The sequence below is a fragment of the Bombyx mori genome, chromosome 23 (assembly GCF_030269925.1).
Source record: "Bombyx mori chromosome 23, ASM3026992v2".
In the NCBI taxonomy this organism is placed as follows: Eukaryota; Metazoa; Arthropoda; class Insecta; order Lepidoptera; family Bombycidae; genus Bombyx; species Bombyx mori.
The window spans coordinates 3,180,808-3,252,896 of record NC_085129.1 but is presented as its reverse complement, the minus strand read 5'-3'; the positions used below and the strand labels follow the sequence as shown (position 1 = coordinate 3,252,896).

Here is a 72,089-nt window from a genome sequence, read left to right as displayed (position 1 = left end):
TCAGGGTCTCTGTGTAGCTTCTTTTCAACGCCTCTGAGCCTCGTCAGCGCGGACCTGTAGTTGTTAGGAAGCGTGGCTTCTTCGTCCCTCCATAATAATCCCACTTCGAAGCGGCCGTCGTCGCGTCTCCGACTCGTCTTCTCCAAGGTGTCAAGCGCCTTCGCCTCCATATCCGTGCTCGGACGCCTGGGTGCGACTCCCAGCGACTCTATCGCGAAGTGCTCCTTCACCAGTCTGTCCAAGGCCTCTTCGCGCATCGATACATGGGCGCAGGTGAGGAAGTTGACCTCTTTTGCATTGCTGTTGTCGAGGCCGTGTAGCACCCATCCCAATTGGGTGAATGAGGCTACCGGCTGGTTCCTCCTGCCCCTGCGCGTCCTTCTGGCGGCGATGAGTCCCCAGTTGTCCTGCCCGATCAATAGCTTGGGGGATCGTACATCGTAACATAAATGGTCCGCCAGGCTCCTCAGGTGCGCGTAGCCTTCGATGTGCAAGAGGGGACTAACCGCGTGCTTGAGCAGTACCCATCTGCGGAGGTGGTGGTTCTTGGAGACTTTAACGCTCACCACCAAGAGTGGTTGGGGTCCAGAACCACTGACCTCCCGGGTCGGACTGCCTACGATTTCGCCTTGGCCTACGGCTTCTCCCAGCTGGTGACACAGCCCACCCGTGTCCCAGATATCGAGGGGCACGAGCCTTCTTTGTTGGACCTTCTGCTGACCACAGATCCGGCCGGATACAGTGTGGTGGTCGACGCTCCGCTAGGATCGTCTGATCACTGCCTTATTCGTGCTGCCGTACCACTCTCTCGTCCCGGTCGTCGAAGGACGACCGGGTATCGTAGAGTTTGGCGGTATATGTCAGCAGATTGGGATGGATTGCGTGAATTTTACGCATCCTACCCATGGGGGCGGTTCTGCCTTTCCTCTGCTGATCCTGACGTCTGTGCGGACCGTCTTAAAGACGTGGTGCTCCGGGGGATGGAATTGTTTATTCCCTCCTCTGAAGTGCCCGTTGGGGGTCGCAGCAGACCCTGGTATAACAATGCCAGTAGGGATGCTGCACACCTCAAGCGGTCCGCATACGTGGCATGGGATAATGCCAGGAGACGTCGGGATCCTAACATCTCAGGGGAAAGGCGGAAATATAACGCCGCTTCCAGGTCCTACAAGAAGGTAATTGCCAAGGCGAAGGCGGAGCACGTTGCTAGAGTTGGCGAGCGATTAAAGAGCTATCCCTCCGGGAGCCGTGCTTTTTGGTCGCTCGCCAAAGCTGCAGAAGGAAACTTTTGTAGGTCTAGTCTCCCACCACTGCGCAAGTCCGATGACACTCTGGCCCACAGCGCGAAAGAGAAGGCTGACCTTCTGGTCAAACTCTTCGCCTCGAACTCGACTGTGGACGACGGGGGTGCCACACCACCGAACATCCCCCGGTGTGATAGCTCCCTGCCGGATATCTGCTTCACACAGTGTGCAGTTAGGCGGGAGCTTCGACTCCTGGACGTCCATAAGTCGAGTGGGCCAGACGGCATCCCCGCAGTGGTTCTGAAAACGTGCGCCCCTGAGCTGACACCTGCGCTAACGCGTTTGTATCGCCTCTCTTATTGCGCTAACAGGGTTCCGTCTTCATGGAAGACCGCCCACGTCCACCCTATCCCCAAGAAGGGTGACCGGTCGGACCCGTCGAGCTATAGGCCTATCGCGATAACTTCCTTGCTTTCCAAGGTGATGGAGCGAATAATAAATACACAACTCCTGAAGTATCTTGAGGATCGCCAGCTGATCAGTGACCGACAGTACGGTTTCCGTCACGGTCGCTCAGCTGGCGATCTTCTTGTATACCTTACTCACAGGTGGGCTGAAGCCTTGGAGAGCAAGGGCGAGGCTCTTGCTGTGAGCCTTGATATCGCGAAGGCCTTCGACAGGGTCTGGCATAGGGCACTTCTATCGAAGCTACCATCTTACGGAATCCCCGAGGGACTCTGCAAGTGGATCGCTAGCTTTTTGGATGGGCGGAGCATCACGGTCGTTGTAGACGGTGACTGCTCTGATACCATGACCATTAACGCTGGCGTTCCACAAGGTTCGGTGCTCTCCCCCACGCTTTTCATCCTGTATATCAATGACATGCTGTCTATTGATGGTATGCATTGCTATGCGGATGACAGCACGGGGGATGCGCGATATATCGGCCATCAGAGTCTCTCTCGGAGCGCGGTGCAAGAGAGACGATCAAAACTTGTGTCTGAAGTGGAGAACTCTCTGGGGCGAGTCTCCGAATGGGGTGAATTGAACTTGGTTCAATTCAACCCGATAAAGACACAAGTTTGCGCGTTCACTGCGAAGAAGGACCCCTTTGTCATGGCGCCGCAATTCCAAGGAGTATCCCTGCAACCTTCCGAGAGTATTGGGATACTTGGGGTCGACATTTCGAGCGATGTCCAGTTTCGGAGTCATTTGGAAGGCAAAGCCAAGTTGGCGTCCAAAATGCTGGGAGTCCTCAACAGAGCGAAGCGGTACTTCACGCCTGGACAAAGGCTTTTGCTTTATAAAGCACAAGTCCGGCCTCGCGTGGAGTACTGCTCCCATCTCTGGGCCGGGGCTCCCAAATACCAGCTTCTTCCATTTGACTCCATACAGAGGCGGGCCGTTCGGATTGTCGATAATCCCATTCTCACGGATCGTTTGGAGCCTCTGGGTCTGCGGAGGGACTTCGGTTCCCTCTGTATTTTGTACCGTATGTTCCATGGGGAGTGCTCTGAGGAATTGTTCGAGATGATACCGGCATCTCGTTTTTACCATCGCACCGCCCGCCACCGGAGTAGAGTTCATCCATACTACCTGGAGCCACTGCGGTCATCCACAGTGCGTTTCCAGAGATCTTTTTTGCCACGTACCATCCGGCTATGGAATGAGCTCCCCTCCACGGTGTTTCCTGAGCGCTATGACATGTCCTTCTTCAAACGAGGCTTGTGGAGAGTATTAAGCGGTAGGCAGCGGCTTGGCTCTGCCCCTGGCATTGCTGAAGTCCATGGGCGACGGTAACCACTCACCATCAGGTGGGCCGTATGCTCGTCTGCCTACAAGGGCAATAAAAAAAAAAAAAAAAAAAAAAAAATGGTTTCCCTCTTCAGTCGCTGAGGTGCAAGGCTCATGTCGTCTATTGTGCGCGCTCCGAAGATCGTCCACTTCTGCCGCTGGTGAAGCCCTCGAACTCGGATGTTAAGCTTCATCGAGTCCTTCTTCGTTAGGGTCTTCCCGCCCACGGTCTCGAGGCGGAGCGTCTCCTTGGGTCCCTTCAGGCCGATCTGCTTCGCCACGCTCGAGTCCAGGAGAGTCACCGTGGAGCCTTCGTCCAGCAGGGCCAGCACCGTCGTCGATCCCGATGGCCCGTACACTTCAACGGGCACCATCTTCAAGTACGCCCTGCTGATCCGTGTGCAGTTGATGGGAAGTCGCACGTTGTTCGCGATTTCCCTGTTCTCTGCTGGCTCTGTCTCCGGCTTCTCGTTGTGTAGCGAGTAGTGGTGCCAGCGCTTGCACGTGCGGCATGGCGGTCGTTGACACGATTGCTTCCGGTGCTTACCGTCGAGGCACTTGTAACATAGGCGCGACTCCTTTGCCATTCTCCATCGTTCCTGCACCGTGGCTCTCTCGTACCTCGGACAATCATACAGCGGGTGTCCTTCCTTACACTGCGGGCACGCCGGCTTGTCTATTATTACTCTGTCCGAAGTTGCGCGCTCGCTGCAGTCGGTTGTGGCGTGCGTCGCCTGTCGCCTCGACGGTTGTCTTTTCGTTGCTACCTCAGCCACGGCGTGTGGCCCGCACCGGTCCGCCATCTTGTTCAGGAAGCCGCACATCGTGTTGAGGTCCGGGTCTCCTTCGGTTTTATCGATAATGTGGTCGTACCACCGGAACCTCAGGATGGTCGGCATCTTGTCGACGATGCTCTTCAGCAGTTCAGGCGACATCAAATATTGGGGTTTCCGCAGCCCCCTGATCGCTGCGACGGTATTGTTAACATTGCTCGCCAGTGAGCAAATGTCGTAGGCGGAGTCACTTATCGTCGGAAGTCTTCGTATGCGGTCTAGCTCCGCTAAGACTAAAGCGTCCGCCCTTCCATAGCACCGCCGCAGTGATTCCATTACTTCTTCCGGTGTGCTCTCGGAGTACAGCTGGCTGCGGACTCCTTCCCTGGCTTGTCCTTTCAGCGCTCTTCTCAGCCGCGCCATATTTTGAGCGCTTGAGAAGAGTGGAGCGGTATCCTCGTAGACAGCCTTGAAGGCCACCCACTCCCTGCAGTCGCCTTCGAACGTCGGCAACTGGTGCATGTAGTCGGGTTGTGGTGGCAGCTCCTTGGTCGTCGCGCTCCTCACCGCTTCCACTATCGCCTTAGCCAGGTCCCTGTTGCTGCAATATTCTATGTTGGCCTTGCTGACGGGGTGGTTCTCAATGTGCTCGCCTGCGGGCTCCTTGTCCGTACTGCCCGCTGACGTCTGGACCCAGGCCCTGACCTGGTCCTCCCGGTCCTTTGGCTCTTCTATAATGGAATCATCGTCGTCTTCGCTTTCGGCCTGAATCAATTGCAGGCGGAGTCTGGCGGCTATGGTGGCTGCTTGTGCTTCTATCAATTCTTTTTCCGCCAGCTCCGCTCTCGCTGCCAGTTCTTTACGTCGTAGCGATTTCTTCGACGCGGGTCTATTTTCACCACGTGTCCGCGTCGTTGCCTCTTCAAGTTTTGTGTTCTGGGTCGTGCCGGTCGCGGAGCTCTCGTATGTTTCGTACGACGTCGCTTCTGTTGCCTCCGGACTGGATTCTTGAACCGCAGGTTCGAGTGGCTGTTCCCTCGATGATCCCTTGTTGCTCCTGGTGATCGGCATCGTTGAATAATCGCTGTATCCGGCTCGAAGGACCAGCTGTTGGGTACGCAGCACGTCACCCGTGTCGATAAGGCGAGTGACGCCAACCCAGGTTGGACGGGTTTATGAATCTTATAAGATTTCTTGAAATCCTATAAGACGCCGGATGCCCGTCTCGTGGCGATTATTCGTGTCGATCTGAAGCAGTCGATGTAGGGTCCTGAGGTGTACGATATCGTACAAGCTCACTCGAAATTAAAACTCAAAACTTTACTAATTAACGTAAACCGAGCCGACCGATCTGTCAATACAACCGAATTCAATAACCGACGATCTTTTCAATGGTCTTCGAGTCTTCAATAAATATCTTCGAGGCGCTGATGTCTTTACTCGTGCTTTTTTTATGTAATCTTCGTTCGGAGGGTCGGCGGCCGGCGGTTGGCAGGTAGTCGGTCGAGGGTCGGTCGGTAGATCGGCAGGTAGTCGGTCGGCAAGTCGGCAGGTACCTGACAACGTCGCAGGGTCGCTTAACTACCTCGGAATGTTACCCTACAGAGATCTCGTGTAAAATACGTCTCTCGTCGAGATCATTTTCACTATGATCGGCTCGGTTTATTCGTTATATCTATTTATTTAATAAATGTATATACTAATGCCTTATACTTAACTATTCTATGTTGTAATCCCTATCGATACATATAACTTATTCTATGCTTAATCTATATGACGCGCCCGTATAAACAAAATACCCGGTCCTGAACACAGATAAATGCTGTTTGTTACATCGTTTCGGGACGCGGGCCGGGCGCGTGTTCATTTAAGTTAATATGCTAATCTTAAAACTATCGGGAATAATAAAGCAAAAGTGTATACTATTTATTTCAAAGCAACTTACGTTCTATTCTTAGTAAAATCTATGTGCACGTTATCTATATCCTTATCTATCTATATGCACTCTATATAATTTATCTATTTGTTATTTATCTATTTGTTATAACTCTATGTCTATGTACGTATCTATATAAATCTATCATAAATTCTATTCAACTTATTCTATAATTATGAGGCGACGCCGCTGTCGCCAACACTTAGTATGATGGCTATACAGCGTCTAATGTATAGTCTACGTTATGACGGTTATTATTATTATTCATATAAATAGCTGTTTCTTTGTATATTATTATTATATATTCTTTATAAATCATTGTGAATAAAATAAAGTTGATAGCTATGTAAAGTTGTTTTTATTTTATTTTTATCAATAAAAAAATCATAATAAAAAATGTATACCCGAATAATTATTTTCTTTATACCTCGAATAGAACTTCAAATTAATATTTTTATAATAAGGAACTTCGTTCCTATCCGGTGTCCCACGACACCACACATCTTTTTTTTTTATTTGGTCATTATAATGTTTTATTTCCGATGTTTCGGATACTTATTGTTTTACGTGGTTTATATCTGTGTCTCTGTCTAGCATTTTAATACGGCTCGTGTTAGAACGATACCTAAAGTTTTTTGCAGCATACGGTATCTAGCATACATTTTACAGAGTTTCTAATGCGGACTAAACACAACGCCGGATTAGGCGTTGATTCTTTAGAATTAAACAATATGAGGGTTACCAACTCTGTATCTGAAAATTCCTGTAAATATATTAAGGACCAAAATACCATTTGTTTTATGTTTTGTTTGTCTAACTGTATGACAATAATCGTGAAAAATCATCGGTCTAATAAGACTAAGTGGTAAGAAGGTGGTAAGGGATAGGAGGTATTCTAAGTATATATGAGCGCCGCCATCTCGCCTAAATCTACCTCGTACCAGTCATATTTCAGCTTGGGACAGCCACAATACAATACAAAGGAGACTTTGATCTCATTTATCAAGGTGCGTAGCGGCGTTCATATTGTGAAGATAGGCTAGTAGCTAACACTCGTGATGTCCTTTTTTTATTTTTATAGCTTAGATGGGTGGACGAGCTCACAGCCCAACTGGTGTTAAGTGGTTACTGGAGCCCATAGACATCCACAACGTAAATGCGCCACCCACTTTGAGATACAAGTTCTATGGTCTCAAGTATAGTTACAACGGCTGCCCCACCCTTCAAACCGAAACGCATTACTGCTTCACGGCAGAAATAGGCAGGGTGGTGGTACCCACCCGCGTGGACTCACAAGAGGTCCTACCACCAGTAAAAATCTTTCAACTAACTCTACAATAAATGTATTTAGGCAATTTACTACGCTGTGCATTTTGTATTAAACAAGGTTATAAAGGTATACTAGTCGCGTATATATTCAATAAAACCTATAAATGTTAATAAAAAATATTTAAAATACTTATTATCTACTAATGTGAATAAACGACTAATGATGTAATTCACATTTTTGATATACCTTTGTTGAAATAGACGTGAGAAATTGAACATAAAAGGCAAAACCAATTTTCATAAGCATAGCTTTGCATTTCGGTATTTTTTTTAATTTTTACGTACATCGCAAAATCAGCTTTCTTGTTCAGTGTACATAAGAGCTATTTTCAATAAACTAAAGGCTAAACGGCTCACACGAAAGGATACGGTAGTAAATCACTTGCAAAGCCTACACCAATGTTAAATACTCTAAATCCTTTTAATTTAGTCAACGTTTTTCTCATAATTAATTTCTCGATTCCACCTAGGTAACCCTTGATAATCTCCGTCTACTGTTGTAGGGTCTGGTGCAATTTACAAGCTAAGACCTACCGGCGCATAATTAGTAAATTGAATCTATAGTAAGGTCCTATTGTATTAGTGTAGTAAACATTACAATCCGCACGGATTAGTAACATTTCCAGCGCTTTTCTGCTTGTCTCTACAAAAGTAGATAACGTCAATTTGTAATATCTGCCAACGACTGCTCATCTTTTTTTGTTGAATTTTTTCTGCTCTGCTTAGTAAGCGATTTTTTTTTTGTTTAAGTTTAGTTTGGTTTTATAGCGCTTTATAGCTATTATGATCTGAAGTCTAATGAAAAAAATACTATTTATTTACTGCCCTTAAAAAAAAAAGGTTATAAACTAAATATTTTGACGATTATAGTAATAATCCTGTATTCGAGCCAACACTTCTTGATTTAATTGAGCTCCTTTTTGCGTCAGAAACGGATAGCACGGTGGCGGTTAAACGCCCGACCACGAGTAAAAGCCAATTGGCGACCACACTATCAGTTCTCTGGTAAATCAGTTCGTTGACTTATACGAAGCCTACGGAAAGACATAGGTTGCTGTTTTTGTGGCTAACACCCACAGCCAAAGTTTGTAAGTTCATATCTTGGACCAAACCTTAAAAGGATGTGCATAATTAACCATGTGTAACGCGATTAGGGCGGCCAGTGGGATAACTGGAGCGTGTGTGTCCTTTAAGTCCTCGCAGAGCCCATTTTAGCGTAAACATAGTAACTTTTACTTCTCTCATAATTTCTAGTTAGTAAATGTTTTTTTTTCAGCATGTTTAGTGGGTACATGGTTTCTAAATACATAGTAATAACAATTCCGGTCAATATGCCAGAAGCTTGAAGTGGAAGTGGGCTGGTCATGTAGCAAGACTTAAGGACCAGAGATGGACTGCAAGAATAACTGCATGGGAACGGCCACAGGAGAAAAGAATGAGGGTCGCCCGATATCAAAATGAGAGGACGAGATAAAAGCTATTGCTGGCCCTCGATGGATACAGGTAGCCCAAAATAGAATCAAATGGAAGGACTTGGAGGAGGCTTTCACCATGTTTAATGGGTTCCTGCCAAACGTTATAGAAGAAAAATAAACATTAAATACCTATTTATTTTGTATTTTAGCAGGAAATAAAAGGCTTTTTTATTTTAATTTTATTTTTAACAATTCCAGGGGTGAGATAGTAATTCGTTCCAGTTCGTAGGGTGGGGTTGTCCTTAAGCGATTCTGTTGACTTCGGCGTTATGCTTCAATATGGGTGGCTCTATGCCACCTATGATGTCTGATCTTGTCTGTCTGTCTTGGTTCTCAAGCATTTAGTCGAACCGTTTGACGTTTTTTTTATATTTTATAAAATAAGATGACGGTACATTGATACTGGTAGCTAGCTGATCGTCATTTGTCATTGTCCTAAACGGCATTCCGCGGCTCAGAATTTTAATATTTCTCTTAATCCCGTATAAATTATAAAGTAAGCAAATTTATTTTTTTACTTATTTTACGAATTAGACGTAGTGTCTACAAACATTATTCTATCATATTGCCCTTGAAAGTATCGTCTGCGAATCCTTATATGTAACGTTTTGTACTTTAAACGAGATAAAAAAAAAACATTTAAAAGGGTATATCTCGCGCCTTCTAAAGTGTGGCAATTTAATGGTTTATATAAGAGCTCGAGAATATTTCTTTAACGGCTTTGAAACGTTTCTTCAATAATATATGAAAGGGAATATGAATCGTGTTTTTGTAACATTGGAAATGAAGAGAAAATGCTTTATATCGTTTTCTTAGCGTTGAGAAGCCGTAGAAGGACGAGTCGTGAATGGGTTTATTTGTCATACATTTACATATAACAGCTTCGAACGCCGAATTCTGGTTATTCGAGTAATTACGTGGTTCGTTTTGAAAAGTATTTTGGGCTTATAATATCTATACTAATATTATAAAGAGGAAAGATTTGTTTGCTTGTTTGTGTTGAATAGGCTTCGAAACTACTGAACCGATTTGAAAAACTCTTTCACTGTTAGAAAGCTACACTATTCCCGAGTGACATAGGCTATAATCTTTTTTGAAAAAAATTAGGGATCCTTACTAAAACTCCAATAATTGGGTTACCCAAGGTGTAAAGAGATTACATAAAATATTCTTTACATCGCGTGCCCTGTGAAAACTATTCATGATAGAATAAAATAATGTACTATAACTTTGTAGAACACATTATTATTTACAAAAAATGTCGAGACAGCATATGTCTAACTATTACAGTTATGCCGCAATAAGTGTTCTTTTATTTAAAAAAATAAATAATGTCAAATATCGTTGAAATTTTTGTTAAAGACCCGAGCGGAGCCGGAGCGGGCCGCTAGTAATATATAAAGGTATAATATTTATATTTAGATATACTCATATGGCTGGATGGCACATCAGTCAAACGCATCAATCCTGCAATAATTAGACGTCTCCACAAGACTCTCCACCACTTGCCTATGTAGGATTTCGAGTTTTTCGGTCACGTTGCGAGGAAAAAGGGTGAGGGTAAATGAAAAAAAATGCCTTGATGATTGATACGCGTTTTTAAAGGGTATTATTGTTAGCAAGACGTGTTAAAGTCCGGTAGCCACCGCCAGTAGTTTACCTGTGTAATTCTGCAGTTAGCTAATGCATTTTTTTATGGAAGCACAGTTGTGAGCTTTTCTGCTTCGCCAAAATAGGTGAGTAAGCACGGGCTCAACCAGGAGGTTAGGATTGGCTAACAGTCGGTCAAACGCATTTGAACAAAACCTAGCAGCTCAGGAGCAGCTGCTTCGCGAATACATCTACTATCGGATCGGAATCGCGACTCGTTGAGGAGATTCGGCGGGAAACCCAGCGGGCTGATACTATGGGCTAGGTTCCTGACAGTGACTGGCACTTCCAATTCCGAGGATTAGTCAGCTACGTCTACGATAAGGCAGTTATCTCATCGTCTTATCGAAGTAGCGTTCCGATGCTGGCATTAACGGTTTTCTGGTGAGGTCGAGGTCTAAACCGCCGTGAAGATCCACATTTCTCGCAACGCTCTGACAGCTAGTCTGCAAAAAAAATTATATTATTAATAACAGTACACCGCAACATACCTGCTGTATCTTTATCCAAATAGATTAAACGATTGTCTGGAAGAGATCGCTTTTAGCGAAAAGACCGCATATTGTAGAATTATATCTGTGTATTAACTGTTCTAGAATTTTAATTGTGCACTAAAGTATATTTTCTCTTTGTTTTTCTGTCTCGTCTTTGAACTCCGATCGCTAGAAAATCGTACGTTAATCAACAAACAAAAACATGATTCATTTTAATAAGAAAAAATTTGTTTTCAAGAAATCAACATAAAAACTCCTTAGAACGCGTTCCAAGGTAAATGAAGGCGTCTTATTAAAGGGAAGGATTCCGAACCGTTGTTATTTAATAAGTGGGCACTGTTGTTTAATCAACGCGAAAAATACTTAATTAAACTGAAGCGCCGCGTCGAGACCGCAAGGCGTTTCCACTGTGGTAGATAAATTAATAATTTACGGGATGAGCGCGAAGAAAGATTCTCTTCTTTCACCAAGCGGAAAAAAAAACTAAATATAAAAGACCACCTTTGTTGGAGGGCTTCGCAAAAAAATTAATTAAAAATAAATACGTTCGTGTTTTGCTGTTATTTAACGGGCCAAGTTATTTTTAATAAGGTGATGATTATCTTATCTATATATTGATACGTGAAGCAAAAATTTTGTACCCCTTTTTACGAAAATTGCACAGACGGAGGAGTGTGAAAATTCTCACACCTATAGAGAATATAGAAAAAGTTTGCAGAGAGCTAATTTGTTTAAAACATGCATAAAAATACATTAAATCAATAAAAAAATTATTGCGCACACTACCGTATATTTAGCATACACGCATATATACTCTTTTGTTTATTGTTAAACTTTTCTTATTGTTAGAGTCTGTGGTCAAATTGAGAATAGATTAATATTGTTTGTCTTTAATATTATTTGTCTATTTTGTAATCTTGGCGAAATCTATGATTATAGAAATATAATAAATTGTCTTTAATAATAGAACCATAATAATTTACAATCTTGTAATTTAAATTAATTATGGTCGAGTTTCGACCACTAAATATTTTTAATAGGCTAGATAAAAATATTACGAAATTGATGAACGGGTGAAAGAAAGTATTTGAAAACTATATCTTACCACGAGTGCGTTGTATAGTACTTGTAGTAAAACAAACAATCATTCAAATTTTAATCTAAATATTTCATCGTGAAAAAATTTTTCAGTGCTACAAACGCTTCATGTTTAGAATTGACTAAATAAAGATAATTCGAGAAAATCAATAAACAATTGAGATTTGAATGTCTGAGTGGTTAGGGGCGCGGACTCGAGAATTATTTTCGATTTAATTACGACTTGTTTCCGTCAAATTAAATCCGCGTTCGTCAGCCGAACGTTATTTGTAATTCTAAGCGGGAGCTTCAAATTAAAAGTTTCTTCTTTTTTGTTCGACGGCCGGAGAAAGTTTTGAGGCCTTTTGAGATCTTGGTCACGGGAAGCCGATGCCGTCGTCTACAATATACATGTTTCGGACAAGTTATCCGAGATTAGACTTTTTTGATTATCAAGTTTATGGCGCTGGCGGTTTCGCTGTTCATTTTCGGATTTGATTTCATTTTGTTATGAAGTATACTTATTAAAAATGGTGTCAGTGACCTGTGGACTTGACTGGTATATGTATTCTGACAAACTTGTACATATCACATCTGTTCGGATATTATGAAATGTCCAAAATATTTGATGGGGATTGAGATGGTCTTACGGAACAAAGCGACTATTGGTCATAAAAGTTAGTTTAATTTAGTACGTTGACGTTTTGATACCACCTCAAGAGATGGCATATACATATATCAAGAGCCATTGCAATTGTTATACTTAGATTGTAGAGAAATATAGCATTTGACCAATCTACGTTCTCAGCGCTAGCCGGGTTTTTCTCAAGGTACTGGTGCGTTATAAAATAAACTCTGCAGCGCCGAGGGAGTCTGTGGGGACCGTTTATCAACTGGATCGATGAAATAGTCTCGATTTAGTCCGGGTTTTGAAGACTAGTTGAAGTCAGCGTTCGATGTATTGGTGTTGAAGGAAATGAAAAGATAGATGATCTAGCAGAAATGAACTCTGATAGAGTAATGATCTGAACTATGATTTCTATGATGATGCTGCATAATGTATTGAGGAATCACTTTACAATTAGCAAATTACAATTTGTAGTCGTCGTGGCCTAAAGGATAAAACGTCCGGTGCATTCGTGTTGAGCGATGCCCCGGTGTTCGAACCTCAGGCGGGTACCACTTTTTCTAATGAAATACGTACTCAACAAATGTTCACGATTGACTTCCACGGTGAAGGAATAACATCGTGTAATAGAAATCAAACCCGCAAAATTATAATTTGCGTAATCACTGGTGGTAGGACCTCTTGTGAGTCCGCGCGGATAGGTACCACCACCCTTCCTATTTCTGCCGTGAAGCAGTAATGCGTTTCGGTTTGAAGGGTGGGGGAAGCCGTTGTAACTATACTAAGACCTTAGAACTTATATCTCAAGGTGGGTGGCGCATTTACGTTGTAGATGTCTATGGGCTCCAGTAACCACTTAACACCAGGTGGGCTTTGAGCTCGTTCACCCATCTAAGCAATAAAAAAAAGTGTCATAATAGAACGAAGGAGTTTAAGACTAATCAAAAAGTTTTTGAATGAAGCTAATACAAACAAAGCCCGGATATGTGGAAGTAAGTTATAAAATGTTCTTGAGGCCAATAATAGGAATTTTGGCACCACGATATAACCTATTAATTTTAAATAGTCAAGTAAACCGTTACATTAAACACAAATTGTAAGACTAATTTTATTCATTGACTTATACTAAAACAAGAAATATTAAAACTTCAAACCTCATAGGTACGTAAAGACGCAAATAGCTTTGCGCAACGGCAACTTGTACAAATTTTAATTACTAAAACGTTACATTATTATATGAAAACTTGGTTAATTACAGGCCAGAAACACTAAACAATGCCCGTAAACTTGGTGCCCCATAAAGCGGTTAGAACGGAAAGAAATTTCCGCTATAAAATATTTGAAGGCGAAGTTTTGTAATTAGCGAGATTGTGTTGATTGAAATTTGAGTGAATGCAGATAATTTTGTATAGGGACTTAAGGGCTTGTTCTATTTACTTAAAATCGCCTATCATTGTGTGGTTTGTGTCATTTTTGTAAATATGTTTTTGTTGGCATCAGTCTGCTTGATAGCTGACGGCTCGCCCATCGTCAGAACATAGCTAAATGGTTTATTCTACATAATATTTATATCTTTGCTATATCTTCTCTGTTTATACATATCATTTATATATTTATACATTTTTTACTGGTGTTAGGACCTCTTGTGAGTCCGCGCGGGTAGGTACCACCGCCCGCCTATTTCTGCCGTGAAGCAGTAATGCGTTTCGGTTTGAAGGGTGGGGCAGCCGTTGTAACTATACTGAGACATACTGAGACCTTAGAACTTATATCTCAAGGTGGGTGGCGCATTCAATTTATAGGTGTCTAGGGGCTCCAGTAACCACTTAACACCAGGTGGGCTGTGAGCTCGTCCACCCAACTAATCAATAAAAAATAAATAAAAAAAGCATGCGAAGCGTAAGCGAATGATTGTCAATTTAAAATAATGATACGTTAAGTTCGGGGATGAGACTATTCTTATTATAAGATTAACAAAATTCAACACAGTAGGTTACCTTTTTAAACAAAGGACATTGAATTTTTTTTTGTAAATATATAAATTTGTAAACGCAAAAATCACGGTGACTTTGTCACGCACACATCAGTATACTAATCGGTAAATCGATCGTTTATACGAACAAACTCTGTAGGTGTTCCCGACGTATCCCTCGCGTTATCGCATCGAAAACTTTTGTTTTACAGACAATTAAGTGTAATGTTAACCGCCCTAAACTTCGTGTTTCGGGCTTACCGGGTTCATGGCACAATGGACGCAAAGACAAAATAAATATACAAGAACTACCTGACTCGGCAGACTTCGTAGTGCCTCAATCGATAAACAAAAGACCTAAACTTTTGTAAAAAATAAACTTAAAACAAACAAAAGGAATCCGTCCGACGAGGGACACATCAAAGGAAAAACAAACTTGCAAAAAAAAATAAAAAAAAATTTTTTTTTTTTAATTCCAAGCATTTTCATATTTATTTTCACCTTTTAGGCCTTCACTGGACCTCTGCAAATAATTTAAGAGCAAAATTAGCCAAATCGCTCTAGCCGTTCTCGAGTTTTAGCGAGACTAACGAACAGCAATTCATTTTTATATGTATAAATATGTACAAGAATAGATTATCGCCTTTCTTCCAAGGGGACTTAGTATTGAAACTAGACCCATGCCAATATTGCTTATGTAATCAAGTGCATACTAGATATCTTTATGATCGCTTGCGATACCGCCTGGCAAGAATATGCAATGAGGTAATTATAATCCGTTTTAAAGCTGTAGCGGGTAATATATTAGACCATATATTACGACGACCGTCCGGTGTAGTGTTAAGTGACATGGTCACTACACAAGGGGGTCGCGGTTTCGAATTCCGCAAAGGGAAGATATTTGTATGATAAATATAAATGTCTTTTCCAGGGCTATGGATGTATATTAAATATATGTATGTGTATAATAAAAATCTTACATTTATTTCCGTTATCTGGTACCTGTAACACAAGTTCTTTACGAACTTAGCCCGGGACCAGTTAACGTGGCGTGATTGTTAGTAAATATTTATTTATTTATTTATTAGACCGTAAGTATATTAGACCGTATGTGGTAAAATGAAACCTGAAAACGAACCGTCAAAGACGTTCCTTGGAGTTAATAAATAGCTCTAGTCGCTATATTCTCAGGATCGAATTGTTGAATTAGCTCATTGTACCTCAATCTTTTTTGATGACACAAAATTTAGGGGCCCGTTACACGATACTTTGCATTGATAACATTGTTCAACACTTCCAGATTTTATGATCGCTTCATTATGTGCGCAACGTGTCAGCAAAATGTGCTTTATATGTAAGTATAATATAATGTCAGGGGAGCTTTTGTGATATACGTTCCTCAAAATAAATTATTTTTTAATATAGCTCCCATCTACGGTTTTTCTTGAGCGCTATGACATGTGAGCGCTATGACATTCAAACGAGGCTTATAGAGAGTACTCAACGGTAGGCAGCGGCTTAGCTCTGCCCCTGATATTGTTAATGTCCATGAGCGATGGTAACCACTCATTGCCTACAAGGGCAATAAAAAACACGTGGGGCACTTGGGGACTGTCACGGTAAAGCTATTGCATAGCATTTTTTATCAACTTATGCAATTATAATTAGACAATAATAATTTACTATTAAAACAATAATAAAATAACGCTATATTTATAAACATTAACTAAAGCAAAACATTAACTGTCCCCTTCACACACATAAGCTAGACCGCGCGAGAGAGAGATGGGCAGACTTTTCATGATGCGCATACAGTGCGACGTCACGCCGCGTGCTTATTCACAAACACTACACAAGCGCAACGTGTGAATGTGTTGAACGCGAGCTACACGGTAGGCGGAGAGGTGTTAGGTTATCTTCGTTACGGAATTTCTTGATTTGGTCGCCGTGCAATAGCTTAAAAAAAACAATACGTTCTATCACCAGTTATTACGTACACTTATCTGATATCGATTGAGTGGTCATTGACATTATAGTCAAAGTTATTCCAGAGCACATTTCGAGTACACATTTCCTTACATTGGTACCTGCCTGCGGGAATTGAACGCCGCCATAGTCGCATCGATTGATACCAGTATGCCGGGTGTCTTATCTTTTGGGATTTTATGCTTTGGAAACATCATCGATCGTTTTAAGCTTTTTGTAGAACTTTTTTCATTCGTATCGAGATCAACCATTTTTTTCCCCCGATAACAGTCTCAATGGGACCCTTAATTAATTGGACCTAGAACCTTTCGTGGGGGAATCAGCAATTTTATCTCTCCGAAATGTTTATTGGATTTCCGCCACTGAGCGTTAAAAGTTAAAGCTTATTTTCCTGTACCGAGTCCATGACTTAATTTACAGTTTTCCGGCTTAGCATCCTCAGAATGAAGTTCTAGATATGGATAGAATATTTAATTTCCTTAGGGCGTCTAGTTTTTGATTTGTCTAACTATGTATATTCATGTCCAGTGCTTTAGATTGAGTTTGGAAATATTTATACGCTTGTTCGATAGTGTTACTCATTTAGTAAATTTAAAATTATTTTTCTTTTTTCTTTTTTTTAAAGGTAAGTCAGTATTGAAGAAAATCTGAAACTATATTATATAATAGTATGTCACTATATAGCCCATGTCATGCTAAGATCATAACAATAGGTTATTATATGTGTGTTGTTAGCATGTAATGAAGCACGAAGTCTTAATTCACTGCTCGGTATCTATTAAGGTGAAAATAGTTTTTTTTTAAATTTTGTGTGTTTTATTTATTTATTGTACCGAACTTGTCGACGCTTGTACGTCACATGTGGAGTTAAGTGCTTACTGAAGCTCATAAAAATCGTTAAGTACACGCACGTAGAGAATTTTGTGAGCGCTACGATAGTGGTATTTATTATAAAGTGCCGACTCAGAATGCATTGGGTCACCAAACGGCTAATTAAGTAGTATTTTATAATTAAAACTTTTCACAGCTTAATCTCGCTTTTTTCATCATAATGACATTATTTCCGACGTTCGAATACTTAATAGTTTACGTAATCACGAACGATATTATTGGTCGAAATTTGAAGATGTTATTTATTCGCCCTGATTTAAGTTTATATTGACTACCGTCTATTTTTTATAAAAATCTTTTTTGACATTTTAATTTAATTTCAAATAGAACGCATTAATAATATCTTATGGTTCTATTAATTACTAGTAATTTGTTGACTCTATACGTACGATTATTCAACTTATGCTTTTTTTTAAATACATTGCAACCATGTTGAAACATATCCGATGATCACAACAAAACCAATTTTTCTTAAAACAAACATAAAATCCTTGAAAATTCTCGAAGGCAAAGTCACATGATAGAAACTGTATAATCCTAGCGAAAGAAAGATGGTTATGTATCCTTCCAATAATCAGACGAGGCAGCGCTCCCCCCGGAAATTGGATCAGAAGCGTAAATTAAGTTTAACCCGCCGATACGCCGGGGGGTTTAAAAATCCACCACCCGTTGAACGGAAATTCAGAGGCGGACAAATCTTAGTGCGGTGTATAAGAACCCGCGTAACCTGTTAGTTGGATACTTAAAAAAATATTGCATTGATTTTGATTTGATTTTTAAAATACTATTAACGGCCGATGTCCAAAATTCCAGTTGATTGCCAATTCTGGATTGGCTTTAGGCCATTAAATGTCATTAAATATGTCATTAAATTTTTGTATACTGTGTGAGATGTAGATAAAACGCATTTAGGACTAGGATAGACTAAATACATAATTTTGTAAATTATATATTTAGTCAATATAATCGAGCTTAGTAAATTAATAAAACTAAAACGTTCAGAGAAAAATAGACAAACTTCTAGAACAACCTCGGTATAGTACTAAAATGTTTCGTTAATATTTTTTTTTAGTGTTGACTAGAATATTTTATGAGCTCAAACAAAGAGAATTATTGCGAGGACAAAGTTTTCTAAAGCGAATAGTCTCGCCTACAGATTGCTCTAGACTATTCCATACAATGGAAATAGAATTAATGTGGGTTTTTATTTTCATTTTAAATATGCTCGCAAAATGATAAGGGGTTATGGGAGTCCATAGACCTCACAGAGTGAATGCCGCTCACCACCACGATACACAAAGGTGAGGTTGCCTTACGTCATGACCTGCGGCTGAAACGGAGAAGTTCTAGGTCACATTACGCCCTAAAATTTGGGCAAACAAAAATTTTTTTTTTGGGTATTATGTTTAAAAAGTACGTGTACATGGGTCTTACATGAAGTCGACGTTAAGCCATTTTGTTGTCATGCTATGATTATGAGTCTGGTTATCTATACAGTAATAGTATAGTGATTATCTATAGGCTAAGTATATTTCTGCAGATACGTGCAGCTATCTATTGACATTCTTGTTACAGTGTACTGTTTAATTTGATACAGAATTGTAAATCTAACACAGCTGCAGTTAAGTAAGGTTGCGAATAAGTAATTGAACCAAATTATATAATAATTTCAACATCATTATCACCTTCAGAGACGGATGATGGTCATCATGTGATGAAGGGTCATCCTAGCCTGTGGCCATCAGAAATGCTAGAGGTACAAACAAGGTCTTTTTTAAGAAGAAAATGTCATAGCGCTCTGGACATAGCGTGGAGCTGGTTTTATTGCGCGTTAGTCTGGAAAAATATAGTCAGAATGGAATGTGTTCCCTATGGTTGATAGTACGGTCAAAGCTTGATTGGAGCACTCCGATATAAATAACAATAGATAATAAGACACAAAATTACGATTCAAACAATATTACTACAATTAATCCTCCAGATTGTGTAGCATTATTCGGTATGGAAATTTCTGGAAACACGCAATGCTTTTAAAAGTAGATTTTATTATTATTTACGTTCTGCGATATCCCATGGTAGCATTACGTCAGCTGAATACCCATTACAATATTGTGTTTGATGGATGTTATTTTAGAGCTCGGCCGAAGCGATAAAAAATAAATTTTATGACTTGAATTGGATGGGTTTGTGCATTTAGAACCAAAAAAAAACTTAATAAAATATTACTGCTTCATTTAAATTTTAAAATTTTATTTGTTAATGGTGTTAATTAACTAAAGTAATTTGCTTTATTGACTGCATTTTTGGTTGCTTTTTATGTGAAAAAAACAATATCAGTTCAAGCGCAAGACAAAACCAGTATTACCAAACCACACCTTACTAATAGTACTACTTACTGTAAGTTCACAGATAGGTCGTATACAAGAACACAAAAAGTGTGACACCGTCCTAACTTCTGTCATGAAGGACTTATGGCCCAGTTTTGTGTGTGACCTTATTCTTCTATTAATTAAGTTAAATTTTAAAAAGGTCCTGTCACAGAGTACCGTGAATATGGAATGAGTCACTTTTGCATAGCATCGAAAAATTTCGGTGAGCCAAAATAAAAAGGGGAAATTTCAGCTTTATAAGGAAGGGGCGGAAAATACATGAACGTTCACTTATCTTGATTATTTTTATCATACGGTTCTTTGAATTTATTTGATTGATAACGCTGTACATTGTATCGAAACTTCGCAATTATTTGCTAAGCTTCGAGGTATTGTTACTTTTGGGAGCTAAGACGACTAGCGCTGATACGAGCAGAGGAGCTCTCGATGTTGCTGGCGTTGACCATTAGCGAAAATCCGTCACTATACATGACACATCACACATCTTTCAAACCAGATCTCATCATAAATGCACAGCGTAATTCATTTGCCGCTCATTTCTCACAGTTTAAAAACCGGCAATCTAAAACGAAGGTAGTTCGCAGATATTTCTATACGTCGTCCAATACGCGGACTTTGGGCGTCTGCTGATTTAAAACTGGTAAATAGCGCGCAACGAAAACAAACCAAATTAATATGTTTGAACGCAATTGTCAATATAATTAATACCAACAATATAATTGTCCTCGTATTCAACAGACAAAGCAACCTTGACGCTAAATGCTCACCATGACATATACCACTCAGTTAGGTAAATCTTAATTCTAAAGTTCGATACCAAAGTAAAGAATCATCACTGCTTTGAATAATAAGCTTTGAAAGAGATTAAAAACTAAATGTTGCCCGGATAGCCGGTATAATCCGGTAAACAAGCTAACACGTAACCGGTTCGATCCGGTTTGAACTAGATTAGCGCACCGACCGCGGTGCGACGCCTACAAATTGACTTACACTGCACCTGCAAACAAGATGTACAGCTTAGTTAAGATCTACAGAGAATTGAAGACAGAATAAAATATTTAGTATTGCTAATGCCTTAAACAGATTGTAGAGGTAAAAAGAAAGGATTTCTTGTGAGTCCGCACGGGTAGGTACCACCACCCTGTCTATTTCTGCCGTGAAGCAGTAATGCGTTTCGGTTTGAAGGGTGGGCAGCCGTTGTAACTATAGCGATACCTTAGAACTTATATCTCAAGGTAGGTGGCGGCATTTACGTTGTAGATGTCTATGGGCTCCGGTAACCACTTAACACCAGGTGGGCCGTGAGTTCGCCCATCCATCTAAGCAATAAAAAAACAAAAAAAATATTTGGAGGAAGTTTGGAAGAAACATTGAACTGAGTAATTGTTCGAGATGATACCAGCATCTCGTTTTTACCATCGCATCGCCCGCCACCGGAGTAGAGTTCATCCATATTACCTGGAGCCACTGCGGTCATCCACAGTGCGTTTCCCGAGGTATTTTTTGCCACGTACCATCCGGCTATGGAATGAGCTTCCCTCTACGGTGTTTTCCGAGCGCTATGACATGTCCTTCTTCAAACGAGGCTTGTGGAGAGTATTAAGCGGTAGGCAGCGGCTTGGCTCTGTCCCTGGCATTGCCGAAGTCCATGGGCGACGGTAACCACTCACCATCAGGTGGGCCGTATGCTCGTCTACCTACAAACAAGGGCAATAAAAAAAAAAAAAAAAAAAAAATAAGCTAAATGGAAAAAGAGACCGTGTGACCAGAACCATCATTCGAATGTAGCGAGATTTTGGTATAATGCCTCATGGCTCGTCGACGCTGTTGTTCTGTGGTGGAGGCTTCCACTTGATTTTCCATGAGTGAGCTAGTACATTTTCGGGAAAAAAAACCGGCAGGAAATTTACATTCTCCTCGCCAAAAAAAAATGAATATTTTTCACTCCGAATCCAGCTCCTCCTTCGTGGCCTAGGGTTCCGGAAACCAGCACGAGGGGCCTGTCGAACACGTGCCGCGATCGCGCGGCGCCGTATGTATTTTCATTTTATTAGCTTATCACTCACCACGAACCGATGACCTCGCCGTATCGCGCCGTAGAATAGGAGGTTACAGGGTGAGGATGTGGTAGGGAAAGTATGGGATGATGAGATACCGTAGCGTAGCAGCGCGGTCAATCCACGAATCTATCTTGCCAACTGAGAAGTGACAGATGTCAAGTCACGAAAGCCCGCGTCAATTCGCGTCCAGTGTTGCCGTGGTAAAAAACTCAAAACCCACAGATTGGTTTCGAACAAGTATAATAGTTAATTTGTTAAAGTAACTACATGGTATGTCTTTCTGTTACTCATGAACTTTCGAGTTACTAACACACATACAAATAAAGTTCGATGAAATTATACATGAACTGTCTCTAGATAACGAGGCTAATCTGTACAATTATTTGGCTTAAGTACGTGTTCTCGCCATTGTAGCCAAATTCAGTCAATCGTAATAAACACGACGTGCTTAATTCCATTAGCGCTCTAATTTAGAACCATACATCATATCAGCGTTTGCTTACAACGGAGGTTGATTGGAGAATTGTAAAATTACATTAGTCTTAAATAAACCATGACAAATACTGGTGAAGCGTGTATATCTTCCTTGAAACAGCCTTCGGTTTCAATTGGAAGTGTCTGACAGTTGCTCAGTTAGCAATTGTTGCCAGTGATCGATTTAGAGCCATAAAAGTACATTTTATTTGAGTTGACAATTTCCTTTATTCTTCGGTCAGAGTATGGAGGGTGTAGCTAAGAAGCACTATCTCCGTAATAAAAAAGTGTCCGTCGAAAAGCGAACAATTAGTTTGCGCCACTAGAGGAAGTGGTGTATTGTATTTATGGTGGTGATTATAATTTGCGTAATTACTGGTGGTAAGACCAAGCGAATGATTGTTGGGATGAAATGGCAAATAGTGTCAGGAAGACAGCTAAGGCTGTGCTCGGCGAATCAAAAGGGAAAGGTATAATTGACAAGGATACATGGTGGTGGAATGAGAATGTACAGAGAGAATTGAAAGAAAAGAAGAATGCATTCAAAAAGTGGCAACTAGAAAGAGGTAATGAAAGTGAGAGGCAAGCTAGGAAGAATGAGTATAGAGAATGTAAGAAAAAGGCCACTAAAGCGGCTGCTATAGCCAGGTCTGACGCTCAGAAACGGTTGTATGCCGCTTTAGATGGACCTCGTGCACAAAAGGAACTTTACCGTATTACAAGAGCTAGAGAAGAAAGAGCGAAAGATATTAAGCATGTCAGATGTATGAAAAATGAGACAGGTAAAGTTTTAATGAGAGATGACGAAATAAAAGAGCGCTGGAAGATATATTTTGAAAAATTAATGAATGAGGAGAACGACTGGAATAGAGTGATTAATAGGAAGCCAGAGAACGTCGGACTTGTGAATGAGATTAGTATGTATGAAGTTAGAGAAGCAGTGAGAAGTATGAAAAGCGGAAAATCGGAAGGACCAGACGGTGTACCAGTGGAAGTATGGAAGATACTGGGAGAAGACGGATATAAGTGGCTGACTTTATTCTTCAATAAGCTGCTGCAAGAAGAAGTGATCCCTACGGAATGGAGCATCAGTACGCTGGTGCCCATATACAAAAATAAAGGGGATGTGCAAGACTGTGGCAGCTATCGGGGAATAAAGCTTATGTCTCATAGTATGAAAGTTTGGGAGAAAGTGATAGAAAAGCGATTGCGAGATGAAAGTGAGATCACCCAAAACCAGTTCGGGTTCATGCCTGGTCGCGGGACAACGGATGCCATATTTGCACTACGCCAAGTGTGCGAAAAACATCGCGACGTGCACAGGAATCTGCATATGGTGTTCGTTGATCTAGAAAAAGCGTACGACCGAGTACCTAGAGCAGTTTTGTGGTGGGCATTGAATGAGAAAGGTATACCTGGTAAGTATGTGAGGTTAATCTGTGCCATGTACAGTCGAGCCAGGACGTATGTACGAACCGCCGCGGGGAATTCCGACGAGTTCAATGTGGCGGTGGGCTTACACCAAGGGTCTGCACTAAGTCCCTATCTCTTCCTGCTTGTGATGGATGCCTTGACATCGGAGATACAGGAAGAGCCCCCTTGGTGTATGCTGTTTGCCGATGACATAGTGTTCGTCGGAGAAAACGGGCTCGAGGTCCAAAACATACTGGAGAAATGGCGATGCAAGTTGGAGAGTGTTGGCCTAAAAATCAGCAGATCGAAAACCGAACTGTTCTGTGATTTTGGCGGTCTCTCCAATTTTACACCCATTTCCCTCGACGGAACACCTTTGCCAGTATGTCAAGACTTCCGATACCTAGGGTCTGTTATCCAAAGCGACGGTGAACTGGATCGTACTGTGAGGCACAGAATTGACGCAGGATGGATGAAATGGCGGCAGGTCACGGGCACCATATGTGACTCGCACATCCCTCTTCCCCTAAAAGGGAAGATATATAAGACCTTAATAAGGCCTGCCGTCTTGTATGGATCAGCTTGTTGGACAACGAAAGTGGCGGATGAAAGGCGATTGCATGCAGCAGAGATGCGAATGTTGCGATGGATGTGTGGAGTAACGAGAATGGATAGAATACGGAATGAATATGTTAGAGGAAGTCTGAAAGTGGCACCTGTGACAGAGAAGCTGAGGAGTGCACGTTTGGGATGGTATGGACATGTGATGAGACGGAATGAAAATGAGGTTGTTAAGAGAGTGTTAAATATGAATGTGGAAGGATTTAGAGGAAGAGGTAGACCTAAGAAGAAATGGATGGATTGTGTGAAAGACGATATGGGTAGGAGGGGAGTGAGCGAAGAAATGGTATATGATAGAAGAGTATGGAAGGAGAAAACATGTTGCGCCGACCCCAGGTAACTGGGAGAAGGGCAGGATAATGATGACTGGTGGTAAGACCTCTTCTGAATCTGCACGGGTAGGTACCACCACGGCCTATTTCTGCCTTGAAGCAGTAATGCATTTCGGTTTGAAGGGTGGGTCACCCGTTGTAACTATAGTTGAGACCTTAGAACTTATATCTGAAGGTGGGTTGCGCATTTACGTCGTAGATGTCTATGGGTTCCAGTAACTACTTAACGCCAAGTGGGCTCTGAGCTCGTCCACCCCTCTAAGCAATAAAAATAATAATTTTCAAATGTAGCTTCATTTGTTTACCATTGCTACATTCATACACAAATTGCTATGCTAGTTCTATTTTCGTGGGTCTTTGTTGGTGCAATTAGCTGTTTACAGCTAGCTTTACATTTCAAATTGTATCCCATATGAGATATCTTCTTATCTCTGGTGGGTAAAAAGAACCAGAGGTCAGAGACGCAGTACCATAAGCTTGATTATTATCAACTTTTATCCTGGCTCTTGGTAATGAATTATGGAATGAACAAATCAACATTAAGAATTTTTAGAGCTTGAGAGGATGTTCGGATTAATTGTTCAAAGGGAGTTTTTTATTACTTCTGAAAGCGTCTGTGCTCAGGGATTATAATACCGGGTATGTTCGTAGCATGCGATGCAGTTTTGTTTGGATTTATATCTGAGTACTCACGAATAGTTTATATAGTTAAAACAATGGAAATTACTGCAAAAAAAATGGTGGGTTCAGAAGGATACTATTGGTAAACTTTAAAGGTATTAAATTTTGACCCCATCTCTTAAGGTCAGTACCGGTTTTCACGTTAAAGTATCTTTAGATCACCTGTTATCATGAAGTGAGGCGTTAGTTTATCCATTTTAAGAAAAAATATCCAGAGGACTTAAATCGGTCGGTAACTAACTTTCCAGGTCTTCACATCTACTGAGAAACTTAACAGATTTCAATTGACTAGTCAAGCGCACGTCTTCACTTTAATTTGTTTTCCACGATTCTTATTCGCTTTCAAGATTCAGATGGAATGTGCTTTGCGGACAATTCTATCGGATTTCTTCAGGATTTTATGTAATATAGGAATTTGGATTTTAGATTATTCTAGAACGTTTCTCATATGAATTGAGCATTGTTGGAAAACTTTTTATATTTTTTGTGGTGTTTGGACAGACAATACGGATATCACTCACCATTAGATAGGATGCTTGTTTGTCTGCCTTCGAAGGCAATAAAAACCATTCACTTAATTATACAACGAGTACCAACTTTGATTTCCAGTCAAAGTCAAACTTTGTCATAGGTTGTCATAGATATAGGGAGTCTGAATATACTTTTGTTTTTATCTCGCATGTATGATATGTCTTACTTTTTTTATTTTATTTTTATTTATTGCTTAGATGGGTGGACGAGCTCACAGCCCACCTGGTATTAAGTGGTTACTGGAGCCTATAGACATCTACAACGTAAATGCGCCACCCATCTTGAGATATAAGTTCTAAGGTCTCAGTATAGTTACAACGGCTGTCTTATACTTTTGAACTGATATTGCTGACGGCCATGGTCCGTGGTGATCACCTTTTTTTCAGTAATGCCTATCCTTGTACGAAGTCCTGGGCGCCTAGGAGACACGCGTTGTAGGGAAGTAAAACGTAGGCTTAAGGATGTTTTTAGGGTCCTACCCATGAAGCGGTAATTATTTTTCTGCGAAAATCATTTCTCCGAAAGCAATAAAATACCCTTCCCCTCCTTACCTATCCCTTCTCTTCGCCAACTTGATAAACGACTGGAAAATCATAGGTATTCATTCAATATTTCATACTGAACCGCAAATAACATTCTTTTAAATCTCCCAAAACAATTCTTTTGAATTCCAAACATCATGGTAATATTTAATGTATAAGCTTATAATTATACTAAAACAAGCTATAGTTTAAGCCTTCAATGCATTTCATTGGGATTCGATAACGTATTAATCGAATTCAATTGTCGAAGTAAGATCCACCTATTCCAATTCACATATTCACAGGCACAGGAATAGTATGTTTGAACATTTTGAAACATCGCAAAGTCAAACACTATCATATTCACCTCAGTAGCTGAATGGGTCTTTTGTATGACCTTGGTAGAGCCGCTGCAGGCAATCTTCTGTGATGGAATTTTTAATAACGCCAGGCCGTTTTGCCTTATGTCAATTTTCGTTTATTGCAGCAACACAATGGGGTTGTCATTGAAAGGATAGTAAACAGAATAACAACGTAAATAGATGTACCACATTTTTACACAAAGTAAAATCCTCTTCTGTTTTGTAGATGCGATGCGGAAAATACATACGAATGCAAATGGATTGGTTGTATGTTTGTATAAAAGTATAGACTTTGATTCGCCACCAAAACGTGTGGTGTAGGAGCCAGGGTCACTATCAGCAGCTGATGAAGGTCATACTATATATTATTATATTGTCGCTGTCAAACCAAAATCTGCTAAGTGCAAAAACTCTATTTTGAATTAACGAGTAAAAACATTTTCGTATATAATTTTATATGAAGGTGAAAGTTTAAGAACTATAGCAAATAAAAGCTACAGATAAATATTAAAGCTTTTAAAAAAACACATAAGATTTTTTTTTATTCGATAGATAGGGCTGTGAACTATACGAAAAGGTCAAAAAGTAAAAATCTCAAAAAGTGCACATAGCAGATTTTGGTTTGACAACGACGATATATAGTTATTATGGTGGCAATTTCGTTAAGGTTACAGGTTTCAGATTCGAGTTTGGTCACATTGTTCTGCCACCTTAATTAATTTACAACTTAAATAAAATATATTAAGGAAATCTCCTGTAGGCTTACTTAATTGCTTAACTTAGACCTACTAGTGCTATACGAACAAGTAGTACTTGTTTAAAATTCAGCTTTTCTAGTGTTCTTCAATCAGTGATTCGGTTGTCACTTCTTTTTACATTCAGTTAAGGACTTATACGTAAACCGAGACTTGCAAGGCAATATTTGAAATTTTGTAGAAAGAGACGACGAAACGCGATTGAAAGGAAACTCTGTTCTGTCGTTCAGCAAAGCGCATAAATAGATTTAAAACCCAGCTCTAGTTCTTGTGAGGGGCTGTGATTATGTATCGAAAGTAAAAAAAGGATTGTGTGGTTTTATGAAACCACGGTAAAAGTGAAACTTTTTTAACAATTAGAGACATTTAACTCTGACAAACAACATTTACATTAAACACTGACAAAATCAAACAAAATAGCGTGGAGCACTGGCACAAATGAGTAATAGTCTATACACTACACGGTCAGCTGCTGCGAACTATAGGCGCCGCCATATTGGCCTTGGCTGCTCTGACGAGCGCCTTTCACTTTATCGCTACTCCGCGGCCGACCGTCACGCGACATGCAACACGCAGACGAAAAAGTTTGAGACGTAACGTTTTTTCACAGCAAGGTTTTAGCAAACAATTTTATGTTTGCAGCACACCATAAGGCGCCGTTAATCTCCAAAAAAGAAGGAATTTTAAGAAAGCTACCTTAAAATGACAGTTAATTCAACTATCATTTTCACGGGAATGTTTTGCAAGTACAACCTTGCTGCTTTCTATAGAGATTTTTGCTCACGACAGAGGCTATGTTGTAAACTCGGTTGCTGTTAATTGCGTATGAATATTGAACTTTATTGCAACGACGAGTCTGAAATCTGAATACGTTCTGTGTTTTGAGCCTTATTGTCGGTGAGCGAGTGACTTTGCTAATTTATTTAGCAAATATTGAAGATGCAGCTGCGATCATTGTTCCCGAGAGTGATTCTATATTTTTCAACACATTAATTCAAGATTAATTCGTAAAGATTTTAAAAAAGTTCGAATTCGTTTAACCTTCTTTTAGCTCAGAGGTTTTTTTGGCCCTTGTGATCAGACGGGCCTACCTGATGTTGTTACATTATATTCACATTTGCATTTCCTGCTCGAATATTGGTAATTCGCTTTTGTTTAGTACTATCAGAACTTCAATCTCATTTCTCAAGGTTGACGTGTGTTGTGTTCACAATTCGGTATAATTCTCTGAAATCAAGTGCGCCTCTAAGGGCTCTCTGTTAAAAAAAGAAGAATATTCACTTATCAAATACTTTATTCCTTTCATTGTTTAGTTAATGCTAATAGAAAAGGCTTAAAGTATCTTACCATTAAATCTTTTTCTGCAAAGCAAACGAAAACAGCTGGGAAATATGGAAGTATGTATAACGAAATGTAATTCCATATATTTCATCAGTCAAAGTGTTTTTTTTCTCATTATTATTTACGAAAAAATAATAAAGCATTGAAGTCCTTTATAGATCGGCAACTAAAATGATTGTTAATGTAAAAGCCTTGATTGAATCTGCAAAATAATAAGGTTCATAATAGACAATTAAATTGAACTTGTTGTATGACCAACCTCTTCCATATTATCTCATCTAATACTGAAGCATGTTTTTGATATCTGATATACTTATTGTTTTCCCCTTTCACATCCGCTCATTTCTCGTTGAGCAATTTTATTATTTTACTAGCTGTACCCTTCCGCTTCGCTGGGCATTTAAAACGAACATTATTATTTATTGTCATTATTATTAGGGAGTCCAACACTCATATTAATATTAGCCTATCCATTAAGTACATGTATTTTCTACATGGATATCAAGTTTCAAGTCCATCGGATGCATGGTTCAATAGTTATAACGGAACATCCGTAAAACCACTGTAGATTTATATATTAGTATAGATTATTATTTCTCCCTCTCTCTCTCTCTCTCTCTCTCTTTGAAATTGTTTTTCGTGATCTTTTGTAATGTTGGTTTATTTAAAAATAGGATATATATTATAATTTATTTCTGCATTATATTTGAAGTTGAATTTGTTTAAAATTTCCCTTGTCACAGATCTTTGGTTAGAATTTTAATAAAGATGAGCTTCGTGAGTAATAAAAACATTTAAACAGAGACAAATTAACAACGCTCTAAATGTCAAAGATAAATGAAGGGAAAAACCCCAATCTAAACCCCATCCGCTACAGGAAATCGAAGTCAACATACCAACTATTTATGACCTTAAAAAAGGACAGACTGTTACCTAGATATTCTAGAACATACATAATTGTTCTACAGCAACATTCGTGAACAATCCGCACGTAGACAATATTTATATAGCTGTTGGCACGTTACTAGTGAATATGCAATTGGACAAACATGTTTACAGATGTTAGCTATTTAATTAAAATAATGGTTTTAATTATTGTATAAACTAAATGAGGGAACCTGGATTGATATAATGAAGCCTTCTTCTATATCGTTCCCTTACTACTGAGGATTGCGACCACATGTGACGTTCTTCCACTGTGTTCGATCATGAGTGGCACGGACCGCATGGTACAGACTACCACCAAGTGCTTCTCTTGCTAGATCTGATCATCTGGCTGGTGTTCTACCCACGGTGCGCTTGCCCTTTATGCGACCCGCAATTAAGAGCTTCTCTAATTCATGTCTGGGAGACCGCATGATGTGTCCGAAGATGCTCATAACACGTTCCCGGCAGACGGAAGAGAGCCTTTTTCGGATGTTTAGCTCCCTTAGAATGGACTTGTTAGTTCTCATAATGAAGACCTTTTTTTTTCGTGCCGGGGGCCGAACTTCCTATGAGGTCCCCGAGCGCCCCCTAGGCGCCTAGGCGCGCGCCCCCTAGGATGTGGGACTCAACGGAAAAATATCTGGAGCAGGCCTATTTCTATTACTGATAGGGTATATTGTGCGACCACAACCCGTGTGAGTGGTTTCCACCATTCTGCCGCGTTCTGATTCGAAGGGTGAGACATTCGTTTACAATACAATGAGACTTCGTGTTTGATGGCTGCGTTGGCTATGACAGTGTCTGTTAGCTATTCCCCCCGTCCTGGCTAAGCTTGTAGAATGGCGAGAAATATACGAACATATTAATTTTGAACCTGATTAAATATACGTTGAAAGATCATGTTACATGAATAAAAATAAATCAAACGATTTGAATAAAAATACGTACAAAGATTATGTAAGAGAACGTATTAGAGATGAGATTTTTAAATAATTAATAAGACGATTAGAAACCATTCGTCACCCTCCGTATTTGCCAGAACTTGCTCCAATGGACTACCATTTTTTTTCGTGATTTGGACAATTATCTACGTGATAAAAAGTTTTCTTTCCAGGAGGCAGTACAAAATGCTTTCACACAGCTAATAGAATCTAGATCACCAGAGTTTTATCGCAAAGGCATAGATGACCTTGCTATTAGATGGCAGCAATGTATAGATAATAATGGTAGATATTTAGATTAAATAAATATGTTAAAGGAAAAAAAAAAAGAATTTCAATTTTTCAGCACAAATCGGCAAATTCATACTTTAACCCCTACTATACAACTCGGAGTTTGAGACTGTAAGAAAAAAGAACAAAAAAACCACGAATCGTTAAAAGCATCCAACTAAGCAGATCCGACATGATGTGTCTTCGATAAAATTTACAAAATAATTAAGTCGACTTTAGTTAATTAGCTTCTAAAAAAACAATATTGTACAAATACACATGTGACAAGCGATACGTGTTCTTTAAATATATTTTTTTTTATTGAGGTTCGTGTAAGAAAATTGCGCTATGAATTTTTAAGCTACCGTAATTAATTGAAGTTTTAATTCTTTAAAAAAGTATATATTATATACTAGCTGACCCAGCAGACTTCGTAGTGCCTCAATCGATAAATAAAATACCTAAGCTTTTGTATAAAATAAACTTAAAAAAACAAAAGTAATTCGTCCGAAGGGGGGGGGGGGCATCAAAGGAAAAACAAAATTGTTTGTTTTTATATAATTCCGAGCATTTTTATATTTATCTACCTTTTAAACCTTCTCTGGAGGTCCAGGAGGCTCTCAAATCGGTCCAGCCATTCTCGAGTTTTAGCGAGACTAACGAACAGCAATTAATTTTTATATTTATAGAAGATTTGTATGTTTTAGTTTTTAGGTTTCCTAGAAATAGGTTCATTCTCAATATCTTCAGATTCGTCTTTCTCAGAGTCTAGATAATATTCCAGCTTTAGTAAGAAGATCGAAGAGAAAAATCGACATATTTACTTCAGTGCCCCACGTAGGGCAGCGGTGACCTACACGGCAGTCAAAGGATTAACATTTCTTGCTCCGCTATCGGAATAGAACCCCTCTATATTACCTTAAACTATTCCGTCCATCCGCAGTGCGTTTCCAGAGATCTTTTTTGCCAAGTAACTTCCAACTAATATCGAGCCTCATATCGCAATCTAGTCATGTAACTCTGTGTTTATGACCTCTGCTAATCACTGAAGGTCATAATAGCCCTTCGTCGCCAGCGACGGGTTCGACGAGGACGGGGACCGGAAAATCTCATACGATTATTTACCCAAACAAACTAAACATATACCTAATAATTTCTAGGACGTGTCTATCATCGCACCGCCTGCCACCGGAGTGGAGATACTACTTATAACCACTGCGTTCAACCACATTGCGTTTTCAGAGATATTTTCTGCCACATACCATACAAATTGGCGCTGATCTTCTCTGAGTGATGTTTCTTGAGCGTTGTAACCTAACCTCTGTAACCTTCTTCAAACAAGATTTGCTGAGAGTACTCAACGGTAGTCAGCGACTTGGTTCTATTCCAGGTATTACTGACGGTAACCTCTCATCATCAGGTGGCTGCAAAGGAAATAAAAATAAGAACTTGGAACCTTAACCATTGCCAAAAAATCATTTTTTCTACTTCACCACCAGATTTCAGAGTGCATGGAATGCGTGTTTCCCGAGCACAATCACCACGTCATCGAACAGTCTTCAAGGGTAGGAGCAGCAGTTGTTCCATCGGCATTTTTAATGTCCATGAGTGATGGTGGCTACTTACCATTAGGTAGGTATGTGCCTCTGCCTAAAAAGCTAGACGTGAAAGGGAGACTTCCAAACCGCGCTTAAATTTTGAAATTTAATATAAAATTAATCTCATTACTTTATGATTATCTGCCAACTCAAAGGCACAGAAGTTAGGAACAATAGGGCGAGGGTTATATTAACTGAGATTACGCGCCCCACGTAAGTTTCACATTACAAAGGGGTTTTAACTTGAGTTTTGAAGTCGTCGTGGCCTAAAGGATAAGACGTCCGGTGCATTCGTGTTGAAGCGATGCACCGGTGTTCGAATCCCGCAGGCGGGTACCAATTTTTCTAATGAAATACGTACTCAACAAATGTTCACGACTGACTTCCACGGTGAAGGAATAACATCGTGTAATAAAAATCAAACCCGCAAAATTATAATTTGCGTAATCACTGGTGGTAGGACCTCTTGTGAGTCCGCACGGGTAGGTACCACCACCCCGCCTATTTCCGCCGTGAAGCAGTAATGCGTTTCGGTTCGAAGGGTGGGGTAGCCGTTGTAACTATACTGAGAACTTATATCTCGAGGTGGGTGGCGCATTTACGTTGTAGATGTCTATGGGCTCCAGTAACCACTTAACACCAGGTGGGCTGTGAGCTCGTCCATCCATCTAAGCAATAAAAAAAAAAAAAAAAAAAAAGTTTCAAAGGGGACGTAATATTGTACAGAGCCCGGACGGTCGGCATTTAACAAGATGTGCTTTCTTGGTTATTCTAACATTCTTGCATTTCAATACCATCTCGTATACCAACTACAACCAAAACTATTTTTTAGATGTACTATCTACGCCCTATGGACTGTCAAAGAAAGAGAAAGGTGAAGGATCGGTGGACTAGAAATATGGTGCTGGTAAAGGATGATCCGTATATCTTGGACTGAGCATTGCACCAACGCTTCGATCTTAAAGGAACTTAACATCTCTTAAAGATGGTCGGCAACAGTGCGGTCCAGGATATTTTGGACACGTCGTGGCCTAACGGATAAGACGTTCGGTGCATTCGTGTTGAGCGATGCACAGGTGTTCGAATCTCAGGCGGGTACCAATTTTCTAATGAAATACGTACTCAACAAATGTTCACGATTGATTTCCACGGTGAAGGAATAACTTCATGTAATAAAAATCAAACCCGCAAAATTATAGTTTGCGTAATTACTGGTGGTAGGACCTCTTGTGTTGCCGCACGGGTAGGTACCACCACCCAGCCTATTTCTGCCGTGAAGCAATGATGCGTTTCGGCTTGAAGGGTGGGGCAGCCGTTGTAACTATACTGAGACTTTAGAACTTATATCTCAAGGTGGGTGGCGCATTTACGTTGTAGATGTCTATGGGCTCCGGTAATCACTTTACACCAGGTGGGCTGTGAGCTCGTCTACCCATATATGCAATAAATAAAAAATAATATTTGGGGATTTCGGATGTGTATTGTTTGTTAAACCAATCAAGAGCACAAAGATTGATGTTCATTATCATTGTAGAAATCCAACATAATTGTTTAATGTTGGTATTCGTTGACCTTTGACCTCGTATGACCTCGTAAAATAACCCAACATGTAGTGAGTTATGTGAGAGAAGAATTCCGTCTCTGTCGGCTGCTGCGCTAATTTGTGCTTTGATGATGAAAGTATTGCCGACAAATGCCAGGCGGGGCGACGAACTGCGTCTTATTACAGGAACCGTTCGACTTTTGATCTTTTACGAAAACATTCACGTTAGTGTAATTTATTATGTACCTGGAGCCACTGCGGTCATCCACAGTGCGTTTCCAGATACCTTTTTTGCCACGTACCATCCGGCTATGGAATGAGCTCCCCTCCACGGTGTTTCCCGAGCGCTATGACATGTCCTTCTTCAAACGAGGCTTGTGGAGAGTTTTAAGCGGTAGGCAGCGGCTCGGCTCTGCCCCTGGCATTGCTGAAGTCCATGGGCGATGGTAACCACTCACCAGCAGGTGGGTGTGCTCATCTGCCTACAAGGGCAATAATAAAATTAAAAATTGTTACTATTTCCAAACGAAAGATAAACGGGGAAATCGAAATAGTGGAAAAAACGCGCTTTTTCCTTATATGTTTTCAGAAGAATATTAATTGTAAAACTATATAATTGGAATTTGATCAAAAGCCAAATGTATTTGTTACTAATGATTCTATATTATTTTTTAAAATATTGCATTCATTTTTATTTTTTATTAGATTGCGAGACGCGAACTCAGCTATATTTCCAAATAAATACGCCGAAAGATTATGTAAATTCAACAGAATTAATCATGTTTTTTTTTTTTTTTATTGCTTAGATGGGTGGACGAGCTCACAGCCCACCTGGTGTTAAGTGGTTACTGGAGCCCATAGACATCCACAACGTAAATGCGCCACCCCCCTTGAGATACAAGTTCTAAGGTCTCAAGTATAGTTACAACGGCTGCCCCACCCTTCAAACCGAAACGCATTACTGCTTCACGGCAGAAATAGGCAGGGTGGTGGTACCTACCCGCGCGGACTCACAAGAAGTCCTACCACCAGTAATTACGCAAACTATAATTTTGCGGGTTTGATTTTTATTACATCCTTCACCGTGGAAATCAATCGTGAACATTTGTTGAGTACGTATTTCATTAGAAAAATTGGTACCCGCCTGAGATTCGAACACCTGTGCATCGCTCAACACGAATGCACCGAACGTCTTATCCGTTAGGCCACGACGTGTCCAAAATATCCTGGACCGCACTGTTGCCGACCATCTTTAAGAGATGTTAAGTTCCTTTAAGATCGAAGCGTTGGTGCAATGCTCAGTCCAAGATATACGGATCATCCTTTTCCAGCACCATATTTCTAGTGCACCGATCCTTCACCTTTCTCTTTCTTTGACAGTCCATAGGGCGTAGATAGTACATCTAAAAAATAGTTTTGGTTGTAGTTGGTATACGAGATGGTATTGAAATGCAAGAATGTTAGAATAACCAAGAAAGCACATGAATATCGTGTGCCATCAAAATAGACGACAAAACGTAGCAAGTGATGTATTAAGCCGACATGCGATGCGATTTTACGCCGACATCAGTTAAAATTGCGTCTGCGATTACACATCGCTCGACTCAAGTTTAAGTCGTTCATTGCGGTGATTAGTACAAAAATGTTACTCGAACCACTAGCGAGAATCACACGCACAAATAATTGACGTAGGTAATTGACGAGTAATATTTTTGTTATAATTATGTTTAGTTCTATTTATTTTTTAATTGCTCTAATTGGATTTGTATAGCTTCGATAGTTAGAAGATGTGATTATGTCAACGTGAATGCGGTCATGCACCTAGAAACATGAGGTCGAATTTGCTTAGTGAGGATTTACTGTTTTTTTTGGAAGGTTCAGTTCAATGTTGAAATTTACTAATTCTTTATTATTATTATACACGTGTAATATTATGGCGCTTATAATAAAATGCACGTGGTTTGACAGGATCGGTTTATTGTATCCTCTCGGATGGGAAAAAACACCTTGGAGACCGTAGTGTAAGGGGAAGTTTTTATGAAGGAAAAATGCGAAGATAATTGGAGAAACTATTTGAGATGTTCCATCATCTCGTTTTTACTATCGCACTGCACGCCACCGGAGTAGAGTTCATCCTTACTACCTGGAGCCACTGCGTTCATCCACAGTGCGTTTCCAGAGATCTTTTTTGCCACGTACCATCCGGCTTTGGAATGAGCTCCCCTCCACGGTGTTTCCCGAGCGCTGTGACTTGTCCTTCTTCAAACGAGGCTTGTGGAGAGTACTCAACGGTAGGCAGCGGCTTGGTTCTACCCCTGCCATTGCTGAAGTCCATGTGTGACGGTAACCACTCACCATCAGGTGGGTCGTATGCTCGTCTGCCTACAAGGGCAATAAAAAAAAAAGCCAATAGTTGTTAATGTGCTTGAAAAACAACAATAATAACAAAAATACAACGAAAATATTTGTAATTAGTTAGTGCATTTAATATCGAATTATGCACGGGATCGTCCGCCCTAAGTGTTCGCTGTAAATTGCGTGTTCGAACACTTTATGAATAATAACTGTTTTGAAAAATATTATTTTTATTCGAACACATTACAGCCGTGTCATTTTTCAATCCCAAGCATGCGATCATCGCCGTAACATATACATTATACAAAAATCATGAAGAGCAAGCGAGACGGATAGCGTTAATTTGTGTAGAATTGCAACTTCGATCTACGGAACACTTGAACTGGTTGTTTTCAGTGCCCCAAACAGTCACTATACACATAACTCTTACCCGGTCATTCTTCGTTGTACTATTAACGAGCAGAAAGCAAAAGTTAAAGCGTTATCTTGCTAGATCTTTCTGGTGGTAGGACCTCTTGTGAGTCCGCGCGCGTAGGTACCACCACCCTAACTATTTCTATCGTGAAGCAGTAATGCGTTTCGGTTTGAAGGGTGGGGCAGCCGTTGTAATTACACTGAGACCTTTTTTTTTTTTTTTTTTTTTTTTTTCCTACCTATGCTGATAGCCTTGAGAGGCTACTTCAGCTTCACCCTAACGTTAGTAGGTGAGCTCGCGGGGCTCAACCGGAGAGTTGCTAACACTGACCCTAGCAAGAGCAGTGCTTCGCTGAATCTACCACCGGATCGGAAACGCGACCCACTGAGAAGATCCGGCGAAAAACTCAGTGGGCTGTGTCTATGGGTTAGTTCGCTCGTCGAGCCCTTCGTCGCAAGCGACGGGTTCGACGAGGACGGTGACCGGTGCTTGTGGTGCCTAAAAGCACCGTTAATGGATCAGGAGGATCCGTAATGACGTGCTTTGGGCGACGTCGACGGTTTACCATTCGGTCTACTGGGTCGGGTATGTAATTTCCAGCGGCTACGATGAGAGGGTTCTCATGTCGTGCCGCCTTCTCAAAATGGCGCAGCGATGCCGACTGTAGATACTTATTAAAGGAGTCGAGCTCCAGGTCGTCGTGGAGATCCACATTCCTAAGGAACCAAGGCGCTCCGACGGCTATCCTGCAGAATCGTGATTGAATAACCTGAAGGGATTTCAAGTTGGTGCGGGCTGCGTGAGCGAACACTACGCTTGCATACGTCATGACGGGGCGTATACAAGTTTTGTAGAGAGTTACCTTATTACGGAGGGACAGTTTGCTTCGACTACAAAGCATTGGATAGAGTCGTCCTAGAATAAACGCGGCGCGGTCGCGTACCGTTTTTATATGGGGACGGAATGTCATCCCTCTGTCGAGGGTGACGCCTAGATATTTGACCTTCGAGACCCACGGTATGGGCTGGCCAAAGAGAGTGATGGGACTAACGGCGGAGGTGTTTGCGCGCCTACTACGGAGTGGGATGCTCGAAGTGATGTTCGGAGGGCGACCCCTTTTGAAGAGCACCGCTGCGCTTTTCGTGGGGTTGATGTCTATTCGCCACTTCCGGAACCACTGTCCCATGGTGGCTACTGCGATCTGGAGTCGCCGATGAAGCAGCGACATCTTCCTACACGAGTAGTAGATAGCCGTGTCATCGGCGAAGAGCGCTAGATGGGTCTCCGGAGACCGGGGTATATCATTGATATACAAACTAAATAATAACGGGGAGAGCGCGGAGCCTTGCGGGACTCCGGCGGTCAGTTGACGGGGACGAGAACGAGTTCCCTCAACTCGATATCGAAACGAACGGTTCGACAAGAAGTCTCGTATGATGAGCACGAGTCTGTCTGGCACTCCCATGTTGTACAGTTTATAAATTAAACCGTTGTGCCAGACTTTGTCGAACGCCTTCGCGATGTCGAAGAAGAGGGCGCCGGTCGGGATTTGTTTACGCCTATTTAGTCCTATCAGAATGTGCTCCGTGAGGCGGTGCACTTGTTGTACGCACGAGTGTTTAGAGCGGAATCCGAACTGTTCGTCTATGAGAATTTTGTTCGCGGTAACAAAATCCCAGAGGCGTTTCCTAAGGAGCCGTTCGTAGATTTTTCCTATCGTCGAGAGGAGACTAATCGGACGGTAACTAGAAGTTTCGTTTGTCGGTTTGCCCGGCTTATGTATACCGATAACGTCCGCTTCTTTCCACACCGCGGGAAAGATGCAGTGCGTCATAGCGGCATTTAAAATTGTAGCCAACATTGCTATCAGTTGGACTGGCAAAAATTTTAGCGCGCGGTTGTGGATGCCGTCGGAGCCTGGTGCCTTCCTAGGTTGGAGGTTGTGGATCGCGTCTCTAACTTCGTCCGTGGTAATGGGGGGTAACGCGTCCGAGGGCGGCAGGGAAGCTCTGCGCTCGACCTCCCTGTCGACTAACTCGGTGTGTTCGGGGTCCGTGTGTTGAGTGCTGGTGGTGCACTGCTCTTGCAGTGCATCGGCCAGCAGCTCAGCCTTGTCATCGTCATCGAATGCCGGTGGTTGGCCTGAAGGGCGTAAGAGGGGAGGCATAGTAGCGGTAGTTTCGGATTTGAGAGTCCTAGCTAGTCGCCAGTATGCTTGGTGGGAGGGCGCAAGTTGTTCTAAATAACTATGCCAATTATCGTTACGCGCGTCGCTTAAGCGGGAGTGGACTTCGCGTTGTAGACGACGCATCTGAATCCGGTTTGAATGCGTGGGAAGACGATCGTAGGCCCGGATTGCCGCGTTCCTAACTCTTAAGAGATTCCTAAGATCGGGGGACAGTCTGATGCGGTGGAAGCTGTCCTCCACATCGACTTCTTTAGAAGATCTAATGATCGCGGAAGAGATGTGATCGGTAATGATGTTTATGGATTCGACGGTGTCCTCGGGGGATGGATTCGAATCCGGGCCGTAAGGGAGGATTGGCGGAGCGGCGTCGGCTAGGCACGTGCCCAGCTTATTCCAATCCACCATGGTCCTCGTAACAGTGACGGGGTTGTGAGGGCGACCGAGCTGCATAACGACAGGTCGGTGGTCTGAGTCGAGCTCTGACATTGCTTCGATGGAACGCAAGCGCAGAGTTACGTTCCTAAGCAATGCCAGGTCTATAGTGCTCGGACGGAGCGCGATGTTATACGGATAACATGTTGGAGTTGGGGGACCGACTATTTCAAAGGTGAGGTCGTCTATAAACGCGTCGAGACGCCTACCGTTAACGTTTGTACGATGGCAGTTCCACCTAGTGTGGTGGAAATTTAAATCGCCTGCCAGGATGACAGAGTCTCCCATGCCGAACAGTGACTCGATGTCACTGCTCAGGAGGGGCTTGTCCGGGGGGAGATAAACGGATGCGATGACGATCGGCTGGTGTCCCGTCAGCGAGATACGGCACACTGACGCCTCGATATGTGAGAGCGAGGGAGTATCGAGAGGGACAACGTGCAGGGCCCGCCTATAGTAAATGGCAGTCCCGCCTTTGGAGGCGGTGAGTCTGTCATTCCTAACCATGACGTAATTCGCGACTTTCGGGTCACGACGCGAGGGCTTCAGACAGGTTTCCTGCACTAATAGAATATCTACAAGATTGTCGCGGAGGAATTCAAAAATTTGATCGCGTTGCCGCGCGAGTCCGTTAGCATTATAGAATGCTAATGTAAGGGAATACGGTTTTTCTCTACCTTTTTGCGCCATTGGTTACCGGTAAAGATTTTATAACGTACGCGACACGGACTCGTAGACGTCCATGTGATCGAAAGCGGCCGCGAGCCGCTGTTCGGGGGTTACCGACCTACGTATCGCGTCTGCGAACGATCGCAGACGGTCGAAGTTGACCGCGGTGACGAAGTCACGCACGAGCGCGAAGTCGTTGACGGCGGAGGGTTGCGGGGGACGGAACGCGGGCGCGGGGCGAGGTGCGAGCAGGGGCTGGGGCGCGGGGCGTGTCACGAGCGGGGGCAGGGGTGCGGTTTCCGTTCCCGCCTTCGTATACGGCAGCGGCTTTTTCCACGCCGAGACCGTGGGAACTGCAGCCGGCACGAAGGCGGGTTTCGGCACTGAAGGTGCCGAAGTCTTTGGGCCGACGGTTCGCGGAGCTGGGTGGGTTGGGCGTTTCCGCGGAGCCCTGGGACATCCACGGTAGTTCGCGGGGTGCCCTTGCTTAAGGCATAGGACACAGCTGGGAGGTTCGGTCGCGGTTTCCCTATCTCTAACGCAATCTAACGTAGCGTGATCGCCGAGGCATTTCACGCAGCGGGGGCGCGCGTGGCAATTACGCGCCGAGTGGCCATAGAGTTGGCACCTGTAGCACTGCCCGGGAGTGCCACGCTTGTGGGGGGCTTCGATCGAGATCCCGGATAGGCCGCAAATTGTCGTGAGACATGCGATCTTCTTTTTAGCCTCCGGGGTGGGTTCTAACGCCACGAGTATCATATTATAGGGCTGTTTGCCCCGCCCGCTGTGCATCCGGTGCACACTAACTATCGGGAGGGCCTGAGCGGTCAGATCCTCCTTAATGTAGTCTATTTCTAGCTCCTTAGGGACTCCGCGTATTACTACGCGGAGCTCGCGGTCCTCCTGAAGAGCATAGGTGTGGAAACCTATGTTCTCCTTTCGGAGGTATGCTGAGAGGGCCCTATGGTCGCCCGGCGTTGCGACCTTGATCTGAATCCCATGCGCGACGTTACGCGCATGGGTGTAGTTGATTTTATTTGCCTGAAGGGCCTGGGAAACGCGGTTCCACGCAGTTTTTTCCTGGAGAATCAGCGGGGGCGGGGCAGCTGCTTTAGGAGCGGGCGCGGGCTTGGGACGCGGCGGCGGGGTTACGCGGCGAGCGGAGTCCGACTCCGGTGTCACGACTACCTGCGGGCGGGAGGCGGTCGCGGATTTTGTCTGCTTCGTCGTGGAGCTCCAGGACTCCACGGCGCGAGTACGCTTTTTACCGCGCGTTACGGTTTGGAACCCATCCGAAGTTCCAGGCTGAGGGCTTGACGCGGATTCGAAATCCATCTCCGATTCGGTATCGGAGCCTGAACTCGAAACGATCGAGGTCGCGACGGACGAGACGCGCGATGACGTAGTCGACGCGGGCGCGGGGGTGGGGGTAGCGCTAGGCGCTTCGTGAGTCGCATCGTCGGAACGTGCGCTCGAACTTAACGCGGCGGCGGGGGGCGCGCGGCGTGCCTCCGAGGCACGTTTGAGATACGCGGCGACGGACGCGGGGGGGGAAGGATTGCCACGGGCGGCCCTATACTCTAGGTACTCGGCCCTAATTGACGGGTACCTATCCCGGAGGAACCCGACAATATCCCTAACATCTTCTTGCTCCATTTCTTCGGTCTTCTTGCCCGGGGGGGGCGGCCCCGGGACTTTTGTTGAACTCGCCGAAAGGCGAGGCCCCGGATAGGATTTGTAACCCCCCTGTGCTGCAGGACAGCAAGGAGCAGGGGGGGGGAATGCCTATGCCGTGAAAACGGCAATCGGCGGGGAAAAGGAAAGGAACCCGCTCGGGCTGTATAGTGCTACAGCAGGCAGAATCGCGAGCGGGGGTCTAGTCTTGAAAAAGACTGTTGTTTTGGGAAGGGTTAGGAAATCGCTAGCCTGTGAGTGCCACAGGAAGCCTGATCGTAGCGATTGGTTGCCTTGAAAAAGACAGTTGGTATGAGGTGGGTATTCACGGTCACAACACTATCACGCACAAATGTGTATTCCGATGCGTAGGTCGCAAGCGACCAACGGATTGGAAGGCACGTTCACACACAACCGAGTCGTAAACGAGAATGTATTCACGGTCACTAAACTGTCGAGCACAACTGTGAGTTCAGAGACGCAGCTCGCAAGCGGGCCACGGATCGGAAAGCACGTCCGCGCACGACCGAGTCGTGAGCGAGAATGACACTGAGACCTTAGAACTTATATTTCTATATATATGCATATACGTTGTAGATGTCTATGGGCTCCAGTATCCACTTAACACCAGGAGGCTGTGACCTCGTCCACCCATCTTAAGCTTAAAAAAAAAGATCTCTATGGCATTGCGAAAAGCCATTGCGGAATCCTTTCTTCTACCCAGCTACAGCTCAATCCAGAAAGGAACGTGCTCTCTCACGGTGGGTGGCTTCTTCAGCATCTACCCAGCTCCAGAATCTCAACGATACCCTACAGAAAAATACTATGAAAGACGAAAGTTTTCCGTTCAAATAAACAATTCTATGTATACCATATATTTCAAAACATTTTTGTACTAATGAAGAACCATGTTTACCTTCGTTGATATAATTAACAATTCATATTTGTAACGCCCGTGCGCAAACCGCGAATTCACTCTATATGTTCATTACGTAACTTTATGTATTATATGTATACATATGTGTAATGTCTGGAGATATTCAGTTCAGATTTCAGTTTAATTCTTGTCTATTAACTTTCTATTTTTGTGTATCTGAAGTAAAGCTGTTGTATTCTTTGTACGTAGAGCACTGCTGTTTGAGATACAGGCTTCATCACCTAGTTCAAGCACAGATGCAAATTATGATTGTGTTTCTACTTCTAGGTTAATAATAAATAAATATATTTTTTATTTTTTGTCTCGCCTTTATTAATAAATAACAAATCAAAATAATCTAACATAAATCAACTCATACAGTAGAACAAATGCGCTTGAAGGAGGCACAGTTCCCAAGATACTGGCTGCGTTACCTCGCTGGACAGCCAGACTCACTCTCTGTGCAAAGTACCAGCCAGCCTTAGCATCACGTGTAACCTCCTTCAATTCCTCAATAAATATTTAAAATTTTAGTGACATGGCTTAAATGCGTACACTCGTCAATTCGTTTTGACAAGTTTTTTTTTTTGCATTAATCGGTAAAGGAATGCGCGACTCACCTGATTTTAAGCGGTTACTGGAGTCGTTAGCCATTACAACTTAAGCCATGCGATCAGCGTCTTATAACGACGTTGTGATATATAACTGCTGCCCCACTCTTCAAACAGAAACGCATGACTACTTCCCTTCATCATTGATTATTAAGGTAGACGAGCTTAAGGCTCATCTATTGTTCAGTTTTTTATTTTTTTTATTGCTTAGATGTTTGGACGAGCTCACAGCCCATCTGGTGTTAAGTGGTTACTGGAGCCCATAGACATCTACAACGTAAATGCGCCACCCACCTTGAGATATAAGTTCTAAGGTCTCAGTATAGTTACAACACATGCCCCACCCTTCAAACCGAAACCATAACTAGTTCACGGCAGAAAATATAGGCGGGGTGGTGGTACCTATGTACGGACTCACAGGAGGTCCTACCACCAGTAATTACGCAAATTTCAATTATACGGGTTTGATTTTTATTACACGATGCTATTCCTTGACCGTGGAAGTCAATCGTGAATAATTATACGTATTTACTTACGTATTTCATTAGAAAAATTGGTACCTGCTTGCGGGATTCGAACACCGTTGCATCGCTATATACGACTGCACCGGACGTCTTATCCTTTAGGCCACGACGACTACATAATTCGTAAAAACCGGAGCTCGTAGATATCAACAACGTAAATGCCGCCGCTACCCACCGTGAGATTTGGGTTGTTTATTTTTTATTGCCCTTGTAGGCAGATGAGCATACGGCTCAAAAAAGATCTCTGAAAACGCACTGTGGATGAACGCAGTAGCTCCGGTAGTATTGGGTTTTAAATATCAGCTTTAAAATAGAACAGTTGCCTCTCTCTTCAAACAGAAACGTATTATTGCTACACGGCAGGCATATGCAAAGTGGTGGTATTTACTCATGCGGGCTCACAAGACGCGCCACCATCTACGCATGCGTGCACACAAATAAACAAAAAACGAATTCAAATCCGTCATTTGGGTTGAGGGACATCTAAGCACTGTAACCCGCAAAATTATAATTTGCGTAATTACTGGTGGTAGGACCTCTTGTGAGTCCGCACGGGCAGGTACCACCACCCCGCCTATTTCTGCCGTGAAGCAGTAATGCGTTTCGGTTTGAAGGGCGGAGCAGCCGTTGTACTATAAAAACTGTGACCTTAGAACTCATGTCTCAAGGTAGGTGACGAAATTTACGTTGTAGATGTCTATGGGCTCCGGGGACCACTTAACACCAGGTGGGTCGTAAGCTCGTCCACCCTCCTTAGGAATAAAAAAAATAGTAAATACTTTTATAAATATAGCCTCAAAACTTGATACAGTATCATCAAAATTAAATAAGTTATTGGCTGCGTTGATACATCTGTTTTTTTAAAAGCATAGAAAAAAAATTACCAAAAATATTGACCGACGTTAAATCCCACGCCTTGCCATTTCTGTCGGAAAGTATAAATATAATGTAGCAACGCTAAGACGGTCACTGTTATGAAAATAATTCATACTTTACATCATTCATATATACATAACTGGGTGAACCCAATGAGGCATGTTTGCATTTCGGTAACTCTGGTATCAGGTAGAAGATAAGTTTACCTAAAGTCTGTAGCAATATATATGTACATATATAAAAAAACGTAATTTTACGTTTGTGCTCTACGAATCCTTACGAAACGAACGAAAGTTGACAAGCTCTGCCGAGTAATGAGCGTTATGTAAATACGAAATAAGGACGAAATTGCTTTGTTGATAGACACGAGCATACGACTAAAATGATGATGAGTACTCATAAACGTAAAACCAAGTCACTGCCTAATGCTAAGGAGTAAAATGCTTGAAAAAATTCTTTGGTTTTAGAAATCTTAACAAAAATAAAAAGTATCTTAATCTATCACTGTACATCTGACGTCAATATAACGTTGGTTCCATGGAAACCAATGGAGGAGCTATCGTTTAGCTGAGACCGGGGGCAGCAACACAAAGCTCAGTGTACGAAGTAATAATCAATCAATAATCAGATGGAACGTCATAGGAAACTGAAAAAAACATTACGAAAAGTACCACTATACATTTATTTACTAATGCACGTAATGTTAATGTCCATAACTTCACTACATAGTATAAAACAAAGTCGCTTTCTCTGTCCCTATATCTGTCTGTCCCTATGCTTAAATCTTTAAAACTACGCAACGGATTTTGATGCGGATAGATAGAGTGATTGAAGAGGAAAGTTTATATGTATAATAACATCCATTAAATAGTGGAGAAATCAATTATAAATTACAGTTTCCGAAGCGGAGCGAGCGCGGGTCGCTAGTTAAGTAATAAAGTGGGAATTCCGGATTCTGGTAATCGCTAAATAGCACGGCGAATGCAAGCTCGTGCGACCAGCTACAACATACAAAATATTAAAAATCAAATACCCTCAAAACGACAATAGTTCATAAATGTTTTCTCAACATGCTTGATATTTCCATTACGCTACATAATAGCGCTCGATCGCCCGAAGGGAATTTCGTGGTTGAGGGTTTCTGCCCGCTAATATAAATTCCAGCGAACGGACGTATTAAAAATTTAAGATCTTCGAAGCCTGCATAAAATATTAGTGAATCGAGGAAAATTATATAATAATTTTCTATCATAAATTTGTTATTGTACTTTGGTGGAATTTTGGGCTGTATAAAAAAAACTACACCCTTTGAAAACGATTCGAAAGAGTCATTGTTTTTTTGGCTGGTAGATTCAAAGCAGTACTTCTCTTGCTAGGGCTAGTTTTAACTAGCTCTCTCAGGTTGAGCTCCATGAGCTGCTAGTTGAGCTAGCAGTCCGCACGTAGTTGGTATAGTTCCTTAAGATACCAACGAAGGGAAAAGAATCTGTTTTCGCATAGAATTTATAAAAAGCTTTTTAGTATTTAATGATACTCCAAAATGTGTATGTTTAAGAATCTATGTAAGGTTAATATAACAAATATCATTGGCCTTAATATTAATTGAATTTAGTTTTCATATGTTCAATCCATTCGATTCAAACGTATAATCGATTTTTAGATGAGCAATTAATAACTATCATTAGTACAACTAACTATAATAACTATAATTAATCACTTTCGATTTTCATTTTATTTAAATAGTTCAGAGGCTATAGATGCGGAATAGTAAAATAAACAATGAATGTTGAAACCGGAATATTGTGGAGCGTGATACAGCGATCAGACATCTTACTTATAAATCTTAGTATATATACCCAATTTATCAGAAATCTCCAAACGCTTGAGGGAAGCTACACGTGATGCTAAGGCTGGCTGGTACTTTGCACAGAGAGTGAGTCTAGCTGTCCAACGAGATAACGCAGCCAGTATCTTGGGAACTGTGTCTCCTTCAAGCGCATTGGATGATTTGTTCTATAAAAAAAACAAAAAAAAAAACTCTCCCAATTATCGAACCATTTTAATTTCATTCTAATATAATATTAACATGTAATACAAAGATTCATAAGTTAGACTAAGTTAGACATAAGTTAATATAATAAACATGAGACTCTAAGACTTTTTACCAGCAAAAGTATTGAAATGAACTACTCCTTTTCTAAATAGATTTATAATGCTTACTATCAAAACAGATTGATTGACACAAATTCAATACAATATGTATACGAACCCGGTAATTTGAAATTTAGTGAATATCATTATTTCATTCCCTATTATACAGGGTTTGTTCTTGCAATCTCATTTAGACTTATGGTTTCACTACTTTGTAAATAATCTTTCTAACGTAAAGAACGCGTACATTCATTAGTCTTCGAAGAGTTTTAAAATCGTCAAATTTTGATAGTGCACGTCCATAATTTAAAATAAAACTATTGTATCGTAAACCTACGAGTGTGCTATTTTTATATTTAAGTTGGGTGGCGATATTTACGTTGTGGTGTCTGTGGACTCTAGTAACTATTTAACACAAGGCCATGAACAAGTGACCAATCAAAAAACAATCTACCTATTACTGCAGCCAATAAAAAAATCTACCTATTTCCAGATTTAAAGGTCTAACATATTTGTAAAGTATTGAATTACTGTAATATATACTGGATAAATAAAGCATATTAAGTCCAGTGCGTAAGAATAAACTAACAAGACACAATAATCCAACAAACAATTCTGATAAGCATTGATGGAAATTTCATCAATGGAGAAAGAAATCATGATTTTAATGAATCACCTTTCATACTATACCAGAAGGTGTACATGAAAAAAAACCTTTACCGATTTATTTACACTGTAACACTGATTCATTGCGGAAAAATGTTTATCAACGAAGTAGTTGAACTTAGAATAGATATGGTCGTTGTAACACAACACTCTGTTATTCCTACTGTTACCGTAATCCGTGAAGTGTAAGCAAACATTTCACTGCAAACACTGTCTGCTTTCACAATGAATGTAGACAGTGTGTAAAAAATCAAACGGAAAAAATCGTTATTCAACGATGAGTAATCATGCGACAAAAATCATATCAACATGTTCGATTTGAATAAAAATGACTACATCGCTGTGTCTTCGGCAGCTGTATTAACAACAATACTTATGCCACCAATGACGTCAGATAAAATGTTCGTATATAAAATGGAATGTCTGTAGCTGTATCATCACATTAACAGTGTTGATTGATTGCACACAGACAGCAATGAGTTTGAGTCGCGTGGCTGTTTTCGCCTCCATCTTGGTGAGTATGGTATTACAGTGATTTCGCTTAATGAAAATCGAATAAGTTTTTAGACATTAAACGAAAATATCTTACAATCCAATAAGCTAATAAGAGACAATATCTTTTTGTGCAACGTTTTTGGTGAGCTCGTCTTAATAAAAGTATTATAATAAATTAATGCAAGATATCCGATATCAAGAATCTACTTTATTACTACGTAATTATAACTGAAATGTGACTCGCCGTCTTGCCCATAATTCTTCTCGCTAGTAATAGCATTATGCCTTATGTCTTCAAAATAGTCCGTGGTTTCTGAGAGCCATATAACGTAGTCATTACACAAGTAATTTTGGGTTATTTTTCTCTATATCCAATACTATTCGCTTAAATACTGGGTTGGGCCGCAACGTCATTCACCAATCTTGTGCTAGAAAAAAAGAACTGGCAGTTTCTGTAGTCTCTTAATCTGATTCACATTGAATACTGATAAATTTCCTGAGGATTCGGTTAATTAAATTTGCATTTGTTTCTTTTTCAGGTTTGCTACTATGTCAGTATTGTAGCTATACCAGGTAATCTTTTTTTTTTAAATAAGACATCTTGTTTTTAATTAGTCGTCAGTTTTCTCTATCTAAATACTTGACCGCTTCCATTCATGATAATGTAAAAGCTTTTTTGCAGCAGTGCTAGTGCGGTAATCCATACCAATATTATTATCTGACGGATTATAAAGAGGAAAGATTTGTTTGTTTGTATTGAATAGGCTCCGAATCTACTGAACCGATTGGAAAAATTCTTTCACTGTTTGGAAGCTACACTATTCCCGAGTGACATAGGCTATAATATTTTTTGAAAAAAAAAAAAAAAATGAGGACCCTTACTAAAACTCTAATAATGTAACCCAAGGTATAAAAAAATTACTTAAAATATTATTTACATCGCGTGCCCTGCGAAAACTTGATGATAGAATAAAATAATGCACTACGACTTTGTAGAACACATTATTATTTACTAAAAGTGTCACGACAGCATACGTCTGACTATTATAGTTATGCTGCAATAAGTACTCTTTTATTTAAAAACAACGTCAAATATCGTTGAAATTTTTGTTAAAGACCCGGGCGAAGCCGGAGCGTGTCGCTAGTAAATTATATTTTGGTTTATTTGTAAATTGTAATGACTGTCATTATGCAGATAACTTTAAATTGAAATAAGTTTATAGTAAAATGTGTTGTTTGAATGAACGCTATTTAATGGGCATCATTTTATTACGTTAAGAAATTATGTTCAGTCTGTATCTTGTAATAGAAGGTAGATAAACCTACATCACTCTTGGTTACTCAAGGACTTGAGACCTTAGAACTCATGTCTCAAGGTGGGTGTCGGCATTTGCGTTGTAAATGTCTATGGGCTTCAGTAACCACTTAAGATCAGGTGGGCCGAAAGCGCATCCACCCATCTAAGCAATAAAATTAATAATAATAATACCCTTAATCTCAATGTATTTCAGCTGGGGATACAACAGCGACGGCTGCTGCAAGTGCCGCATCGACAGCAAAATCCTCTGCAGATAAATCGAATGCACAGGCAGTTGCCGCAAGTAACTCTACAGCAACCACAGTCACCAATACTACGACGACAACGACTACTGCTGTCGCCGCCTCTAATGCAACTTCTAATGCCACAACTGCTGGTGAAGATTGTAAAGAAGACACAGCTGCAAATGCTAATGCAACTTCAAATGCCGTAGCATCAAGCGCAGCGTCAGGTAACGGAACAGATTCGAGTGCTAACGCTACTTCAACTGCTGCAGCATCTAGTGTAGCTTCTGGCAATGAAGCTGCTTCAAATGCTAGTGCTGCTTCAACAGCTGCAGCATCTAGTGTAGCTTCTGGCAAAGAAGCTGATTCAAGTGCTAAAGCTGCTTCAACAGCTGCAGAATCTAGTGCAGCTTCTGGCAATGGAACAGATTCAAGTACCAATGCCGCTTCCACAACCGCATCGCCAAGTGCGACTACGGCAAAGGACGCAGATTCAGACGCTACGAGCACTACTCCAGCATCGGCTAATTGTACAAGTACAACCGTAGCTCCAACAGCCAGTTCTAATGACAGTGAAGAAGATACTGGAAAATCTTCCACGACGTGCGCACCAACTGAAAATGCGGATGCGACCGCCACGGCTGCAGCTTCGGCTGCATCTTCAGCTGCCACAAAGGCCTAAGCATAAAAATTCAATAGTTTCATTTCATTCATTTACTTCTGTAAATTTTGTCATTCATATCGTGCTATGTATAATATATGTATACCAAAAATGTTATAAGCATTGATTTCATTCAGATTAATTATTACAGTATTACTGTTACGGTATTTTAATTTATTATCTACTTAATAAATAGTTTTTAAATACGAAATAAGAACAAATATATAAATTTAACATTATGTTGTACAACAAAATGTAATCGCGTTTTTGTATTCTTTCAAGTTTTTTTATTAAATGTTATTTATTTAATATACTTTTGTATACTTTTATGGTACATTGGAATATCCCGATCATCCAAGTATACATTTTTCGAAGGTTTGAAAGAGTTCCATGTTCATACCGTAAATATAAAAGTAATGAAATTTTGTATCTAATGTATCTCTATAGGTATATTAAAATCATATTTTATTCTTTAATTAGATATTGAATATTGTTACTTTAATATCGCGAACTGAGCATTAGATCAAAGTTTTAGTAATCTAACTATTAATTTGACTTAATTATAAATCTAATTTGATCTCGATTGGCAACTAGTATTGGTTTGATTATAAAAATAAACACAAATGTATTTACAATCTATACACAATTATAACGAAGTCTCGCAATAAAGACAGTGAGAATAACGCGCTGTCAAGAGATATAAATGTTGAATATTCAACCATTACTACAGATCTATCATAAAGTAATGTTCTCTTAGAATGTCCGTCATTATTTTGTGTTTCTTTCTTTAGTAGAAACACAAAATAATGATTAGTTCTTTTCTGTATTATCAAGAATCTTACACATTCAAGCATCATTTTTCTGTATTTTTGTGTCATTGTGTCAGTTAACTGCCAAAGATGACTACCGAACCGTACCTATCGTCACTCATTTAACTAAAATGACATGGAATAATTTAGTCTAAAATTTAAGATGAAAATATGTTTAAATTTTGATGATCTTATTTGAAGCTTTATCATTAACGGATGTGTAGCGGCAGTTATCGCAGAACAAAATGTATTTGACAGATTCCTGAATTGCGCTAACGATATTATGATTATTAATTTGATCATTATCACAAATCCGAAATATTCGGATCCCATTCGGATATTATAATAAATAGTCTGTCGATCAATTTCATCCACTCGATGGACCATCTTCACTTTATCGATTCTTCCAAGTGTTGTTACTACGCTACATTTTTCTAAAGTCAATTGTTTTTTTTTTTTTTTTTTTTTATTGCTTAGATGTGTGGACGAGCTCACAGCCCACCTGATGTTAAGTGGTTACTGGAGCCCATAGACATCTACAACGTAAATGCGCCACACACCTTGAGATACAGTTCTAAGGTCTCAGTATAGTCACAACGGCTGCCCCACCCTTCACACCGAAACGCATTACTGCTTCACGGCAGAAATAGGCGGGGCGGTGGTACCTACCCGTGCGGACTCACAAGAGGTCCTACCACCAGTAATTACGCAAATTATAATTTTGCGGGTTTCATTTTTATTACACGATGTTATTCCTTCACCGTGGAATTCAATCGTGAACATTTGTTGAGTACGTATTTCATTAGAAAAATTGGTACCCGCCAGCGGGATTCGAACACCGGTGCATCGCTTCAACACGAATGCACCGGACGTCTTATCCGTTAGGCCACGACGACTAAATGCACCGGACGTCTTATCCGTTAGGCCACGACGACGATTTTAATCACGATCGAAATATACAAACACGATATGATGATTCATCCGAACGATTTTGGCCATGGCGACCACTTTGACTCCTATCCGTCGATTTGGCACTCGTGCATTCGAAGATAGCTTATATAGCCTATCTTCGCGGCAAAACTCATTGCGCATTGAGGGCACGTAAGCACGCCGTTCTTAGAATTATAGGTTATGGCAACAGGAGAGCGGGCCTTCAACTGGTCGTGTTTGTAATCAAGGTCAGCTTTACACTGATCCTCGAACTCGCGTACCACCATCCTGTGCCATTCACCATCCTGTGCCATCCACCATGGCTATTCACCATCCTGTGCCATTCTGGTCGCTGTGCTGCCAAGCGCTCCCTTTGAAAGGGGTATATATCACATCTCTTCATGTGTCGTTTCACGACATTCTTGTACCGCAGGAGCTGTCCGCCATGCTTTCGCTTGGCGTCCTGCAGTTCAGAAGAGAAGATGCGCTTCGCCACTCTTTCCCCTGCCATGCGTGATACATGACCGCACCAACGAAGCTGCCAACGCATTAAATAGGCCTCAATGCCACCAACATTGGCACATCGCAAGACTTCGGTATTTCGCACTCTGTTAGACCATCTGATTTTCATGATGGCACGAAAGCATTTAACGTGGAAGTGATCCAGAGCGCGAATGTGGCGGCGGTACACACACCACGACTCGGAGGAGTATAGGAGGTTTGGCAGCACATGCCATGTAAACTGAAATTTTAGAGGCCAACTTAAGGTCATGCGAGCAGAAGACCTTGGAACATAGCTTTCCAAATGCTGCAGCAGCGCAACCCTGCTATTGATCTCATCATCAAGGTCACACTTGGATGTTAAAGTGTTCCCCAGATAGCAAAATCTATTCACCTGCTTCAGCACATCCTCACCAAGCTTTATGGTTAGTGTCTTGTGACCGTGACTCTCCAGGGACATCACCTCCGTCTTATCGAGACTAATCTTTAGGCCGAATTTACGGCAGGCTTGATAATAAACGGACATCAGCTGTTGCAGGCTGTCTGGGGATTCTGCTAAGAAGCACAAGTCATCAGCATACATGATCTCAGTGATCAATGCATAATATGACACTTTGGTGCGAACTTTAAGTCTAGCCAAATTGAAAAGGCTGCCCTTCGTACGAAAGCGGATGCGGACTCCTTGGCAAACAGTCTGTAGAACCTCCGCAAAGGAACCGCAAAGTACAAGGCGAACAGAGTAGGCGCTAAGACGCATTCTTGCTTTCTTAAGCCAGCTCCACAGGAGCACAGCTCCGTGTGGCTCCACAGGTAACGAGGAAGAAGCCCGTCTGTTCATCATACAGCGACGCAGATTGCTTGTCGTCATGCAGTAGTCTAAGAAGCGCTACAAGCGTCTCCGTGCATCCGAGTTTCCGCAACACCAAACATGCGCGAGGCACGCTGTCAAAAGCCTTCTCCAGGTCAACAAAACAGAGGTACAGCTGCCGACCCTGTTCTCTGCTCTTTTCTTGTAGTTGGCGCACAGAGAAGATCGCTTCGCATGTGCCTCGGTCCGGTCGGAAGCCAAACTGAGTTTCGGGCAGGATCTTTTCAGATAAGTCCTTTAGGCGGTTTAAGAGTACCCTAGCAAAGACCGAGTCGTCGTGGCCTAACGGATAAGACGTCCGGTGCATTCGTGTTGAGCGATGCACCGTGTTGAAATCTCAGGCGGGTATCAACTTTTATAATGAAATACGTACTCAACAAATGTTCACGATTGACTTCCACGGTGAAGGAATAACATCGTGTAATAAAAATCAAACCCGCAAAATTATAATTTGCGTAATTACTGTTGGTAGGACCTCTTGTGGGTCTTGTGAGTCCCCGCGGGTGGGTACCACCACCCTGCCTATTTCTGCCGTGAAGCAATAATGCGTTTCGGTATGAAGGGTGGCGCAGCCGTTGTAGCTATACTTGAGACCTTAGAACTTGTATCTCAAGGTGGATGGCGCATTTACGTTGTGGATGTCTATGGGTTCCAGTAACCACTTAGCACCAGGTGGGCTGTGCGCTCGTCCACCCATCTAAGCAATAAAAAAAAAAGAAAAAAAAGACCTTTCCGGGAGCCGATAGGAGCGAAATACCGCGGTAGGAGTCGAAATCGGATCGATACTTTAAAGCTATCCGAAACGCGCTCTTCTTCCCAAACGCGCTCTTCTTCCCAAACGCGCTCTTCTTCCCAAACGAACAAACAGTTCCCACTCCAACGGGTGCAATTCCGCTCTACCGTACTTGATCAGCTCTCCTGGTATAAGGTCAGCGCCAGCCGCCCTTTAATTTTTTTGCTGTGTGATGGCAGTAACAACCTCATCACGCAATAGAGGCTCGTCCAGCTCAGGGGCAAGAGGGAGTTGAGGCATTAAACCAATATTTCCTCCGACATGCCCCGCTCTCCATTCCTAGTGGAGAGTCGAAGCGATTTCCTCCCGACAAAAAAAAAGTCATTGTGTATTGGTTTTTTTTTGTTGTATTTCTTAGTGGAACTGTGTTACTTTGCTCAACCGACATAATAACTAAGGAATTTTAAATCGAATCATTACTTGTGATGAAAAGTGGATACTTAAGCTACTACAGCAGCAACAACAGCGCCAAGTAAATCTTCTGATCACAGGACTGGGTGAAGTGCTGGTGCTTATTCAATAACTACATCATCAAGTATGGCTTGAGCAATTCAGTGTTACAAAGGAAACGAATATAGATTGAGAATAATTTTATTTAATTCTTGGTACTTCAATAATAGCAGATAATAGGACTTCTTCACTAGAATTCGCAGCGTCCATGTATATGTATAACAATTCGTTAGCATCTGGATATTCTTGATCTGGGGTTTCTTGAACAATTTGAGTGAAAGCGATGAAGAAAAGCTGTAATAAACAATATTAGAATAATTGTTGAATATGGTTAATCCATTTATTTATCTTCGTTGATTCCACTGATTAAGTACTTTGATTGTTCTGGAAGGGTTACAAGAAATCATGAGAAACAAGTGTTTATCAAAGTTTTTGTAGTAATTTATTACATCCGACTTTATGTAACTAAATTTCAATTTCAATTATGTAAAATTTATTTATATTTTCTGGCGAATGAGATAAATATTGATTTTATTTCATTGTGTTAATATGGTCAGAGTTGGCATACATAAACTTCGTGCTTATTCTCTGTGGTTGTAAGGAGGTCGAACGAAAAATCTAAGGTGGTCGCGACACTGAAGGCAATAAGCATCGATTGAGGTGCCCTTTTAAGCATTTCTCTATAGTTAAGCAGACAAGCTAAGCAATACTGAATGCACTGAGCAATCTCTTCCTTTCTATCTTCGTTCTTCGGGGATGGCGGCTGCTACTCTCCCCCTCTTTTCTTCTTATCTTTTTCCTTTTTTTTGACTGCGTGTCATCCCTGCAACGCCTTTATAGTCGATACCTCATCCCTAGAATTATCGAGAATATTCCACACATTTCTAGTAGTAGTAGTTTCCGCTATCTGACAATAGATGGCGTTGTACTACTCGAGCGTTCTAGGTCCTTTGATATTCGTTCGACTATTCGGCGATAGATGGCGTTACTCGTACCGGCGTAACAATAGCTTTTGAAAATAGTACCGGTTCAAATGTCAGCGCTGCTTTAGTAGCTACAGCTTCAAGTGTGGTTACTGTCCTTTTGTTTTTAATGAAACGAATATAGTTAGATAAACATTTTATTTGGTACTAAAACAATGTTATTTGGGATTTAATTATTAATGATTCACAGCCTTCAAGCTTATTAAGCCCTTAGTGTCACAATTATCGCTATTGCTTTGAGTAGCCCCTTGAAGAACTTGAGCGAAAAAGATAAAGTAAAGCTGTTAAAAACCAAATATCGTGATGAAGTAAGGCTAATTAGTGGTACCTTAATCTATATATTAATACGTGAAGCAAAAACTTTGTATCCCTTTTTACGAAAATTGCACGGACGGAGGAGTATGAAATTTTCCACACTTATAGAGAATATAGAGAAGAAGTGCACAATCCTAATATTTTCTTAAAATGATGCATAAAAGATACATTAAATCAATAAAGAAAACATTACACACACTACATACCAAGTATTTGACGCACACGCATGCATACTATTTATTGTCAAACTTTTGTTCTTGACGTCTGTTGTCAAATTGAGAATAGATTAAATATTGTTTGTCTTTGTTAATATTTGTATAGTGTAGTCTTGGCGAAATTTGTGATTATAGAAGTATAAAATACAATCATAATAGTGTACAAACTTACAATCCAATAATTATAGTTGAATTTCGACTACTGCGGGACCACTAGTAATAATAATTAATGCATTCCCGTTTTAGAAAAGCGGGTGAGTCGTGAGATTGTCCACAGAACCACGTTAAAATAAGACAAATGTGCCACCACTTGAAACTAAATTCCTTCGAAAAAGTACTTAGTAATTTTTATTTGGTTGACTATTAATGTTTAATATTCGGGAATCTGTAAAGGTTTTAGGTATTAACTAGCTGACCCGGCAAACATTGTTTTGCCATATATAAGATTTCTAGGGAATTTCTAGTGTTGAAAAAAAAAAACTAACTTATTGTAAGTGTGTAAGGATGTGGTAAATGAGTGAAAGAGGTATGTAGTGCTGTGAACGATGAGGGAATATATAATAAAAATAACAAAACCTCATTCAACCACATAATACCTCATTATAACAAAAAAAAAGTCCAAATAAAAAAAATTATGTTAGGGGACAACCCTAATCACTTAGGGGTATGAAAAATAGATAGTAGCCGATTCTCAGGCTTACTGAATATGCATAAAAAAATTCATGAGAATCGGTCAAGCGGTTTCGGAGGAGTATGGGAACGAACATTGTGACACGAGAATTTTATATATTAGATGAAAGAAGAAAACTTACCAAGCACAATACGAAGAATATGTTAAGCGTTTCCATTTTACAAGGCGTTCTCTTTGTTTTTTTTTCTTGATGCAACTGAATGTTCAAAATATTTGATCGCTATTTATAACTATTTTGGATACTTAACCAATTAGGTATTATAATTCTAACTGAACTTTAAAATGAAACATTATGATATTTCTTGTAAAGTTTAAATTTCATGGTTTTATAATTGAACATCCGGCCCTTGTGTTACTGAATTCGTTGTTTAACGCCTTATTAATTTTATTATTTTTACAGGTGTATGTTATCAATAAATAAGTTGCATGTTCATTTTGTTTCTGTTTGTATTAATTTGTGTAGTATATGATTAGGGCTAGTTCGCATTCACCTTTATTGTATCTGGTTGTAAAAACGAATTTTGAATTTTGAAGTCGTCGTGGCCTAAAGGATAAGACGTCCGGTGCATTCGTCTTGAGCGATGCACCAGTGTTCGAATCCCAGGCGGGTACCAATTTTTCTAATGAAATACGTACTCAACAAATGTTCTCGATTGACTTCCACAGTGTAGGAATAACATCGTGTAATAAAAATCAAACCCGCAAATTTTAATTTGCGTAATTACGGGTGGTAGGACCTCTTGTGAGTCCGCGCGGGTAGGTACCACAACTAAACCTATTTCTGCCATGAAGCAGTAATCCGTTATGGTTTGAAGGGTGGGGCAGCCGTTGTAACTATACTTGGGTCATTCCGATAGAGGCACCCGTCACGTGCGGACGTGCTCATCGTCCACTCGATCGCCCGGTCTTTGTTCGCCCGGCTTTTGTTAGCCCGGCCATTGTTCGCGCGGCCTGTGTTTGTGGTACATCTGCCGACAAAGTGGTTTCCTGCAAGTATTTATTTGTTTTGTTTCTTTTCGTAATTTCTGTTTTGTTGTGCTTTTTCTTTGTCCTGTAGTAATCGCGCCGCATTGCCACCTGTGTTCAATAGAACCGCTCAGGTCCGAGAAGTTGGGGCCTCGCCGCAAGGCGAGTGTTTTCAAGACCCGGGGCCGCCCCACCTGGGTACTCAGCGATCATGGACGCTGTATTCGCGGAATTCCTCCGACTTCGCCACCCACAGCTCGCCTCGGAGTTTTTGGCCTTCAAGGCCAATCACACTGCGAGCCCTCTCGAGGACTCCGCCGCGCTCGCTGCTCCTGCGTCGCCTGTACCTGCGTGCAGAGCTTCTGCATTGAGCACCGCAGCCTCTGTCGTGCCTGCCGCTCCCGTGTCGCCTATACTGGCGAGAAAAGCTGCTGCGTCGTCCGCCGTGACCATCGTTTCAGCTGAGCGATCATCCGCGGCCTCCGTCGCGCCCTCTAAAACACCTACACTTGCTCGTAGGTCGCCTGCACCCGCCTCCTCGTGCTCCGACTCTGACTCGGACATGGAGGTCGACCTCGCCCCCGCCTCATCGACGGATGGATTCACCCTGGTACAGAAGGGTAAGAAGCGTGCCGCGGAGTCTCGAGCTCCCGCGGCCGCTAAAATTAGCAAAGCCGTGAACGCGTCGCGCCCCCGCCCTCAGACTCCTGTTGCGCCCCCAGCCCGTGCCACTCCGTCGCCGCGTCCGGTGGCACAAAATAAAACCCAGACCCCTCCCCCGGTTATCCTTCAGGAGAAGGCAGCTTGGGATCGAGTTTGCCTGGCCCTTAAGGCCAAAAATATAAATTTCACGAATGCCCGTAACCTCGCGAACGGCATTCAAATTAAGGTTCAAACACCCGACGACCATAGGGCCCTCTCTTCTTACCTCCGTAAGGAGCGTATAAGTTTCCATACGTATACGCTCCAGGAGGAGCGCGAACTCCGCGTTGTAATACGCGGAATCCCTAAAGAGTTAGATGTAGAGCTCGTAAAAGCCGACCTGTTAGAACAAGGCCTACCAGTGAATTCTGTGCACCGTATGCACACCGGTCGCGGTAGGGAGCCATATAATATGGTTCTAGTCGCTCTCCAGCCTACCCCCGAGGGTAAGAAAATCTTTAACACACAGACCGTCTGTAGGCTCTCTGGTATCGCTGTCGAAGCCCCCCATAAAAAAGGCACTCCTAGCCAGTGCCATAACTGTCAATTGTACGGGCACTCTTCCCGTAACTGTCACGCGCGCCCCCGATGTGTTAAGTGTTTGGGCGATCACGCCACGGCCCTCTGCGCTCGCGACCAAAAAACCGCGACGGAACCGCCTAGCTGCGTCCTGTGTCGAACACAGGGTCACCCCGCGAATTACCGTGGTTGCCCCCGAGCCCCTAAAATAAATCGCCGCGTCGCCCGCCAAAACCGCCTCCGAGCTTCCGGCCCAGACATCAAAGCCTCGGCACCCTCTGCGTCGCAGGCTAAGCCAGCGTTCGTTCCGGCGGCGGTGCCCAGTGTCTCGGCCTGGGCAAAACCGCTGCCGTACACGAACACGGCTACAACTCCCTCCTCCGCGATTCGTCCCGCCCCCGCGACTCGTCCCTCTCCCGCGACTTGCCCTCCGACCGCGTCCGACAATCTCGCTTTAGCGATCGACTTCTTTCAGTCGATCAACTTTGAGCGCGTTAACGCTTTGGGCGACGCCATTCGCGCTGCCTCCACTGCACAACACTTTATCGCCGTTGTGCAGGAATACGCCGACGTATACGCGTCATTAAATACGTACGTCCTCCCCTCACTCCGCCGGTAATCAATGGCGTATATAAGTAGAATAAAGCCCCTATCCGTAACGATAGGATTTTTTAACGCTTACGGTCTCGCAAATCAACGTGATCAGGTTTCTGACTTTTTGCGTGACCACCAAATTGATATCTTTTTAGTGCAGGAGACCCTACTTAAGCCCGCGCGCCGTGACCCTAAAATCGCGAACTATAACATGGTCAGGAACGACAGGCCCTCTGCCCGTGGTGGTGGTACCGTCATTTACTGTAGAAGAGCCCTGCATTGCGTCCCGCTCGATCCTCCCGCGCTCGCTAATATCGAAGCATCAGTGTGCCGAATCTCACTGACGGGACACGCGCCGATCGTTATCGCGTCCGTTTATCTTCCACCGGATAAGATCGTTCTAAGCAGTGATATCGAGGCGCTGCTCGGTATGGGGAGCTCTGTCATTCTGGCGGGCGACCTAAATTGTAAACACATCAGGTGGAACTCACACACCACAACCCCGAATGGCAGGCGGCTTGACGCGTTAGTCGATGATCTCGCCTTCGATATCGTCGCTCCGCTAACCCCGACTCACTACCCGCTAAATATCGCGCATCGCCCGGATATACTCGACATAGCGTTATTAAAAAACGTAACTCTGCGCTTACACTCGATCGAAGTAGTTTCAGAGTTAGATTCAGACCACCGTCCCGTCGTTATGAAGCTCGGTCGCGCTCCCGATTCCGTTCCCGTCACGAGGACTGTGGTGGATTGGCACACGCTGGGCATCAGCCTGGCTGAATCTGATCCACCATCGCTTCCGTTTAGTCCGGACTCTATCCCGTCTCCTCAGGATACCGCTGAAGCCATAGACATCGTAACGTCACACATCACCTCGACATTAGATAGGTCATCGAAGCAAGTTGTAGCGGAGGACTTCCTTCACCGCTTCAAATTGCCCGACGATATTAGGGAACTCCTTAGAGCTAAGAACGCCTCGATCCGTGCGTACGATAGGTATCCTACCGCGGAAAATCGTATTCGAATGCGTGCCCTACAACGCGACGTAAAGTCTCGCATCACCGAAATCCGAGATGCCAGATGGTCTGATTTCTTAGAAGGACTCGCGCCCTCTCAAAGGTCTTACTACCGCTTAGCTCGTACTCTCAAATCGGATACGGTAGTAACTATGCCCCCCCTCGTAGGCCCCTCAGGCCGACTCGCGGCGTTCGATGATGACGAAAAAGCAGAGCTGCTGGCCGATACATTGCAAACCCAGTGCACGCCCAGCACTCAATCCGTGGACCCTGTTCATGTAGAATTAGTAGACAGTGAGGTAGAACGCAGAGCCTCCTTGCCACCCTCTGATGCGTTACCACCCGTCACCCCGATGGAAGTTAAAGACTTGATCAAAGACCTACGTCCTCGCAAGGCTCCCGGTTCCGACGGTATATCCAACCGCGTTATTAAACTTCTACCCGTCCAACTCATCGTGATGTTGGCATCTATTTTCAATGCCGCTATGGCGAACTGTATCTTTCCCGCGGTGTGGAAAGAAGCGGACGTTATCGGCATACATAAACCCGGTAAACCAAAAAATCATCCGACGAGCTACCGCCCGATTAGCCTCCTCATGTCTCTAGGCAAACTGTATGAGCGTCTGCTCTACAAACGCCTCAGAGACTTCGTCTCATCCAAGGGCATTCTTATCGATGAACAATTCGGATTCCGTACAAATCACTCATGCGTTCAACAGGTGCACCGCCTCACGGAGCACATTCTTGTGGGGCTTAATCGACCAAAACCGTTATACACGGGAGCTCTCTTCTTCGACGTCGCAAAAGCGTTCGACAAAGTCTGGCACAATGGTTTGATTTTCAAACTATTCAACATGGGCGTGCCGGATAGTCTCGTGCTCATCATACGGGACTTCTTGTCGAACCGCTCTTTTCGATATCGAGTCGAGGGAACCCGCTCCTCCCCACGACCTCTCACAGCTGGAGTCCCGCAAGGCTCTGTCCTCTCACCCCTCCTATTTAGCTTATTCGTCAACGATATTCCCCGGTTGCCGCCGACCCATTTAGCTTTATTCGCCGACGACACGACTGTTTACTATTCTAGTAGAAATAAGTCCCTAATCGCGAAGAAGCTTCAGAGCGCAGCCCTAGCCCTAGGACAGTGGTTCCGAAAATGGCGCATAGACATCAACCCAGCGAAAAGTACTGCGGTGCTATTTCAGAGGGGAAGCTCCACACGGATTTCCTCCCGGATTAGGAGGAGGAATCTCACACCCCCGATTACTCTCTTTAGACAACCCATACCCTGGGCCAGGAAGGTCAAGTACCTGGGCGTTACCCTGGATGCATCGATGACATTCCGCCCGCATATAAAATCAGTCCGTGACCGTGCCGCGTTTATTCTCGGTAGACTCTACCCCATGATCTGTAAGCGGAGTAAAATGTCCCTTCGGAACAAGGTGACACTTTACAAAACTTGCATAAGGCCCGTCATGACTTACGCGAGTGTGGTGTTCGCTCACGCGGCCCGCACACACATAGACACCCTCCAATCCCTACAATCCCGCTTTTGCAGGTTAGCTGTCGGGGCTCCGTGGTTCGTGAGGAACGTTGACCTACACGACGACCTGGGCCTCGAATCAATTCGGAAATACATGAAGTCAGCGTCGGAACGATACTTCGATAAGGCTATGCGTCATGATAATCGCCTTATCGTTGCCGCCGCTGACTACTCCCCGAATCCTGATCATGCAGGAGCCAGTCACCGTCGACGCCCTAGACACGTCCTTACGGATCCATCAGATCCAATAACCTTTGCATTAGATGCCTTCAGCTCTAATACTAGGGGCAGGCTTAGGGACCCCGGTAACCGTACTCGTCGAACTCGACAAAGAGGTCGACGTGCAACCTAACCCATGCATCAGCCCGCTGAGTTTCTCGCCGGATCTTCTCAGCGGGTCGCGATTCCGATCCGGTAGTAGATTCATTCGCGAAACAATTGCTCTTGAGTTGTTAGGTCTCCTTCGGAGGCGCTCGGGCAGTTGTTAGCAAATCCCACCCCTCTTGGCTGAGCCTTTGCTCGCCCACCTGTCCTGGTGAAACTGGAAAGGCCTTCGGGCCACCAGTAAACTTTCAATCATAAAAAAAAAAAAAAAAAAAATATACTTGAGAATTTAGAACTTATATCTCAAGGTGGGTGGCGCATATACGTTGTAGATGTCTATGGACTCCACTAACCACTTAACACCAGGTGGGCTGTGAGTTCGTCCACCCCTCTAAGCAATAATTAAAAAAAAATACAAAGTAGCAATTTTTATAATTATATTTATATTTATTTTTGTTCTCGCATCTCCGGAACTAGTGATGTACCATTCACACATAAACAGAGATTAATTTGGATTAGAGTGTTGTCTGTATTTTAATAAAATCCATAACTATAATAGATGGTTATTTAGTTGGATTTGTAAATATAGTTTGTTCCTAAAATTTTTTCAATTTCCTTTGACGCTGTTAGACGTTAGAAGTTACATATTGAATCTTATTAATAGGAAAGTGGCTCTGTTTGTTTGTTACGTTGTCAGCCCAAACGATGAAATCAACTTCGATGCAATTATTTTATAGAATATCGTATCGAAGAAATTAGTTTGGACCCGGGACAAAAATTAATATCACCTTTCAGATGTGTGGACTCGATTTAAAGTGTAGTCCAAGCTGAGCAGAATGCTAATATAACAAACAGTATTGCAGCATATCCGAATTATAATTTCGTCTAAAATTCTTCATTAAAATTTAACCCTGATAGTGAAAAGAAGCCCTTAAATGAGACGTATATGTTTTATACAGGCTTGCTTGTAAAATTATATTTACCTAGTCTTGCCATAAATACTGTTACAAAGGAAAACAAAAAAAAATCTATGGCAAATAACATTTATTACTTTTACAGTGTGTTAGTTTAATACATAAATATAAAACAATTTAAAGTATAAAAAGCTTATTCGAAGTGGTCTCCATTGGCTGCAATACAGTCATTTAAACGTTGAGGCCAGTTATCAATAGAAGCACGCACTCTTTCCATGGGAAAATTTTTCACTGCCAATCGTACGTATTGTTTTAGGGACTCCAAATAATCATGGCATTTAGAGCAAGCCGTACTCTCTAAAACTGACCATAAATCATAATCCAGCGGATTAAGATCGGGACTAGTCGACGGTCAGTCTTCAGCTCTGATGAAGTCCGAAACGTTCGTTTCCAACCAAGACTGCGTAGATCGAGCTTTATGACCTGGCCCCGAGTCTTGCTGGAAGGACCATTCTTGATTATTGAACATGGTGTTGTTAAGGGGCTTCACTACCTTCTCAGGAATGGTATCTTGATACACTTGTGTCGATGTTTTGATACCTTTTTCACAAAAGTATGGCCCAGTCACTCCTTCATAGCTAATACCCCACCAAACCATCACTGAAGTCGGATAGTGAGCACGTTGCACTCTGTCGATTAATTGGGAAGTTTCCTTAGAGCTTTGAGCATAAATACGGTCATTTTGTTTGTTAAAATGTTGCTCAATTGTAAAAAAATTCTCATCTGTAAACAAACTTTTTCTATGACCTCCCTTTGCGTACCGCTTCAGTAGTTGTTTAGATTTTACCACCCTATTCTCTTTTAAATTATCAGTTAAGAAATGACCAGTACGTCTCTTACAGGCTGTAATCTTCATCTCCCGAGATAAAATCTTTCGCTTTCGGACAGGATTTCTACGAATTCTTTCCCTTCCTGCTTTGACCACCTTTTTCGTACGAACACTACGTGGACGGCCAGATCCTTTTCTGTCGCAAACAGAAGAGGTCTCATTGCACCTATTAATAGCCCGGTACATAAACATTTTACTAATACCAAGCGTATGGAGAGTTTTAAAAATTGCATTTGGTTCCATACCTACTTTGTGTAATGCAGTCACAGCGATTCGGATCTCTTTATCACCCCACTCCATTTTAATATCGCAAAATATTGTACAATGTACTGGCGCCAAAATGAGAAAACTCAATGAGCAATCATATAAAAATGACAGATTCCAAATTCAAATGTATATTTTGTTTATTTTTAATTGTAACAGTATTTATGGCCAGACTAAGTATATTTGCATGGTGTACACACCTATAAAAATATTTTATATGTCGGCGCGAATATCACGTTTCACCTACTTATTATAAAAATAATAATAATTGAATGTGATGATCTGATCATCTAATCATCAACTAATTACTCTGTGTTTATTACGATGAGAAATTGATGTTAAACAGTATGTCACTGTCCCTTTTATTGTAATTTCAATACTTTAAACGTGTAAACACGCGCACGTGTACCAAGCCTTATAAATACGACCGTGCTTGTCTAGCGCTCGGACCGGTCATCGTTCTCGTCGAACCCGTCGCTTGCGACGAAGGGCTAGACGAGTAAATTAACCCTCACATACAGCCCACTGAGTTTCTCGCCGGATCTTCTCAGTGGGCCGCTTTTCCGATCCGGTGGGAGATTCTGCGAAGCACGGCTTTTGCTAGGGTTCGTGTTAGCAACGTCATCAGGTTTAAGCCCCGTGAGCTCACCTACTAGTTAAGGCGACGCTGATATAGTAGCCTCTCAAGGCTATCAGCTTACAGCCTGGCCACGGGACATTCGCCGATACGAATATTCGCGCGGTGGGAACGGCGAAGCGTCTAGGGACTAAAATAAGCGCATAGAAATAAATGTACTTATCAAGCCACGCACACCGGCGACCGGCGAAGCGACCGGCGAAATGTACCGAGTGAATCGCGCGGGCGTCTTACGACGCGGCGGGCGAGCAAAACAAATTCATGAATAAGGACGGCGCGAGCCACGGAGTCGAGCGGTAGTCGCGGCGAATAATACAGTGATTAAATGAGTTTAGTTGTTTTCGCCGCGAATAATGAACACTGTATTTTTTATTGCTGAAATACTAGCTAGACCAGCTATTTGGGAGTCTAGCCACCCAAATTCAGCCAAAAGTTTTCTGGATACATTCTGTATTTCTCGGGCTTCTTGTGGAATTCTCCATCTATACTCCGATTCTTATTCAAATCATGTACTCCACAATCTCTTCCAAGTAATAGGTCTTGAACCAAAAAACTTACTTTCTAAGCCGGGGATCGGTGGTGCGAACGACGAAGCGGTGGATGAGGCGACTATTCGCGCAGGACCATTTGCAGGCCACGGGTACTTTATAAACAGTATGTTTATTTTAGTCGCTAGACGCTTCGCCGTTCGCACCGCGCGAATATTCGTACCGGCGAATGTCCCGTGGCCAGGCTGTTAGGTAGGAAAAAAAAAAGCGCTCGGTCATTCGTGTCCGAACTCTCTGGAACGTTGTTACGCTCCTCGTGAAATATACGCAGCTCACCAAGTTCCCGTGAAGTTTTGTTTCGAAAGCCCAAACATGAGTCATCGTCAAAGAAAGTAATAAGCAATGCTGACGTCACACTTTTAAAAACATTACGCAGGTTTCCCCTCCGTCATATATAATATTACATGAGAACTCATGTAAATTTATTCAAATTAAAATTTACATGCGTTACCATATTGTTATTATTCTTAAATGCATTTCAAATAATAAACTCTTTTATGAGCCCTATATGAGCCCACAAGGGCACCATACTAATAATTTCTGGCAGTCTGTCCCATGGTCCATAGAAGTCTGAATGGGCCATGGGTGAATTCTGTTAATTCTTTTTTTTTATGATTGGTGGATTACTGGTAGCCGGAGGCCTTTCCAGTTTCACCGGGATGGGTGGTCGAGCCGGGGCTCGAGGGCAAAGGTAGGAGGGGCGAGATTTGCTAACAGCTACCCGATCGCTTCCAAAGGAGACTTAACAATCAAGAGCAGCTGCTTCGCGAATGAATCTACTATCGGGTCGGAATTGCGACCCGCTGAAAAGGGCCGGTCGGAATGTCAGCAGGCTGATGCTTAGGTTAAGTTGCAAGTTGAGCTTCTTGCCGAGTTCTAGGAGTACAGTTACCGGTGTCCCTGCCTGCTCCTAGTGGTACAGCTGAAAGCGTCTAATGCAAGAGTTATTGGATCTGATGGATCTGTAAGTATGTGTCTAGGGCGACGAAGATAACTGGCTCCTGCGTGATCAGGATTCGGGGAGTAGCTAGCAGTGGCAACGATAAGGCGATTATCATGACCTTAATCGCCTTATCGATGTAACGTTGTTAGTATCAATTAAAGTTTGACCCCTGACTTCCTTGCGATTTAATTTAAGAAATCACTAAGTTGTCCACTGCTGAACATAGCCCTCTTCAATCGATCTCCAGTGCGTCCAGTCTTCTGCCGCTTGCATCCAACGTGAGCTAGCGATTTTTACTAGGTCGTCAGTCCATCTGGTAGATACGACCGATAACAATACTTACAATTAATTCAAAATTGTCCTATGTTGTAATTGTCTTCATCAGAATCTTTAGAATATAACGACGGTACGGACGTTTAAAACACAGTAACGTCTTACGGCCTGGCCACGGGGATCGGCGGTGCGAACGACGAAGCGGTGGATGAGGCGACCATTCGCGCAGCACCGTTTGCAGGCCACGGGTACTCACGTTCGCCGCCGCGACTAGTAAGGAAGTCCGATAGCGAAATATCCATATCAAAATTATCTCGATATTACTTACAAATTAATAGTTTTTTGGTTCACGACCTATTATTTGGAAAATATTGTGGAGTACATGATTTGAATAAGAATCGGAGTATAGATGGAGAATTCCACAAGAAGTACGAGAAATACTTTGGGTGGCTAGACTTCCAAATACCTGGTCTATTTCAGCTATATTTTTTTTATTGCTTAGATTGGTGGACGAGCTCACAGCCCACCTTGTGTTAAGTGGTTACTGAAACCCATAGATATCCACAACGTAAATGCGCCACCCATCTTGAGATATAAGTTCTAAGGTCTCAAGTATAGTTACAACGGCTGCCCCATCCTTCAAACCGAAACGCATTACTACCTTATGGGGGGTTTACACGGGTGACTAAAGCCGCACGATTTTTGCCGCGCGGCGTAAATCGACCATCTAAATGGCAATTCGGCTAAGTTGCAATTGACTAAAGCCGCAAGCCCCAAAGTTGGGTAGCATCCGACTTTGGCCGCGCGGCAACCGGCCGCATGCGACTGGTGACTAAAATCGACCGTGTAAACGATCAGTTGCAGGCGATCGCCCGCCGCATGAAGGTGTTTCGCGCACGCATTCATTCTTAATCGTTTTTTAAAATAATCAGGATCTTCTAAACTCCACTCAACCAATAAAGTATCCGAAGCACCCAAGTCCTTACGTCGAGAAATTCATCCACGTACCCAAACATTACGTTTTCTTCTTTCCTTTTGTTTTTTCTTCACTCTTTGTTCTTTAAGCAATTGTTGAATAATTGAATAATTAATTATTTCAATTCCGGCACAAACGGCTATTCTGCTCAACATTTTCGATGGAAATGACAGAGCCGCATGCGATTTTAGTAACCAATGTAAATGGGCTAGCGATGCGGCTTGGTGAGGCAATTAGTGAAGCGACTCGCCGCACGGCGAAAATCGACCCGTGTAAACCCCCCATTACGGCAGAAATAGGCAGGGTGGTGATACCCACCCTGCAGACTCACAAGAGGTCCTACCATCAGTAATTACGCAAATTATAATTTTGCGAGTTTCATTTATATTACACGATGTTATTTCTTCACGGTGGAAATCAATCGTGAACATTTGTTGAGTACGTATTTCATTAGAAAAATCGGTACCCGCCTGAGATTCGAACACCGGTATATCGCTCAACACGATTGCACCGGACGGACGTCTTATCCGTTAGGCCACGACGACTTTAAAAATATAAAATAAATAGAAAATATCAAAATTTCGGTGTTCATTTTTCGCGGCGAAAACAACTAAACTCATTTAATCAGTGTATTATTCGCCGCGACTACCGCTCGACTCCGTGGTTCGCGCCCTCCTTGCATTTGTTTTGCTCGCCCGCCGCATCGTAAGTCGCCCGCGCGATTCGCTCGGTACATTTTGCCGGTCGCTTTGCCGGTCGCCGGTACGCGTGGCTTGATAAGTACATTTCTATGCGCTTATTTTAGTCGCTAGACGCTTCGCCGTTCGCACCGCGCGAATATTCGTATCGGCGAATGTCCCGTGGCCAGGCTGTTATGCGTACGTTCTAATGTTAAAAAAACGATTAATTGGTAAAAAATTGTGGAGAGATTTTTTTAACTTTTTTGGTTAGTTCCCTACTTAAGTCCTGGTAGCCTAAGGGGTTATTCTAGGTACGGTGGGTTGGGTAAGTGAGCTCACGGGCTCAATTTGAGAGAGCTTGCTAACACTACCCCTAGCAAGAGCAGGGCTTCGCTGAATCTACCACTGCATCGAAATTGCATACTTTGATTAATTAAATAAATAATAATGCAGAATGCTCTACAAAAGCAACTATTGCAAATACTAAGGCACCTTCAAAAGCCCCAGTAGCAGCGTAAAGTACTTAAGCTACTACATTAGCAACAACAGCGCCAAGTAAATCTTCTGGTTCCAGGATTGGTTCAAGTGCTAGTGCTTATTCAATAATTACATCATCAAGTGTGGCTTCTAGCAATAGAGTGTTACTAGGCGGCACTAAAATTATCGGGAATGGAATATTTCCACTGTTCCTGTCATATTAAAATCTTTTTAATTGAAAATTCCGTGGTTTTAAAAATCGAATACCATTTATTTATTTAAAAAAAGATTCTCGGTCTTGTCACGAGGTTTTGTCAAACTTGTTTAGTCGTTGAGAAAATGGAATTGACTCGAGAAAATTCAAGAGCGATGATTTATTATGACTTTCGAAGTGGTTTAACACAAAAACAGTGTGTTGACCGGATGATTTCTGCATTTGGTGATGAAGCCCCATCCAAAACCACAATTTATCGCTGGTTTGCTAAGTTTCAACGTGGACGTGTCAAGCTCAGTGATGATCCCCGTCAAGGTCGTCCAAAAACTGCAGTCACCCAAGAAAACGTTGATGCTGTGCGTAAGCTGATTGAGGAAGATCGATATGTGACATACCGCGAAATTCAGGCAACTTTAGACATTGGCATGAGTCAAATACAAATAATCTTGCATGAACAATTAGGTGTAAAAAAGTTGTTTTCCCGATGGATACCGCATTCGCTTTGTGAAGAGCAAAAAGCGGCTCGCGTTACTTGGTGCGTCAGAACTCTCGAAAGATTCCACGCAGGATCCTCAAATGCTGTATACAACATTGTATCAGGTGACGAATCCTGGATATACGCGTACGAACCCGAAACAAAAAACCAGTCACGAGTTTGGGTGTCCGAAAATGAGTTAAAGCCAATAAAAATTGTTCGTTCACGGAGTGTTGCAAAAAAAAAATGGTGGCCACGTTTGTCTCCAAAACCGGCCATGTTACGACTATTTCTCTTGAGGGACAAAGAACGGTTAATGCAGAATGGTATGCTAGCATTTGTTTGCCACAGGTCGTTTCGGAACTCCGTAAAGAGAACTGCAACCGCCGCATCATCCTCCATCACGAAATGCGAGTTCTCACACCGCGCACAGAACAAAAGAGTTTTTAGAGCAAGAAAACATAGAATTATTAGACCATCCGCCGTACAGCCCCGACCTAAGCCCTAATGATTTCTATACTTTCCCTAAAATAAAGAATAAATTGCGTGGACAGAGATTTTCATCACCTGAAGAAGCTGTGGACGCCTACAAAACGGCCATTTTGGAGACCCCAACTTCGGAATGGAATGGTTGCTTCAATGATTGGTTCCATCGTATGGAAAAATGTGTCAAATTTCGCGGAGAATACTTCGAAATGCAATAAATACATTTTTAAATAGTAATGTTGTGTCACTTCGTTAATTCCCGAAATTTTCAGTGCCGCCCTCGTTAAAAAGGAAACGAATATATATTGAGAATAATTTTATTTAGTGCTACAAAATCATATAATGGGACTAATTAATCAGAAAAATTCAATGCGTCCAGGTTTGCCAGGCCTTTAGTGACTACAGAATCTGGACCTCCTTGACCTGGGGCTCCTTGAGCAACTTGAGTGAAAGCGATGAAGAAAAGCTGTAACAAACAATATTAGAATAATTGTTGAATATGGTTAATCCATTTATTTATCTTCGTTGATTCCACTGATTAAGTACTTTGATTGAGCAATCTTTCTTTTAATCCTTCTAGAGCTAGAAGGATTAAAATAAGTTATGGCTACTGTTTATCGAAGTTTTTGTAGTCATTTATTACATCCGGGTTTATGTGACCAAATTCAATTTTTTAATGTAAAATTTATTTATATTTTTTGGCGAATGTGATAAATATTGATTTTATTTCATTGTGTTAATATGGTCAAAGTTGGCATACATAAACTTTCGTGCTTATTCTCTGTGGTTGTAGTGAGGTCAAACGAAAAATCTAAGGTGGTCGCGACATTGAAGGTAATAACCATCGATTGAGGTGCCTTTTTAAGTATTTCTCTATAGTTACGCAGACAAGCTAAGCAATACTGAATGCATATCGGCGCTCATTATTTTATGCTGGTCGAGAAGTTTCAAGTTTATTAAGCCTTTAGTGTCACAATTATCGCCATTGCTTTGAGTAAGAGTCCTTGAAGAACTTGAGCGAAAGCGATGAAGTAAAGTTGTGAGAAACCAAATATCGTGATGGAGTAAGGCTAATCAGTGGTACCTTAATAATAATAATAATAATGTAAACCCGTTTTAGAAAAATAGGTAAGTCGTGAAATTGTCCACATATCCACGTTAAAAGTACCACCACTTGAAACTAAACTCATTCGAAAAAGCATTTAGTAATTTTTATTTGGTTAACTACTATTAATGTTTAAAATTCGGGATTTTTTAAGGTTTTTAGATATTAAAATAATGAAACAAGAAAACTTACCAAACACAATACGAAGAATATGTTAAGCGTTTCCATTTTGCAAGGCGTTCTCTTTGTTTTTTTTCTTGATGCAACTGAATGTTTCAAATCTTTGATCGCTATTTATAGCTATTTTGGATTCTTAACCAATTAGGTATTATAATTCTAACCGAACTTAAAAATGAAACATTATAATATGTTTTGAATTTAGATGTTTGGGACTGGAAAAAGGATAAGTTTTAGGACTCACTCTGTATTTCGTTGATGCACTATTAAAGTTTTCTCACTGGCGAGAGTTATATGTGCTGATTGATCAACAAATCACAATTTTATTGTATTTGCACCGGCACCATGTTTTAGTTTTTTTTACACACTTCGCGCCATTTTCATACGCGCATAGTTTTTCTTGTAGTGTCAACAGATGGCGTGGATAGGGGATTGAGGAAGGAATAAGGAAAAGGAAGTCCCAACATTTCCCCCCACTTGAAATCATTGGAGGATTTCAAAAGATTTTAATAAGATAATAAGCTGTGGTAACTAAGGTACCTAGTGAATTAGAGATAATAATATGCTAAGAATAAAGTAATAATTAAGATAAAAATAATAATTATGTGAATAAATAAACTATTATATT

General features: G+C 41.9%; 2 protein-coding genes and 2 long non-coding RNA genes across 4 annotated transcripts in view; 1 reads left to right on the top strand and 3 right to left on the bottom strand.

Annotated features, from left to right (window-relative positions):
* The window catches only part of LOC119630318 (uncharacterized), a 6,136-nt gene extending 5,879 nt beyond the window's left edge, over positions 1-257 (bottom strand). The window contains exon 1 of the mRNA XM_038019320.2: positions 1-257. This exon is cut by the window's left edge and continues 2,168 nt beyond it. Coding sequence (XP_037875248.2) covers positions 1-257 — 257 coding nt within the window.
* Positions 258-47,875: 47,618 nt separating this feature from the next.
* On the top strand, positions 47,876-50,495 carry LOC101745935 (autotransporter adhesin BpaC). Its single transcript, XM_004921651.5, has 3 exons — positions 47,876-48,000; positions 48,521-48,554; positions 49,493-50,495. The coding sequence occupies exons 1-3, from the start codon at positions 47,962-47,964 to the stop codon at positions 50,203-50,205; spliced, it is 786 nt and encodes a 261-aa protein (XP_004921708.1). The 5' UTR covers positions 47,876-47,961; the 3' UTR covers positions 50,206-50,495.
* A 4,167-nt stretch (positions 50,496-54,662) lies between these two features.
* Positions 54,663-57,500, bottom strand: LOC134201169 (uncharacterized). The gene is made up of 2 exons (XR_009976377.1): positions 56,861-57,500; positions 54,663-54,829 (listed from the first exon to the last, which is right to left on the bottom strand). It is a non-coding gene; the product is annotated as an uncharacterized LOC134201169 (long non-coding RNA).
* Positions 57,501-70,482: 12,982 nt separating this feature from the next.
* Positions 70,483-71,653, bottom strand: LOC134201066 (uncharacterized). The gene is made up of 2 exons (XR_009976226.1): positions 71,477-71,653; positions 70,483-70,645 (listed from the first exon to the last, which is right to left on the bottom strand). It is a non-coding gene; the product is annotated as an uncharacterized LOC134201066 (long non-coding RNA).
* Positions 71,654-72,089: the final 436 nt, after the last annotated feature.

Coding starts and splice junctions, on each gene's coding strand:
- LOC101745935 (XM_004921651.5), top strand. CDS start 47,962: ATGAGTTTGAGTCGCGTGGCTGTTTTCGCCTCCATCTTG. Junction 48,001..48,520: donor CTGTTTTCGCCTCCATCTTG/GTGAGTATGGTA, acceptor TTTCTTTTTCAG/GTTTGCTACTATGTCAGTAT. Junction 48,555..49,492: donor CAGTATTGTAGCTATACCAG/GTAATCTTTTTT, acceptor AATGTATTTCAG/CTGGGGATACAACAGCGACG.